General features: G+C 44.0%; 2 protein-coding genes across 3 annotated transcripts in view; both read left to right on the plus strand.

Annotated features, from left to right (window-relative positions):
* The window catches only part of hyal6 (hyaluronoglucosaminidase 6), a 3130-nt gene extending 1628 nt beyond the window's left edge, over nt 1–1502 (plus strand). The window contains exons 2-3 of the mRNA XM_034175650.1: nt 294–383; nt 1021–1502. Coding sequence (XP_034031541.1) covers nt 294–383; nt 1021–1482 — 552 coding nt within the window. The 3' untranslated portion in view covers nt 1483–1502. The remainder of the gene's footprint in view (nt 1–293; nt 384–1020) is intronic.
* A 19642-nt stretch (nt 1503–21144) lies between these two features.
* On the plus strand, nt 21145–48469 carry LOC117516374 (hyaluronidase-4). Of its 2 annotated transcripts, XM_034177345.1 has the most exons (5): nt 21145–21618; nt 34745–35734; nt 36541–36630; nt 42728–43162; nt 48411–48469. In XM_034177345.1, the coding sequence occupies exons 2-5, from the start codon at nt 34778–34780 to the stop codon at nt 48438–48440; spliced, it is 1512 nt and encodes a 503-aa protein (XP_034033236.1). In that variant the 5' UTR covers nt 21145–21618; nt 34745–34777; the 3' UTR covers nt 48441–48469. The 2 variants fall into 2 exon arrangements, with proteins under 2 accessions (XP_034033236.1, XP_034033235.1); XM_034177344.1 differs by lacking the exon at nt 48411–48469 and having other exon boundaries at nt 42728–43311.
* The last annotated feature ends 23620 nt before the right edge of the window (nt 48470–72089 follow it).

Here is a 72089-nt window from a genome sequence, read left to right on the forward strand (position 1 = left end):
ACACCACATATAGTCCATGTGGGAAGTTTCTCTGGACATGATCCAGGACACGTGTCTCAGTGTGGAGGACCCCAGAGACTGAAGGAGGTCACGGACACACCCACATTTGACCTGGTTGGTTACTATGGGGCAGTGGAGTTGGACCAGTGGGCTGCCATTCAGCACCAAAAGTGGTTCTATAGTGTGGTGGGTGCTGCGTTGCAGAGGACGAACAAGTCCTCTTCAATCTGTTGTTTGCATGTTAACATGGCAGAGAAAAGTGCGTCAAACATTCTGCTGTGTTTCCGTCTTAGAGTGACCTGGTTCATACCATCGGGGAGAGTGCTGCTTTAGGGGCGTCAGGTATCGTTCTGTGGGGATCATCAGAGTACGCTCGATCACAGGTAACCGTGCTCCGAGGCTAACATCTGCAACACGCCACAGAATCAAAGCAATGGTTTGGTCTAAAGTCAGCGGCAGCATCCTTCTTAGGCAGCATTCATCGATCACTTCCATCATAAGACCTGCAGCTAAACTTTCCCATTTTGAAGGCTGCTTGGAAAGTGGTTGATGTGTGCAGCCTTCTTTCCTCCAACATGAAGACTACAGCAGGTGTACCCTTCCTCCACAACACGAGCTTGCTGCGTGCAGCTGTCAAGGCCGCCAGGTGACAGGGGGGAAAGGTAATGACGCAATAAGGAAATGCTCCATGGGCTTGACTGATTTCAGAATTGTTTGTTCGGTTTCTGCGACCTCTGAAAAACAGATCTTCATGGAATGCAGCCTTAGAAGGATGCTGCCTCTGAACTGGGACACAGTCTGTGTTCAAATGTGTCATTGTTTCATCATCTTGGTAGAACTGTGTCAGAAAGCTTCATAACTAAATTTTACAGATTCTAAAAAATTCTGTATGAAAACGTGTGAACACTGACGAGGTCTGACTGGGTGTTTGAGGCTCCATGTGGATCGGAATCAGATCTGAATGTTCTTGTTTAGAAAATGCTGCTTGTTTAAAGACATTTTCTGTCCTGCTTTCTGCAGAGGAACTGCCTGAAGATAAAGAACTACATCGACGGTCCGCTTGGTCATTACGTCATTAACGTCACATCTGCTGCCAAGCTGTGCAGCAAAGCTCTGTGCAAAAAGAACGGCCGCTGTGTCCGCAAGAGCCTGGATTCTGGCACCCACCTGCACCTCAACCCACGCTTCTTCCACATCCACCATAACCCGGCCCCCACAGGGCCCCGCTTCTATGTCCATGGTCACCTCAATAACCACGACATCCTCGACATGAAGCGTAAGTTCACCTGCCAGTGCTACCAGGGCTGGACCGGTGTTTACTGTGAGATGCCCCAGGCTCCTCCCCTAGCTACCCGCTCGCCTCCCCGCCGTGAGCCTGGGCTGTTGGCCGAAGTAATGCTCCTCTTGTCTCTCCATTTCTCATGTTTATGCATCATCATGTTCCTGGGACTTTGTCTCATGATCAAATGTCTGATCCTGTAGACAAAACTAAGTTTTGGCTTCTCCCTAGTAACCCGGCGGGATCTACATGCTGCGCTGCTACAAGTGTTACATGGAATGCCTTTCCTGACACAACGCCACATTACATGGGTAACAGGCACAGGTGGTCTTGAACCTGGAACCTTCTATTTTGAAATCAAGTGCACCGACCACTTGGCCACCACTCTTTGATCCTGGACAAACCAAGACTTCATTTTATCACTCAACAGCTGAGATGTGAAGTCCTTCTTCCAGCTACTAGAAATCCATCACTGTACTTCCGTAGTGGTCTTCACAGGTCCAGATTTTGGACCTCATTGAAAACAGACCCACAGTGGGGAAACAAAAACCTCCATAAAATCAGCTCCAACTTGAAACCTGACCTAAAAAAAGGTCACACCTGAAGATAAGTAGACTCAAGCCAACATGTCCAACTGAAGATCAGGGCACAACAATATTCATTGCAGTAACAAAACACAAATAAAAAGTAACAAACAAACAAAAAAGTCTATGCAGACCAGAGACCCTGCACTGGTTCCTGTTCTGGGTGCAACTAGACCAAATGAAATTTCTGGACCAGTTCCTTATCATCTTGTTTATGAGGAATTGAGTGGTCCATTGAAGACCTGATTACTGATGGATATGAAGTACACAAAGTCTCAAGGGGAAAAAATGTGCACACAAATTTCTCTGTGATTATCAAGAGTTACGAAATGAGTTACAAATGATTTATTCTGTGTTTTCAAATTAAGGATTATGTTCTGAAGATCCCTCCTTCATTGGGTCGTCTCATCAATCTTGGTAACACCTGCCTCTCTGCAAAATTTTCACAGTCAATTGTCTTTAGATAAGTCAAGTGATGATGTAATAACAGTTCTGAGTGAAGCAGGATGTACGTTGATGTCTCTTCCACATTCCCTGCAGTGTCCCTTCTTGTTTGCAGCCTTCCAGGTTCATGTGTCTCCATACTTCAGAGTGTAATTGTTTGGTTGACTTTATAACTGCCATCAGAGAGTTCCCTTGTCGCCAGATTGTCTAGGTTGGTGCCACTTTCTCACATTCAGATTCCCAGGGTTTTTTTCTCGTGTTACAGACCCATGCTGCCATCCCGGGTTTCCTGAGTTTGCCTGTCATCCCTGGATTTAATCACCTGGTAGGAGGAGGATAACCCTCACAAACTCTGCTGCCTGTCAGACTGATCACAAGTGTGTCTGACCTCTGCCTGTTTCTTTTTGCCTGCTGTACAAACTGTGCCATTAGCTACCTGTGGGGCAATAAACCTGCTTTTACCTTCTATCCTTGTGGTTATCTGCATTGGGGTCCTCTGTCTAGCCATTACAGTAAAACAATTATAGCAAATTTCCTTTCCTTTGTTTTCCTAGCGTTGATGGAGAGAGTGTTGACTTCCTCATTCCACGCCTGTATTTGGACTCATCGCTGTTGAGTTGCTGTGTCATTAGCAAACCTGTTACGACTAGTCCAGTGTTCAGCTGCACAATCGTGGGTCAGCAGAGTGTACAGGGGGAGGATCAGGAGGACGCATCCCTGCAGAGGACCGGTGTTGAGCATTTTAACAGTTTGTGATTTGCTGGAAAGAAAGTTCAGGACCCAGTTACACATGGAGGAGCTCACTGACAGTTTCTCTGCCAGTGTTTGGATTTGTATAACGCATTTCTATCCAGAGTGATTTACAATGATGCCTCACATTCTCTCTTGCTCTCTGATCCCCCCCCCCCCCACACACACACACTGGTGTCAGCATGCTGCCATACCAAGTGCTCAACTGCAGATGTGTCTAACATCCCAACAGGAGGCTCAGCCTTATAAAACTGCAGCCCAACGTGATGCAACGACAACAAGAACCATGTGACAGTAGACACATCAATCAATCAATCAACATTTATTTATAAAGCGCTTTACAGCACCGACTGGTGTCCAAAGTGCTTAACATTAAAAACACAAATTTACAAAATAAAACACATATAAAATAAAATTTTAAAACAACACATAAAAAAGAACATAAAAATAACAGAACATGTCACCTCCCCACTAAGTGTTAAAAGTCAGTTTAAATAAATAAGTCTTTAACTTAGATTTAAAAAGTGCTAGGTCAGGAATAGTACGTAACTCAAGAGGTAGCTCATTCCACAGTCTGGGGCCAGCTACCGCGAAAGCATGATCACCCCAGCATTTATATCTTGACATCTGTCAGGACTTAATCATCATCCTCCCTAACTGCAGCGGGACAAGATAAATGGACTGCATTTATATAGCGCATTTCCATCTGCATCAGACGCACAAAGTGCTTTACAAAAATGCCTCACATTCACCCCAATGTCAGGGTGCTGCCATACAAGGTGCTGACAACACACCAGGAGCAACTAGTGGATTAAGGACCTTGCTCAAGGGCCCTTAGTGATTTTCTGGTCAGGCTGGGATTTGAACCGAGGATCCTCTCGTCTCAAGCCCAACACTTAAAATACTTGGACATTTTTTAATGATGGTTTTACAGATCTGGTAAACAAGCATGCCCCACTCAAAAGACAGAGTGAAATAATGTCTGGTTTAGCAATGAACTGTCTGACCTTCTTCTTGAGCGAAATCAAGCTTGGGCTCAAGCTAGAAAGTCAAAGCTCGAGTCTGACTGGTTGAAATTTCGGCATTTATGTAATTTATGTACTGTAAAAATCCGTAATGCCAAATCTGCCTATTTTCTTTCTGAAACATCCAAAAATTTAAATAATCCTCTCAAGTTCTGGAAATCAATCAAGTTATTAACTGAAATAAAAACAGAGAAGTACCATCCTGTATTGTTGTTGATGACAAACAAATCATTGACAAAAATGAAATTCTCAATAGTTTTAATAATCATTTCATTCATGCTCGCTCCCTTTATGAAACACTACAAAATTCAAATTTTAGTTCTCCTACTATAGGTCCTGTTGATCACTCACTGTCAGCTCAACCATTTCATTTCAAGATAGTAACTGTATCAGAAGTATTGAAGGCCTTGGAAGATCTAGATCCAAAAAAATCATCAGGTCCGGATAAATTGGAACCATATTTTCTAAAAATAGCTGCAGATTTGATAGTCAATCCAGTTACATACACTCAACAAAAATATAAAAGCAACACTTCTGGTTTTGCTCCCATTTTGTTTGAGATGAACTCAAAGATCTAAAACATTTTCCACATACACAATATCACCATTTCCCTCAAATATTGTTCACAAACCAGTCTAAATCTGTGATAGTGAGCACTTCTCCTTTGCTGAGATAATCCATCCCACCTCACAGGTGTGCCATATCAAGATGCTGATTAGACACCATGATTAGTGCACAGGTGTGCCTTAGACTGCCCACAATAAAAGGCCACTCTGAAAGGTGCAGTTTTATCACACAGCACAATGCCACAGATGTCGCAAGATTTGAGGGAGCGTGCAGTTGGCATGCTGACAGCAGGAATGTCAACCAGAGCTGTTGCTCGTGTATTGAATGTTCATTTCTCTACCATAAGCCGTCTCCAAAGGCGTTTCAGAGAATTTGGCAGTACATCCAACCAGCCTCACAACCGCAGACCACGTGTAACCACACCAGCCCAGGACCTCCACATCCAGCATGTTCACCTCCAAGATCGTCTGAGACCAGCCACTCGGACAGCTGCTGAAACAATCGTTTTGCATAACCAAAGAATTTCTGCACAAACTGTCAGAAACCGTCTCAGGGAAGCACATCTGCATGCTCGTCGTCCTCATCGGGGTCTCGACCTGACTCCATTTCGTCGTCGTAACCGATTTGAGTGGGCAAATGCTCACATTCGCTGGCGTTTGGCACGTTGGAGAGGTGTTCTCTTCACGGATGATGCAAAGGAGATGTGTTTCACTGCATGAGGCAAATGGTGGTCACACCAGATACTGACTGGTATCCCCCCCAATAAAACAAAACTGCACCTTTCAGAGTGGCCTTTTATTGTGGGCAGTCTAAGGCACACCTGTGCACTAATCATGGTGTCTAATCAGCATCTTGATATGGCACACCTGTGAGGTGGGATGGATTATCTCAGCAAAGGAGAAGTGCTCACTATCACAGATTTAGACTGGTTTGTGAACAATATTTGAGGGAAATGGTGATATTGTGTATGTGGAAAAAGTTTTAGATCTTTGAGTTTATCTCATACAAAATGGGAGCAAAACCAAAAGTGTTCCGTTTATATTTTTGTTGAGTGTATTTAATTAATCTTTCTTTATCCACAAATCAAGTACCAGCTATCTGGAAATCTACCAATGTTCTCCCCCTTCACAAAGGTGGTGACCCTGCAAACATAAATAATTATAGGCTTATCTCTAAATTGTCAGTATTAGCCAAATTAATGGAGTCACTTATCAGCACACAATTAAAAGACTAATTAAAAACAATATTCTGAATGAATTTCAATCCAGTTTCAGGAAACAACATAGTACAATAACAGCCGTTTCAAAAGTTGTCAATGACCTGGTTAAAACCTTGGACAGCACTGTGCAACACTGTTTATGGATTTGTCAAAAGCTTTTGACACAGTGGATCATAAAATAGTTCTTCAAAGGCTTACCTCCAATGGACTACCAGAACAAGCAGTGGGATGGTTCACCTGTCAGGGAGAACACAGTATGTACAGGCAGATGGCCTCACTTCTGACTCCCTAAATACGTATTTTAAAAGGTGTGCCCCAAGGCTCCATCCTTGGGCCACTTGTTTTTGTCATTTACACAAACAACCTCTGCAATAATTTAAAAAATGAAAATTATCATTACTATGCTGATGACACTGTTCTTTATTGTTCTGGGTCCACATTAGGTCAAGCAATTTCAAATTTACAGTCTGTTTTTAATATTTGCAGCATAAACTGGCTACTTTAAAATCGGTTGTAAACTCTAAAAAAAAAATAAAGCCTTGACCTTCGCTCTTGGAAAATCAACTAAAAACAATGTCCCAACCATTTTTACACTCTCTGGTATTGAAATTGACGAAGTGTCACATTACAAATATTTGGGCATCACCATTGACCAATCACTGTCTTTTGTATTGCATGTTCAAGATTTGGTTAAAAAATTGAAATTGAAATTAGGGTTCTTTTTTAGAATCAAGTCCTGTTTATCTTTTGAAGCAAGAAAGCAACTTGTAAATGCAACATTCTTGTCTGTGTTGGACTATGGTGATATTTTATACATGCATTCAACCTCCCAGTGTCTTCCTGCCTTGGATACTGTGTTTCATGGAGCCTTGAGATTCATTACAAACTTAAAATCTCTCACTCATCACTGTTTGCTGTACTCTCGGGTTGGTTGGTTCTCCCTCTCCATTTGGTGTTGGAGTCACTGGCATCTTTTTGTTTATAAGGCAGTACTTGGACTTTTTCCTCCTTATTTGAACACTTACATTCTCCCGAGGTTTGCAGGGACGTATCACCTATGTTGAACTTTCTACTTCGTGTCAGAAGTCTGGCTGCAGCATTTTGAACCAATTGGAGAGCCCTAATGCTGGACAACAGTAAACCAGAAAATAGAACATTGCAGTAGTCCAATCTAGAAAAGACAAACACATGAATCAGGGTCTCAGCATCAGCCATAGACAGGATGGGACGAATCTTCACTATATTTTGCAGATGGAAGAAAGCAGTCCTTGTAATATCTCTAATGTGGGGGTCAAAGGACAACGTAGGATCAAAAATTACCCCAAGGTTCCTCACTTTGTCAGTGTGATGTATGACACACGAGCCTAGGTTAAGTGTTAACTGGTCAAATTGATGTCGATGTCTCACTGGACCAAGAACCATCATTTCAGTCTTATCAGAGTTTAAAAATAGGAAGTTTCTCGACATCCAGCTTCTCACTGCTGCAAGGCAATCTTCTAAGGATTTTATGTGGATGAGATTACCAGCAGTTATCGGCATGTATAACTGAGGATCATCTGCATAGCAGTGAAAGGTAACCCCAAAACGCCACAATATGTGCCCAAGGGGTGCTATATAAAGGGAGAAAAGCAGCGGGCCTAAGACATGTCACTAAGGTTAGAGGTAATATTATTGCACAAAACACAGTGAGAACAACTGGTCAGGTATGACGTCAGCCACACAAGGGCGCTCCAAGTAATCCCAAAGTGATTTTCCATCCTATCGAGTAGAATATGATGATCCACTGTATCAAAGCAGCACTGAGATCTAACAGCACCAGAACTGTAGTGGTGTCTGAATCCATTGTAAGCAGAAGATCATTCACCACTTTAGTGAGAGCCGTCTCTGTGGAATGATATTTTCTAAAAGCAGACTGCAGTGGCTCAAAGAGATTATTCTCAGTAAGATAGTCTACGAGCTGCCGCGACACCACTTTTTCCAGAATTTTAGAGCAAAATGATAGATTTGATATCGGACGATAGTTTTTCAATACACTAGGGTCAAGATTAGATTTCTTAAGTAATGGTTTAATCACTGCAGATTTGAAACATTTAGGAACAGATCCAGAAGTTAAAGAAAGATTAATAATTTCCAGCACAGTCGGCCCAAGAGTGGACCACAGGTCCTTAAACAGTTTTGTTGGTATAGGATCAAATAAACAGGTTGTGCTTTTTATTGACATTATGAGTTTTGTCAGCATGTCTAGTGAGATACTATCAAATTCTGTAAATTGAGTTAATACCTCAGTAGTGGCGCCCACCTCAATAGCAGGGTGTAGTGGCTGGATTAAGGCATGCTGGGATATGTTTAACCTGATGTCTTCTATTTTCTTCTCAAAGTAATCCAGGAAATCTTGTGCTATTAAAGGAGAGCGAACTACAGGTGGTTGTCCATGAATAAGTGTTGCCACCGTGTCGAACAAGAACTTTGAGTTATGCTTGTTTTTGTTGATCAAATCAGAGTAATAGGTCCACTTTGTAGCCAATAATACATGCTTATAGTTTAAGATAGCATCACGCCACGCAAGGTGAAATACTTCTAATTTTGAACCACGCCATTTCTGTTCTAAACCTCTAGCCTTATGCTTGAGGTCACGCAAGTAGTCATTGAACCAAGGTGACTGTGTTTTGGGGGAGCGCAGTTTTAACACAGGTGGCGCAATCATGTTGAGTGTAGTTTTGAGCACTGAGTTTAAATTATCCACAAGTCTGTCTACTGATTGGGTATTTGCCAAATGTGAAGCTAAGACATCAGGCAGTCTAGCTTTGAGTTCAGTGTTAGTTGAGGAGTTGATGCATCGCCGTAGTGATAAATAAGGTTGTTGTTCCACTAAACACGGCAGCGAAACTGTAAACTTAATAAGTAAGTGATCAGAGACCACTGATGTAAGAGGCATGATGTCAATATTTGTGACAGCAATACCATGTACAAGAACCAAATCCAGGGTATCTCAATTCATGTACTTCGAGTCCTGAACACATTGCTGAAATCCTAATGCATCCACAATTTCCATAAACGATTTACAGAGGGGATCAGAAGGCTTATTTAAATGAACGTTAAAGCCACCAATGATCAGAATGTTATCTGCACTTGTTGACAAGTTAGAGATGAACACACCAAATTCATCTAAGAATTCAGAATGTTGGCCAGGGGGGCTTATATAAAGTGACAAAATAATACAGCTGATTTTTATTATTCTGACCTTGGCAAGACGTAGCATCGTGAGCAGAGCGGAGAATCAGATGCTCAAATGAATTATATTCGTGGCCCCCAACAGCTAATAAACTAAACCTACATTTAAAAATAAGAGCAAACCCTGGCCTTGCTTTGCATCATGAGGGGCGTGACTAAATGTGCATGCTGGTGGGCAGGCCTCATTTAAGGGGTGGCGGACAGCTGTAAGTTTAAGCCAGGTTTCACATAACCCAATCATATCTAAGTGATGATCAATAATTAGATCATTAATCAACAATGATTTTGAGGATAGTGATCTTATGTTAATGAGACCTAGACTAAGGACCTCTGTGGGGTTGACAGTTGGACCTTTTGGGTTTAGGGGTGGTTTCAGAGTAGCATATATAAGATGCCTGGAAGTAGGTTTAGGTTTGAGACATTCCACATGAGTTGTAGGTAGCAGACATGAAATCTCTGCTATTGCTGGAACAACCATTGGGCCGTCCTCAATTTCAGCATCATCCAATGTAATGGGTATTAAGTTTGCAAAGCGTATCCCTCTATGATTTTTATGGACACGTCTACGGAAGCAGGCCACAGTCTCAACTTGTTGAATTTCCCTCCCTGGCAGATAAACTGCGCTGTCACCCTAGTAGATTTTCTGCACTGATTTCCCCACTAAACTAATGGATTCCACACCCACATTTGTCATAAGCCTTGCAGGGTCTCTAATTACCAGCTCCATGGCCTGCTGTAAAATCCTAATGTTACCCTCCCTGTAGAGCTCTATCTATGTTCTAGATAGAGCTCAAGATAGACAAGATAGAGACAAGATGGCAGCGCCTTCCCCAGTAGGGCCATCCGGCATCAGCAAGCCACGGCAGCCCCAGAATGAAGGCCAGTTATTAATAAAACTAAAGCCTTGCTGTCTACAAACTTGCGCCAGCCAACTATTCAAGAATGTCAGCCTGCTAAACGCCTCATCAGTACCCTGGGAGGGTAGGGGACCAGATCCTATTAACTGATGCCGACACATCTTTGTGGCAAAGTCACAAGTCCTCTCTATGTACATTTTATGACCTCTGAGTGCTTCATCCTGACATCAATGGCGCTGACGTGAATAACTATGCCAGCATCTGTAACCTGACTTTGCGGGTGATAGAATTCCCTATCATGGAAGCCCAGCAATGCGGCCTGGAGATAGAAGTAGAAGTCACGCGTGGGCTCAAAGACTTCACATCAAGCACATCCAAGGGAGAAAAAGGATTCACAGTTCGCAGTGGCAAGTGTGATCGGGGTACAACAACCAGGCCCTACATGACTCCCTACGCCAAACCACAGGCCAAAAGCCGTCCTCCACAGCTGGCATTTCTAGGCTGATGCTAATGGGCACACTAGCCAGCCCAACACTAACCTCGTCTGGAGTGCCTGTAACGTCACCCTACCTTCCAGCATCATGCAGGATTTACATAAAGTGTAAAGTAGTGTACTTTGTGCACCAGAAAATTCAAGAGTATAGCCAGGCAAGCGTGAGCTAACCACTCACGAATATGCTAACCACTCCTAAGGTTCACACAGGAGTAAATTAATGATCTAAAAGTCACAGCAGTTACACTGAAAAACTAACAGAAGTATTAAAGAAACGTGCGAACTAGGTAATGCAAGCTAATTACTAGTGAAAGCTAACCGCTAGTGAAAGCTAACTGCTAGCGATTCACAACAGGAGGACTGTAGTTAAATAAGATTCACAGTAGATGCACTTAAAAACCAAAAGAAGTATTAAACAGAAATAACAGAAACAAATACAACCATGTTGAGATTAGAAGAGCCTCACAACAGCAAACAATCCATTGGAAGCAAGTTGCCAGATCTGTGAGCCAGCATCAGGCGTTCTCAGCCTGCAAACCAAAATGTGGCGTATGTCTGTCTCCACGCTAATATTGAGATGCATCAAAAGTGAAATGCCCATGGAATTGTGTGGTGCATCACGCAAAAATCCTGGCTAGCGTACACACGTTTCTACAGCTATTGTTACTCTGCCGACACATAAAGGTGATGCTGGGAACCGTTAGTATTGTCTAAACATGAAGTCATCAGAGTGATGTGCACATCGGAGACACACTGATGAACAATTAACACACCCACGTGTTTGCAGTTATATGGGTGGATATAAAACATGCGCAAAGTGATATGCAAAATGGTACTAGCAGTGGCTGCGTTAGCGTTGTTAGAGGACCTTGCAAATGGTGCAATCTGACGTAAACCTTTAAACAGGGAATGCGAGAATTTACATGCAAATGATGATAATTGGCTTATAAACCATGATGAATTGTTTTTTGTTAATAGGAAACATTTTCATTCCATCAATGTTCAAATCCTTTGTGAAGCGCAAATGCATCTAACTAATGTGGTGACTCGGTGTCCTGGTTCAACACGACTCATTCATCCTGACAGCATGGTTGGAGCAGCCCAGTCTCACACCTTTTTTTTCATGCTCCCGTCACGAAATCAGTGTCATTTGTGACTTTTTTTTTCTTATTCTAACCCTAACCATAACCCCCCAGAACCGCCCCTCCCCCATGTCACCCTGCATTTTGTGCCCCCGTCTGGCATGTGCGCGATGAGTAAATAGTTTATTCACATAACTGTTTTGAATGAAACCAGCGCAGGCACATTTGGGAATGTGTGCATTCAAATATGTATTTTGTTGTTATTATTTATTCATTTTTTGTTTCTTGATCATGAAACTAGAGGTTATTAACAGTATTTGTCAATCAACCTGTGTGTGTAAAGTTGTGGCTGTGGTGCCCCTCACATTTTTAACTTCAGTGTGTGTGCGCTGCTCTGAGGCCACAGTGTTAAGGCCTCACACACACACACACACACACACACACACACACACAGAGTAACTCTTTTACCGTTTCATGTTTATTCCATGTGTGAGAGAGTCCCAAATAAACTATCCCTGTCTGTCTCCACCTCATCTGTAGCTCACACTCACACATTTTGTGTTCCTGTTGACTCATGTGTTGGAGGGGATTCCCAGCTCTCAGGGCCTAGTTACATGGATTTTCATATTTAAATAGGGGTGTGGAAAGGGAGGAGCATAGTGCGTGTGCATGTGCGCTCAGTTCCACATTCAGTGGGATTTACAAATGGAACATTCTTGGATCCATGCGTATACACACTTTGATACATCTGGATATTTTTGTTCTCATGTTAGTTTCTGGGTTTTGGTCGTGGGGCTGCACGGTGGATTAGTGGTTTGCACTGTTGCGTTAGTGAGAAGATCATGGTTCAATTCCCGCCTGTGGCCTTTCTGGCCTCCTTTGTGGAGGTTGCATGTTCTCCCCATGTTTGCGTGGGTTCTCTCTGGGTGCTCCGGCTTCCTCCCACATCCAAAGACATGCGGGTCCAGTAGACTGGAAACTTTAAATCTTTTTATAAAGGTGTGTGGGTGGATGTGTTTGTTTGTCTATATGTGGCCCTGCGACAGACTGGCGTCCTGTCCAGGGTGAACCTGCCTCACGCTTTATGACTGCTGGGATAGGCTCCAACCCCCGTGACCCTTAATTGGACTAAGCGGTTGAAGATGAGCGTATGAATGAGTGGGCATATGCCATGTTTCAGCAGGAAATCCAGAAAGGTCTGTGCACATGAGGCCCCTGGTCTGGGAGCAGGTCACCACATCATCATATACACACATTATGGAACCAGTCTGGGTCTGCGGTACATCCACAGCTACCCTAATTAGCCGTCTACCTGCCACGGCCAGGTGCTATGTGGGCGTGTCCTCGACGGGCTCCTCAGCACTGAGGCTCCTTCATCAGAGGAAATGTGTCTGAAAATCGATCAGCATGAATCTGAAAATACGGTCAGGGTCTAACCGTGAAGTAAAGATGACTGAGGCCATGAAGCTCCCGTCTCCACCATCTGTTCTTCATTGTCCAGAGATCAAAACACGCAGAAAGAAAACAGAGCAGAAAATTAATAGCAGCCTCAAAGTTTTCCTAAACGGTTCTTACCGCGGTGAAAGAGTTTGTTTTTGAACGTTATGGCTCCACTTGGTGAAATAAACACATGAGGTTGGTGTGAAATACACAAAGTAAAACCCCGTCTTCTCACGAAGCGCCGTCTTCACTTAGCTGCTTCGACGGATCATCAACGTGACGTCTGGATTTAACCACCAACACACAAACAGAACCTCGTGTTTGGAAACACTTCATGAAAGTGACTAATCACCTCTGAAGCTGATTGGCTGGAGAAAAACCCCAGCTTCAGTGAGTCTACGTGGAACTGTGCATAGTTTCTGGCTGTGCACCTGGGGGGGGGGGCTGATTTCACTGAAGATCTTGTCCACCTGCTTGAAGAGCGAAACTCAGAATCAGCTGGTTTAGTGGATGGAACAAATACACGGTCGGACTTTGACTCACTGAAGCCGGGGTTTCCCTCCTCTGGAGCCGACACGCTTGATTCATGGTGACGCAGAATGTGTGGAAAAGTTCACAACTCAGCTGGTAGAAAAAACCCAAGAAAACAGACCCACGGTCTCAGCACCACACAGGTCCGACGGTCCGAGTCTAACTGCACTGTAGCTGCTGCTAGTAGGTTTTTTGTTGGGTGCAATTAAAGCCACAATTCAACTGATGTTTTGTCACCATTTATTTTCCAATAAGGCGTCTTCTGACAACACCGTGAAAAACTATAGCGAAAACAAACAAAAAATATACATATTTGGTGAAACTTGTACATAAACTTAAATAAAACATCCATATTCAACAAAAATAATCTCACGTACGGTGTGCGTCCTCTACACCAACACATAGGAGTGGCTGGAATGATTTTCTTTAGTCAAAGTCTTTATTTTTCAACTTGTTTTTCTTCATTGCTCCTTGTGTCTGCCGTCTCCGGAAGCTCATCATCGTTCTTGCTAATTTAGACACAGAATTTAGCCACTACCCAATTAAACCACCAGAGGTCTGTAGCACAACACAGGTACTCCAATATTATGTGGATACAAAATAAATAAATTATAACCATAAAAAATATTAATGAAACATTTAGCTGCAACAGCTACATGCACCTGCAGCACCGCAGCTGACCATCATCACGGATACGTCAACGCCGTTACCCGTTAGACCGGTCACACACCTCAAATAACATTGATACATTGATTGGCGCATGCACAAGTGGTGACACAGTCTGCTGTGCATCTTCTCTTAAGTGTTTGTTTTTCTTATGTCTTTTTTAAGCAATAAAAAATGGCAATTTCTTAAGTTCCTGAACTGCTACAGTATACGTTACAAAATGAAGCCGGCATCAGTTGTCTTATTGTTCATCCTGATCACTTTTTTAGTTGACCTGGTTAGATATGCAGTCTGTCACAACTTTAATACACACGGCCAGGCAACCTGTATCACATATACCCGGGATTTCCTGTTGAGTCTCAGATACTCTCCTACGCATCTCCGATGGAATGACACATCATTGTTGTCACCCGACTGTGTCAAAATTAAGAACATCAAAGCACGGAAACGCAGAAGGAAAGGTTGGGATCAGGGAGCGGATTAAAAGGCAGCCCTACGGGCAACCACTTCCATCAATTATGTTGGGGAATGTCTAAAGTCTGAGGAATAAAGTGGACAAGCTGCAGGCCTGCGCTCAGTACCTCTCAGACTATCAGCAATCCTGCCTTATCTGCTTGACGGAGACCTGGCTGATGGAGACGGATCCAGACTCATCAGTTGACCTAGAGGGCTTTTTGCTGGTGAGGATGGACCGCAACCAAAACTCCGGGAAAAGTAAAGGTGGGGGTGTATGTGTGTTCGTCAATAACAAATCCTCTTACCCTGGTCATATCACAACAAAGCAGCAGATCTGCACTGAGGATCTTGTACTACTTGCTTTGTTTAAGGCCATATCATCTGCCTAGGGAAATACATCAGATCAGGCTTTTTGTTGTGTACACTGCGCCCTCTGCAGACACGCTGGCCACAGCTACTTTGATTCATGACCTAGTTTCTCAGGCAGAGGCAGAGGCTCCAGATGCTGCTAACTTCATAATGGGAGATTTCAACCTTTGTAGCCTTGGAGCATCTGCCTTCGTATGGACAATGTCACTTGTCCCTGTTGTGTGGGCCGCTGAAGAGGAGGTACTGCTGGCCCACCACCACCAGATGGCGCCCTGCTTGGAGTGCAGGCTCCAAGCACGAGAGGGCGTCGGAGCCGCTGGAGGTGACAGCTGTCACCTATCAACACCAGCTGTCACCCATCACCACCACTATAAAGACCGGACTGCAACTCCACCTCCTCGCCGAGAAATCTTCTACCATACAGGTAATTTTCTCTGCTGACTAAAATTCGAGTATTAGTCTGATCTCTTTTTGCAGCCGTTTGCAGCCGGCTTATGAACACTCAAAGCCTGGTGAAAATTCTGTTTGTTGATTTTTAGCAGTGCCTTCAACACAATTCAACCCCATTTAATGGGGAAGAAACTGTTCATTCTTGGAGTTAATCCCAGACGTATTTTATGGATACTAGACTTTTTGACCAATCGTAGTCAGCAAGTCTGTTTTAACTCATGCATTTCATCTGTACAAGTCACTAACACAGGAGCACCACAGGGGTGTGTTTTGTCACCAATACTTTACACCTTATACACAAATGACAGTCAGTCCACATCTCCAGCCCACACATTCTTTAAGTATGCAGATGATATAGCCCTGGTGGGGTTTTTTTACAGTCTGACTTTCCATCTGTGGAAGGTTTTGAAAGGGAGGTACAAGGTTTTATTCAACGGTGTTCTGATAATTATCTCACTGTCAATGTAAAGAAAACTAAACTAAAGAGATGGTGATTGATTTCAGAAAGAAAGGTACAATAGTGTCCCAATCTAGGATCAATGGTGAACTAGTGGACCTTTCTTTCTGAAATCAATCACCATCTCTTTAGTTTAGTTTTCTTTACATTGACAGTGAGATAATTATCAGAACACCGTTGAATAAAACCTTGTACCTCCCTTTCAAAACCTTCCACAGATGGAAAGTCAGACTGTAAAAAAAAAAAAAAAAAAAAAAACCCACCAGGGCTGTATCATCTGCATACTTAAAGAATGTGTGGGCTGGAGATGTGGACTGACTGTCATTTGTGTATAAGGTGTAAAGTATTGGTGAGAAAACACACCCCTGTGGTGCTCCTGTGCTCTTCCTCAAGAAGACAGACCAGATCCTCAGTGATGCAACACGTCCTCTATTCCCAAAATTTGGGAGTAGCCACAAGTCAAGTGGCAGAATTCTGCAAAGTCAGATTAGAACAGAGAGGTATAAGAAGTCCTTCGTGCCTACAGCAATAACACTATACAACAATAGACTCAAAACCTCTGTGTTATCCTGACTTGATTCCAGGCCCATTTTAACTTGTCTACCTCAAATCATAGATCCTGGTTTTATTTGCTTATTTATTATATATTTGAGGAACTAACATTTGTATTTTATGATGTATGTTTTGTGTTTTTGTGAGGTTTATTTGTGGTACGTCCAAATCAGTCTTTTTGTCTTTTGGTTACAACATATGTTGTAAGACAAGTAATGATGACCACATGAATTTCCCCTGGTGGGATAATAAAGTTTACTTTGAACCTTGAATCAAATCAAATCAATTTTATTTATATAGCGCCAAATCACAACAAACAGTTGCCCCAAGGCGCTTTATATTGTAAGGCAAAGCCATACAATAATTACAGAAAAACCCCAACGGTCAAAACGACCCCCTGTGAGCAAGCACTTGGCGACAGTCAATCAACTTCAATCAATCAACTTTTTTCTTATATAGCGCCAAATCACAACAAACAGTTGCCCCAAGGCGCTCCATATTGTAAGGCAAGGCCATACAATAATTATGAAAAACCCCAACGGTCAAAACGACCCCCTATGAGCAAGCACTTGGCAACAGTGGGAAGGAAAAACTCCCTTTTAACAGGAAGAAACCTCCAGCAGAACCAGGCTCAGGGAGGGGCAGTCTTCTGCTGAGACTGGTTGGGGCTGAGGGAAAAAACCAGGAAAAAGACATGCTGTGGAGGGGAGCAGAGATCAATCACTAATGATTAAATGCAGAGTGGTGCATACAGAGCAAAAAGAGAAAGAAACACTCAGTGCATCATGGGAACCCCCCAGCAGTCTAAGTCTATAGCAGCATAACTAAGGGATGGTTCAGGGTCACCTGATCCAGCCCTAACTATAAGCTTTAGCAAAAAGGAAAGTTTTAAGCCTAATCTTAAAAGTAGAGAGGGTGTCTGTCTCCCTGATCTGAATTGGGAGCTGGTTCCACAGGAGAGGAGCCTGAAAGCTGAAGGCTCTGCCTCCCATTCTACTCTTACAAACCCTAGGAACTACAAGTAAGCCTGCAGTCTGAGAGCGAAGCGCTCTATTGGGGTGATATGGTACTAAGAGGTCCCTAAGATAAGATGGGACCTGATTATTCAAAACCTTGTAAGTAAGAAGAATAATTTTAAATTCTATTCTAGAATTAACAGGAAGCCAATGAAGAGAGGCCAATATGGGTGAGATATGCTCTCTCCTTCTAGTCCCCGTCAGTACTCTAGCTGCAGCATTTTGAATTAACTGAAGGCTTTTCAGGGAACTTTTAGGACAACCTGATAATAATGAATTACAATAGTCCAGCCTAGAGGAAATAAATGCATAAATTAGTTTTTCAGCATCACTCTGAGACAAGACCTTTCTAATTTTAGAGATATTGCGCAAATGCAAAAAAGCAGTCCTACATATTTGCTTAATATGTGCATTGAAGGACATATCCTGATCAAAAATGACTCCAAGATTTCTCACAGTATTACTAGAGGTCAGGGTAATGCCATCCAGAGTAAGGATCTGGTTAGACACCATGTTTCTAAGATTTGTGGGACCAAGTACAATAACTTCAGTTTTATCTGAGTTTAAAAGCAGGAAATTAGAGGTCATCCATGTCTTTATGTCTGTAAGACAATCCTGCAGTTTAACTAATTGGTGTGTGTCCTCTGGCTTCATGGATAGATAAAGCTGGGTATCATCTGCGTAACAATGAAAATTTAAGCAATGCTGTCTAATAATACTGCCTAAGGGAAGCATGTATAAAGTGAATAAAATTGATCCTAGCACAGAACCTTGTGGAACTCCATAATTAACCTTAGTCTGTGATGAAGACTCCCCATTTACATGAACAAATTGTAATGTATTAGATAAATATGATTCAAACCACCGCAGCGCAGTGCCTTTAATACCTATGACATGCTCTAATCTCTGTAATAAAATTTTATGGTCAACAGTATCAAAAGCAGCACTGAGGTCTAACAGAACAAGCACAGAGATGAGTCCACTGTCTGAGGCCATAAGAAGATCATTTGTAACCTTCACTAATGCTGTTTCTGTACTATGATGAATTCTAAACCCTGACTGAAACTCTTCAAATAGACCATTCCTCTGCAGATGATCAGTTAGCTGTTTTACAACTACCCTTTCAAGAATTTTTGAGAGAAAAGGAAGGTTGGAGATTGGCCTATAATTAGCTAAGATAGCTGGGTCAAGTGATGGTACATAGCCAACTAATAAAAATAGATTGATCATATTTAAGATCGAAGCATTAATTAATGGTAGGGCTTCCTTGAGCAGCCTGGTAGGAATGGGGTCTAATAGACATGTTGATGGTTTGGAGGAAGTAACTAATGAAAATAACGACCAGGTGGACGATAGATAACAACAAATAAAACTGGTTTTTGGGACTTCCAATTTGGATGGACAAGAGTAAGACTAAGAGTCTTGAACCTACCGACCGTTAGCTGTGACATAAATACTGCTTCCCCCGTGACTTTTGTTCCTCTATTTTATCTTGTTTTTATTATACTGTTCACAAAATACTGAGATGATGAAAATAAAGCAACAGTAAAGTTCACTTATTGTTTTTGGACTAACAGACAAAGTTCATGCAGATACCCAGATCAGGCACAGGTCCATCAGTGTTTGGATACGATGGTTTTTGGACACCACCACTGAGTTGAAATTAAACAACAAAACGTGGAGGCTGTGAAGATGGAGGGAGTGCGTTAAAAATGGCCGGAACTCCTCAATAGTTCTCACTCACTCACAAATCTTCAACTGATTCCTCCAATTAAAGGTTGCGGGAGGCTGGAGCCTATCCCAGCAGTCACAGGGTGTGAAGCGGGTTCATCCTGGACAGGATGCCAGTCTGTCACAGGGTCACATCCAGACAAACAAATACATTCACACCTATGGACAGTTTAAAGTTTTCAGTCCATCTAACCTGCCTGTCTTTGGATGTGGGAGGAAGCCAGAGGAAACCCAAACAAACATGGACATGCAAACTCAAACCCATGACCTTCTTGCTGTGAGGCAACAGTGCTAACCACTAAGCCACTGTGTCATATTTTTGTTAAACTCTTTCAATTCAACTCTCTGGGGTCTTTAGAATGAGTCCACATCAATGTATTTTTTGCTTTGTTTTACGTTTCTGGGCTCCTGAAACTGAAACTCAACACCATAAGAATGTCTCAATTGTTTCATCTGAACTCTGCTGTGGTGGCATTTAAATGTACAAAAACAGTACCCGTCCAAATATTTATGGATCTGACTGTATGTGCTCTAATAAGTGCTGCTCCACCTCCCTGTAAACACACCTACTGTACATCTACATTTGTATGTTTGTGCAGTCGTCCAAAACCTTTGTCTCTAACGGCCAGCATGGGATGATGGCATTGTGCCGCGGAACTTTGCTAGCAGCTACCATGGTTACGAAGGTGGCAGTGAGCCGCCGTTGATCCACAGCTTCCGCAGCCTTCCAGCTGTACTCAGTGGCTGTGATAAACTTGAAGACAGCTCGCCTTCTCCAGCCCGCAGCTCCAGAAGGTCCAGCAGTGTTGCTCTACAACCGACCACAAGCTGACAGGAGGAGGGCCGTAAATCACCGTCAGGGCCTCCTCTGTAGTCCATGAGATCACACTCACAGCCCGCTCTGCTGCAGGCCGAACACGCCGCCTGGTCTACATAAATGTCCCGGGAAGGCCTCCCAGATCATCTCCTTCCATCACCTTCCTTGGGGTTCTGGTGAGGAAACCATATCAGCCAATTGGCCAGGGAAGCTTCTAGGTTCTGGCAAAGCCCAGCTCACCATAAGCCATTGACCAGACATTATGACCTACCAAAAAAATGGCATGTCACTTTGCCCCTCGTTTGATACCGATTGACAAACTTTGTGAGTAATGGAATTCCCTCTGACTAATATGTCCGGCATTTCGTCCTGTTGACAAGCGTGCTGGATGACCTACAATCGAGAAGGACTGCAGACCGCTGGACATCACAACCAGACTTCAGGATGCTGTCTTGCACCGGACCACAGTGCAGCTGAGAGCACTGTGGGCTAATGCTAACAGGCTATGCTAGGCACTCCAGGAAGTGTGGCGAACCAGAGACAGCTAACATCGCGCCGAGACAAACACTGAAACCAAACGAAGCTCGAGGCGGAACAAGTGCACTCTTAGCTGTTTTTGAGCATCCTTACAGCGTGGCGCCATCGCACAGTGTGACATCTCATCTCTGAAATATTTCAACATTTAAACCTGAAGGTGACAGAACGCAGTTATTTTTCCACTTTTATGTCCAGGAAATATTTGTGTAACAAAGATCAGTCAGTGGCTGTGGGTGACAACATGGCGGCTGGCATGAGGCAGGGCAAAAATGTAGACAATTTCTGAGTGTTATTTTTGTTCAGCATGTTAAGCTGTTGTGTTCATATAAAAAATAAGGCACGTGTTTAAGTGAGGAGTTTTTCAAAAGTTTGGTTAACCGCTGGAATCTTTACAGCGTCCAGACGACATGACAAAAATGATTTAAGGAGTGATTAAAAAACAAGAAGAGAAGTTTAAACTTGTGGTAAAAGGAGAGGATGAAGACATCGGAGCCGCACGCACTCGGGTCCAGACCTGTTTGGACTCAGCAGACTCCAGCAACAGTCAAATGTTTGTTCTTCTGCAGGACTTTGTCCAATACAACACTGTTGTTATGAATTTAATTCTGACTTTTAGCACCAAAAAGCACAACAGTGTGTCACACAACAGGCCACATGCACACCAGCAGCCAATCAGAGTGCAGCTGTGGGCAATGTCACACCCCTCAGCCCCGAGCCCCGCCCACTTCATGTGTGTGAAACATCTTGGTGAAAAAGTTGAACAGCCACGAAACCGCGCACATGCACGCACACATGCACACTCAGCATGCATGTAAAGATTACAGCCGAGTCACGTGCACGAGGACTTAAAGCCTCTCTCTCTTCCTGTGACTCACCCCCTCCCTCTCTAATCGCCGTGGAGACGGTTGCTCCTCCCAGCCTGAAAACTCTCTGCATAAGACACGGAGAAGGATCGCACGGTGACGACGGGACGACTGACACAGCCAGGGGCCATGCTGACCCCTGTGCTGACCCCTGTGCCGACCCCTGTGCCGACCCCTGTGCCCGGCTCTTCAGTATCTACAGGTGAGCTGCTGATCTAACATCAATCAGTTTTTTGGGAGGTGTGGATCTGCTTCACATTTCCTTTGATTTGGGTGATGATCCGTCTGCTGATGATGTCAGAGCGACGTCTGTATAGAGTCCATGATTTTATTTTATGTTTAAATTAGAATTAAATATTCAAATTCATTGATATGAAATGATATTTAATCTGAATGAGTTCCACATATCAAATGGTAAATGCACTGCATTTATAAAGCACTTTTCCATCTGCATCAGATGCTCAAAGCGCTTTACAATAATGCCTCACATTCACTCCATTATGTTGTCTGATACGGGGATCACATACCGGAAACAGACGAAAGGATTCAGACTCGGGACTAGAAATCTGCTAATAAAATGATCCAGTACACTTAAATATGTATATTTTCTAAATTAGGAGGAGTAAACTTTTATCATCAAACACGTGAAATAAAAAAAAAACCTGTTTGACTTCTGGACACAGAAACTAAAGTTATTATTATTGTTGTTGTTATTGTTGTTTTAACAAATGTGATGTTTTTCAAAACAACAACAACAAAAGTCAAAATATGATGATGTTGGACCAGAATTATTTTCTGTCCTCATCAGTTTGTGTTCGTAAGACTTGTGAACAGACAGACATCTTGGAATTATGGTCTAGTCTAGGGTCTAGTCATGGTCTAGCCTTGGGTCTAGCCTTGGGTCTAGTCATGGTCTAGTCTTGGGTCTAGTCGTGGTCTAGCCTTGGGTTTAGTCGTGGTCTAGCCTTGGGTCTAGTCGTGGGTCTAGTCTAGGGTCTAGCCTTGGGTCTAGTCGTGGTCTAGACTTGGGTCTAGACTTGGGTCTAGTCATGGTCTAGCCTCGGGTCTAGTCTTGGGTCTAGTCGTGGTCTAGTTGTGGTCTAGTCTTGGGTCTAGTCGTGGTCTAGCCTTGGGTCTAGTCGTGGTCTAGTCTTGGGTCTAGTCGTGGTCTAGTCTCTTTTACACCGTGGTGTGCTGGGGTGGGGGCAGCACATCCAAAAGGACACATCCAGGCTGGACAAACTGATCAGGTGGACTGGCTGTGTGGTTGGTATGAAGCTGAACTCTCTGGTGATAGTGGCAGAGAAGAGAACACTGGACAAACTGCTGGATATTATGGACGATGCCAGTCAGCCTCTGCATGCCGTCATCAGCAACCAGAGGAGCCTCTTCAGCCACAGACTGCTCCTTCCCAAGAGCAGGACCAACAGACTGAGAAACTCCTTTGTCCCTCAGACTGAACAACTCCTCACTCAGGGGAGGAGGAGGAACAGGAAGACAGTATTTATATTTATATTTACAAACTGTTTTTCTTTTTTAACTTTTGATACTCTGTGTGCTTCTTACCCTCTGTGCTGCTATATGATGCTGGTGGAACCTTAATTTCCCTGAGGGAGTCTTCCCAAGGGATCAATAAAGTTCTATCTAATGTAGTCATTGGCTGTTCTTGGTCTAGTATGGGTCTTGTCTGGCTATAGTCTTGGTCGAGTCTTTGACTAGCTGTGAGGTAGTCTTGGTCGAGTCTTGCTGTGACACTGTGAAGAATCGGCACATGGAGGCACTGGCCCTAACCCTTCCACATGAACCAAATGACAGGGTGATTCTATGCCCTGCCCCCTCTCCACCTTCCCACCCCAATAAAAATTTCTTGGCCTGCAGGTCCTGGATGGCAACACTCCAGAAAGCCAACTGTAGTCAGTTACTTACTTACTAGTATCCAGATTTTCAAAAGGGTATTAAATGTGTTGGAAAAATGATTTTTGTAAATTGTTCCAAACTGTTAAATGTTGACTTGAAGAAACTTGCAGATAAAAAGACGACCTTCATGAGTCGGAGGTCTGTTGTTTTCATTTCCCATAATGCCGCAGGGTGAAGTGTCAGTGACTGAGTGAGTGTGGAAGACGCTGGTCCAACAAAGTACTAATGCTCGCTAAATAACCGACGTCTAACAGTCCTCAGTAAGCCCCGCCCAACTGTCTAATTAGTGCACACATGAATCCTGTTCTGAAGCATTTCACTGAGAAACAACCGAATGCCTCCAGGGGGCAGTGTATCAAACAAGAAGCTCCGTGCTCCGCCCCCTGGACCAGGAAGTTGATCAAGAACTAAATGTTTAATGTTTAACTGCTGTCGAACTTTTCATTGACATTTCACTTTGATTTGCTTTTAAGAGACAGGAAATGGAGAAAAAGACGGGTGGGGTGCAGATTGGTGGCTCAAGAACCAAAGCAGTCCCTGTGTTAGACCCCGTTTGTGGTTCTCTCACTGGTCTGGTTGCAGCAACAATGACCCTTCTGAGGTCATCAATCTGTTGCAGCCATTTGGCAAACCCCAAACTCAAACTCTCCGGGTGCTGGCAGCACGCCGCCGCCGCCACCGCCGTGATGAGCTTTGGCTCCACAGAGTGGAAAGATTTCAGCTCCTGCGGTTTGGTTTCTCTAGCTTTTGTTTTCAGTCTCTCGTGAGATGACGTGAATTATGGGAAGTCTGTTTTCTGACCACATTCAGTCGCCAGGAAGATTCCACAAAGGGCTTCGCTCTCATTGGTTCATTCATGTGGCTTTGTGACAGAAAGTCCACACGCAGAGATCTCGGGTGTCTAATTGCACGATGAGTTCTCAGGACCAGCAAACTATCTGCATCCAGACCGCAGCGGGACTCCTACCGTCCAACAGAAGCCCCGCCTCCACAGCACAGCGTTCAGACCTTCACCGCCGACACACACTATGTCTGGATTTGCTGACAGCAGCACAAAATGCCGTCTGCGGGGCTCCGGGTCCTCAACCTGGATCCAGCTGGGGGTTGGACAGGACCTGGTCACAGCTGGAGCGCGTTAGCAGATGATTTGTTTTGGGATTTCGGCCTCTCGGGTTTGTTTGCAAACATCAAATCCGGCACTTCCTGTCACCGTTCAGGGTTCCAGTTTCACACACGCTCTCTCCTGACCTTTGACCTGCATCACAGTTGTGTTCTGCAGACTGAAGCACAGTGAGGAACTGAAGCTCCCGTCCTGACTCTGCGTCTGGACTCTGGACTCGATCTCAGTGTTTGACTCAGCGAGCACAAAGCCACAAACAGACTCTGATCCTAATCACTGCCAGACCTGCTGACGGCTCCCGGATCCTCAGGATAGAGACCGCACGCTGACACGGAGACAAGCACACCAAGTCCACAGCGTGAAGCGGTTCAGTGGTTCACAACTCTGGACTCACAGCAAGAAGGCTGAGGGTTAGGATCTGCTCCTGTCTCTGCCCCTGAGCAGGGCAGTGTCCCTACATCTGGAGTCGGGCACTGGGACTGTGGCTGCCCGCTGCCCCTAGTGGTTGGAATGTGTCTAACTGTAATTACCACCAGATTCCGTTGTATGTACGATGACAATAAAAGCTCTTCTTCTTCTTCTTGGAAGTCTGATTCAGACCGATGTCAGCCAAGATGCAAACCACACAAATGTTAACGAGCTGCACTTTGATTGGTCAAACTCTTCTTCTGCTTTTCAGTGGACATAAACGTCTGAGCAGCTCAACTTCTCCATCATTTACTCGAGCCGTTTTTCTTTAACCTACTTTGATGTCAAAATTCGTACCGGCTGACAGGTCCCCCAAACATCTCTGACCTTTGACCTCATGACTCCATCAGGTCTTCACGGGTGTCTCTGGATCTTACAGTCCAAGGAGCCGGACCACCCACAGCGCATCAGGATCAAGTCGCTGGTCCAGTTTTCAGGTTCCAGCTGTGTTAAACACTCAACATGTACGTTTCAGTGCACGAAGAAAAAACAACCATTCAAATATTTCCAAACCTTGAGAGAAAAACTGGCAGCAACACAAGAACAAAAACTTAAAAAACAAAAAAAAACACAACGAACCATGAAAAAAATCTAAACATCAATAAACTTCCAGAACAGAAACTCATTCCAGATGATTTCTTCACTCCTTGAAATTTGGTGCCCAGCTGTCAACTTCATCATCATCCACCAGCACACACACACACACACACGTGTGTGTGTGTGTGTGTGTGTGTGTGTGTGTGTTGGACTGGGTCGGAGCGTTCTGGGATGGAGCTTTTGTCCTTCTCCTGGATGAAACATAAACCCGGTGGTTTCTTTTCAGCGCTCACTGACATCTGATGAGTATCTGAACTTTCTGTTATTTGATTTAGTCGTTACCATGGTAACATGCCCTCATTATTGGCGTATCTTTCAGTAATGTGTAAAAGGTTTTCCAGAACATGAACGCATCTGTTCTGCATTTCACTAATGATGTCTGAACTCAGCCGGCTGTAAAAGTGATGATTTAGTGGAGTGACATGAAAAAGAGAGTGAATATCAGTTTGAGATCAAAGAGCATCAGTTCTTTCTTTTCTCTTGATGTCATAAAGTAAGTGGGCGGGCTCTCACCTTTGTTCAGCAGGATGTGTCAAAGTGTCTCGTCGTTTCCTCCAAACTCAGAGGAACAGGAAATCATTTGATTTTAAGTGACAGATCAACACTGTTTGCTGTTAAAACTCTAAAGTATAATTTAAACTGGTTTCATGTCAGTTTTTCTGTTTTTTGTATGACATGTTGTTTTGGAGTTTTTGAGAACATTTGTGAGATTGCGTCTTTAAGTTATGTATTAGTTTTTGTTAGTTTCACACATTTTCCAGGAATATTTTCCAGCCTCATGTGGTTTGCAGCTTGTGAAACATTCACGATGTTTGAAAAGTCCCCACATGAGGTCTGAACCTTCACGACAGCGAGAGAAGAAAAGGATTCTGAGCAAACATGAAAATCTGAGCCCTTTGGAACCACGGCCTGTTATTACGGCCTGAGGCTTCGGTTCTGGTTAGTCCAAAACCACATTCCCATCCCTGGGTGTCAACTGACTTCCTCTGTGTGACCTCTGAACCCCACGCGCCACAGAAACGAGCCAAACGCCGTTTAAATTCTGAGTGTCAAGAGATAAAATTTAAAGTTTAACAGATTCAACAATAACTTTAATCAGAAAATTAAAAGTTCAAAAACCCAATCCTTTCCTGATGATTCTAGAGTTTTTCTGTGTTTCCAGAGTCATGGTGAAGACACGGAAAAACAGGAAAATCACAAACAGGATTTAAAGGACCAGTCAGGATTTACTTATAGTTAGTTATATTATACTACCATCCTAACTACAGCATTTACCTTTTCTCATTTTGCCCTTCCCACACAGGGACAGGATGAGGCCCTCATCAGAAACATGAGGACCTCGACATGTCCTCTTGAGCCCCTCCCTACTGCCCTGATTAAATCGAATATCAATTCAATAATCCCTCTCATCACTACCATCACACACTCTTCACTGTAAACTGGATATCTCCCAACTTCTCTCAAAACAGCTCTTATCAGTCCCCTGCTAAAGAAACCTTCTCTTGATCCTGATATTCTATTCAGTTACCGGCCCATCTCCAGTCTCCCCTTTCTTTCAAAAATCAGAGAAAAAAACTGTTGCCCCCAAATTCACAATCACCTACACTCTCACAGTCTTTATGAAATATTCCAGTCAGGGTTTCGCACTGCACACAGCACAGAGACAGCCCTGGTCAGGGTCACCAATGACTTGCTGGTGGCCTCTGACCAGGGCTCTCCATCTCTCTTATTACTCTTGGACCTCTCAGCCGCATTCGACACTGTGGACCGTTCCATTCTCCTCCACCGTTTGAAATATTTCATTGGCATCTCCCACACAGCACTCCAGTGGTTTCAGTCCTACCTGACTGATAGAGCTGAGTATGTGGCTCTGGGGGAAGCCAGGTCGAGGGCCCACACTGTCACCTGTGGAGTACCTCAAGGGTCAGTCCTCGGTCCCACACTATTCTCCATCTACATGCTCCCCCTGGGCCACATCATCAGCAAGCATGGAGTTGCCTTTCATTGCTATGCTGATGATACTCAGCTCTATGTCAGGTTGGACACTACATTGCCCTCACTTTCAATAACTGCTCTCATGACCTGCCTGGAGGAGACGGGGGGCGTGGATGAATGACAATTTTTTTTAGCTTAGCAGGAACAAAACCAAAGGTCTGCTCAATGGAACCCCTCCCCAACTTCGGTCCTTTCCTCTGACTGTTTTTTCCATTCGTCAGCCACAACATTCTCCTAAATTCCTCTGTCACTAACCTTGGGGTACAGTTTGATCCCCACCTGTCATTTGACATCCACATCCAGCACCTCTGCAAAACTGCATTCTTTCATCTCTGGAACATCACCAAGCTCCATCCCTCCCGTTCTCTACCCGATGCTGAGAAATTGGTCCATGCTTTTGTCTCCTCCAGTCTGGACTATTGCAACGCACTCCTCATCGGGATACCTGGCGAGAACCTGCAGAGACTGCAGCATATTCAGAACTGCGCTGCTAGAATCCTGATGGGGTGCAGAAGTTCACGCACATCACACCCACCCTCAAAAACCTCCACTGGCTCCCTGTTAGGTTCAGGATGGAATATAAGATCTGTCTCCTGACCTATTAGTGTGTCTATGGCAGGACACCGGTGTACCTCAAAGATCTGATCAGTCCCTACAATCCATCACATCATCTTCGCTCTGCTGACAGTCACCAACTCCAGCTTTCAAAGGCCAAACTCCGTACTATGGGAGATAGGGCCTTCCAGACGGCTTCACCCCGACTGTGAAATGATCTTCCCAACCATCTAAGAGCGCCACATTCAGCTGAAACTTTTTCTTAATTGTTTTTCCCCTTTCTACTTGTGTTTTTATTTTTTGTATTTTTATATAGCGCCTTGAGATTTGCTTGTCAGATGTAAGGCACTTTATAAATAAAATTTATTATTATTATTATTATTATTATTATTATTATATTTATTATTATTATATTTATTTTGCAGATTTCAAAGATGCCATAAATATGAGGGAGAACCACCAAAATCAAATCAAATTATAACATATGTTGTAAGACAAGTAATGATGACCACATGAATTTCCCCTGGTGGGATAATAAAGTTTACTTTGAACCTTGAATCAAATCAAATCAATTTTATTTATATAGCGCCAAATCACAACAAACAGTTGCCCCAAGGTGCTTTACATTGTAAGGCAAAGCCATACAATAATTACGGAAAAACCCCAACGGTCAAAACGACCCCCTGTGAGCAAGCACTTGGCGACAGTGGGAAGGAAAAACTCCCTTTTAACAGGAAGAAACCTCCAGCAGAACCAGGCTCAGGGAGGGGCAGTCTTCTGCTGGGACTGGTTGGGGCTGAGGAAGAGAACCAGGAAAAAGACATGCTGTGGAGGGGAGCAGAGATCGATCACTAATCATTAAATGCAGAGTGGTGCATACAGAGCAAAAAGAGAAAGAAACAGTGCATCATAGGAACCCCTCAGCAGTCTAAGTCTATAGCAGCATAACTAAGGGATGGTTCAAGGTCACCTGATCCAGCCCTAACTATAAGCTTTAGCAAAAAGGAAAGTTTTAAGCCTAATCTTAAAAGTAGAGAGGGTGTCTGTCTCCCTGATCTGAATTGGGAGCTGGTTCCACAGGAGAGGAGCCTGAAAGCTGAAGGCTCTGCCTCCCATTCTACTCTTACAAACCCTAGGAACTACAAGTAAGCCTGCAGTCTGAGAGCGAAGCGCTCTATTGGGGTGATATGGTACTATGAGGTCCCTAAGATAAGATGGGACCTGATTATTCAAAACCTTATAAGTAAGAAGAATAATTTTAAATTCTATTCTAGAATTAAGAGGAAGCCAATGAAGAGAGGCCAATATGGGTGAGATATGCTCTCTCCTTCTAGTCCCTGTCAGTACTCTAGCTGCAGCATTTTGAATTAACTGAAGGCTTTTCAGGGAAATTTTAGGACAACCTGATAATAATGAATTACAATAGTCCAGCCTAGAGGAAATAAATACATGAATTAGTTTTTCAGCATCACTCTGAGACAAGACCTTTCTAATTTTAGAGATATTGCGCAAATGCAAAAAAGCAGTCCTACATATTTGTTTAATATGCGCATTGAATGACATATCCTGATAAAAAATGACTCCAAGATTTCTCACAGTATTACTAGAGGTCAGGGTAATGCCATCCAGAGTAAGGATCTGGTTAGACACCATGTTTCTAAGATTTGTGGGGACAAGTACAATAACTTCAGTTTTATCTGAGTTTAAAAGCAGGAAATTAGAGGTCACCCATGTCTTTGTCTGTAAGACAATCCTGCAGTTTAGCTAATTGGTGTGTGTCCTCTGGCTTCATGGATAGATAAAGCTGGGTATCATCTGCGTAACAATGAAAATTTAAGCAATGCCGTCTAATAATACTGCCTAAGGGAAACATGTATAAAGTGAATAAAATTGGTCCTAGCACAGAACCTTGTGGAACTCCATAATTAACCTTAGTCTGTGAAGAAGACTCCCCATTTACATGAACAAATTGTAATCTATTAGATAAATATGATTCAAACCACCGCAGCGCAGTGCCTTTAATACCTATGGCATGCTCTAATCTCTGTAATAAAATTTTATGGTCAACAGTATCAAAAGCAGCACTGAGGTCTAACAGAACAAGCACAGAGATGAGTCCACTGTCTGAGGCCATAAGAAGATCATTTGTAACCTTCACTAATGCTGTTTCTGTACTATGATGGATTCTAAAACCTGACTGAAACTCTTCAAATAGACCATTCCTCTGCAGATGATCAGTTAGCTGTTTTACAACTACCCTTTCAAGAATTTTTGAGAGAAAAGGAAGGTTGGAGATTGGCCTATAATTAGCTAAGATAGCTGGGTCAAGTGATGGCTTTTTAAGTAATGGTTTAATTACTGCCACCTTAAAAGCCTGTGGTACATAGCCAACTAACAAAGATAGATTGATCATATTTAAGATCGAAGCATTAAATAATGGTAGGGCTTCCTTGAGCAGCCTGGTAGGAATGGGGTCTAATAGACATGTTGATGGTTTGGAGGAAGTAACTAATGAAAATAACTCAGAACATTCGGAGAGAAAGAGTCTAACCAAATACCGGCATCACTGAAAGCAGCCAAAGATAACAATACGTCTTTGGGATAGTTGAAAGCTTGACTCTTAGTCTTGTCCATCCAAATTGGAAGTCCCAAAAACCAGTTTTATTTGTTATTATCTATCGTCCACCTGGTCGTTACTGTGAGTTTCTCTGTGAATTTTCAGACCTTTTGTCTGACTTAGTGCTTAGCTCAGATAAGATAATTATAGTGGGCGATTTTAACATCCACACAGATGCTGAGAATGACAGCCTCAACACTGCATTTAATCTATTATTAGACTCTATTGGCTTTGCTCAAAATGTAAATGAGTCCACCCACCACTTTAATCATATCTTAGATCTTGTTCTGACTTATGGTATGGAAATTGAAGACTTAACAGTATTCCCTGAAAACTCCCTTCTGTCTGATCATTTCTTAATAACATTTACATTTACTCTGATGGACTACCCAGCAGTGGGGAATAAGGTTCATTACACTAGAAGTCTTTCAGAAAGCGCTGTAACTAGGTTTAAGGATATGATTCCTTCTTTGTGTTCTCCAATGCCATATACCAACACAGTGCAGAGTAGCTACCTAAACTCTGTAAGTGAGATAGATTACCTCGTCAATAGTTTTACATCCTCATTGAAGACAACTTTGGATGCTGTAGCTCCTCTGAAAAAGAGAGCTTTAAATCAGAAGTGCCTGACTCCGTGGTATAACTCACAAACTCGCAGCTTAAAGCAGATAATGACTTCATGACTTTCTTTGCTAATAAAATTTTAACTATTAGAGAAAAAATTACTCATAACCATCCCAAAGACGTATCGTTATCTTTGGCTGCTTTCAGTGATGCCGGTATTTGGTTAGACTCTTTCTCTCAGATTGTTCTGTCTGAGTTATTTTCATTAGTTACTTCATCCAAACCATCAACATGTCTATTAGACCCTATTCCTACCAGGCTGCTCAAGGAAGCCCTACCATTATTTAATGCTTCGATCTTAAATATGATCAATCTATCTTTGTTAGTTGGCTATGTACCACAGGCTTTTAAGGTGGCAGTAATTAAACCATTACTTAAAAAGCCATCACTTGACCCAGCTATCTTAGCTAATTATAGGCCAATCTCCAACCTTCCTTTTCTCTCAAAAATTCTTGAAAGGGTAGTTGTAAAACAGCTAACTGATCATCTGCAGAGGAATGGTCTATTTGAAGAGTTTCAGTCAGGTTTTAGAATTCATCATAGTACAGAAACAGCATTAGTGAAGGTTACAAATGATCTTCCTATGGCCTCAGACAGTGGACTCATCTCTGTGCTTGTTCTGTTAGACCTCAGTGCTGCTTTTGATACTGTTGACCATAAAATTTTATTACAGAGATTAGAGCATGCCATAGGTATTAAAGGCACTGCGCTGCGGTGGTTTGAATCATATTTATCTAATAGATTACAATTTGTTCATTAAATGGGGAATCTTCTTCACAGACTAAGGTTAATTATGGAGTTCCACAAGGTTCTGTGCTAGGACCAATTTTATTCACTTTATACATGCTTCCCTTAGGCAGTATTATTAGACGGCATTGCTTAAATTTTCATTGTTACGCAGATGATACCCAGCTTTATCTATCCATGAAGCCAGAGGACACACACCAATTAGCTAAACTGCAGGATTGTCTTACAGACATAAAGACATGGATGACCTCTAATTTCCTGCTTTTAAACTCAGATAAAACTGAAGTTATTGTACTTGGCCCCACAAATCTTAGAAACATGGTGTCTAACCAGATCCTTACTCTGGATGGCATTACCCTGACCTCTAGTAATACTGTGAGAAATCTTGGAGTCATTTTTTATCAGGATATGTCATTCAATGCGCATATTAAACAAATATGTAGGACTGCTTTTTTGCATTTGCGCAATATCTCTAAAATTAGAAAGGTCTTGTCTCAGAGTGATGCTGAAAAACTAATTCATGCATTTATTTCCTCTAGGATGGACTATTGTAATTCATTATTATCAGGTTGTCCTAAAAGTTCCCTGAAAAGCCTTCAGTTAATTCAAAATGCTGCAGCTAGAGTACTAGCGGGGACTAGAAGGAGAGAGCATATCTCACCCATATTGGCCTCTCTTCATTGGCTTCCTGTTAATTCTAGAATAGAATTTAAAATTCTTCTTCTTACTTATAAGGTTTTGAATAATCAGGTCCCATCTTATCTTAGGGACCTCATAGTACCATATCACCCCAATAGAGCGCTTCGCTCTCAGACTGCAGGCTTACTTGTAGTTCCTAGGGTTTGTAAGAGTAGAATGGGAGGCAGAGCCTTCAGCTTTCAGGCTCCTCTCCTGTGGAACCAGCTCCCAATTCAGATCAGGGAGACAGACACCCTCTCTACTTTTAAGATTAGGCTTAAAACTTTCCTTTTTGCTAAAGCTTATAGTTAGGGCTGGATCAGGTGACCCTGAACCATCCCTTAGTTATGCTGCTATAGACTTAGACTGCTGGGGGGTTCCCATGATGCACGGAGTGTTTCTTTCTCTTTTTGCTCTGTATGCACCACTCTGCATTTAATGATTAGTGATTGATCTCTGCTCCCCTCCACAGCATGTCTTTTTCCTGGTTCTCTCCCTCAGCCCCAACCAGTCCCAGCAGAGGACTGCCCCTCCCTGGGCCTGGTTCTGCTGGAGGTTTCTTCCTGTTAAAAGGGAGTTTTTCCTTCCCACTGTCGCCAAGTGCTTGCTCACAGGGGGTCGTTTTGACCGTTGGGGTTTTTACGTAATCATTGTATGGCCTTGCCTTACAATATAAAATGCCTTGGGGCAACTGTTTGTTGTGATTTGGCGCTATATAAATAAAATTGATTGATTGAATTGATTGATGGTTATGAGTAATTTTTTCTCTAATAGTTAAAATTTTATTAGCAAAGAAAGTCATGAAGTCATTACTAGTTACAGTTAAAGGAATACTCGCCTCAATAGAGCTCTGACTCTTTGTCAGCCTGGCTACAGTGCTGAAAAGAAACCTGGGGTTGTTCTTATTTTCTTCAATTAGTGATGAGTAGTAAGATGTCCTAGCTTTACGGAGGGCTTTTTTATAGAGCAACAGACTCTTTTTCCAGGCTAAGTGAAGATCTTCTAAATTAGTGAGACGCCATTTCCTCTCCAACTTACGGGTTATCTGCTTTAAGCTGCGAGTTTGTGAGTTATACCACGGAGTCAGGCACTTCTGATTTAAAGCTCTCTTTTTCAGAGGAGCTACAGCATCCAAAGTTGTCCTCAATGAGGATATAAAACTATTGACGAGGTAATCTATCTCACTCACAGAGTTTAGGTAGCTACTCTGCACTGTGTTGGTATATGGCATTGGAGAACATAAAGAAGGAATCATATCCTTAAACCTAGTTACAGCGCTTTCTGAAAGACTTCTACTGTAATGAATCTTATTCCCCACTGCTGGGTAGTCCATCAGAGTAAATGTAAATGTTATTAAGAAATGATCAGACAGAAGGGGGTTTTCAGGGAATACTGTTAAGTCTTCAATTTCCATACCATAAGTCAGAACAAGATCTAAGGTATGATTAAAGTGGTGGGTGGACTCATTTACATTGAAAATGAAACATGAAAATAGATAGATAGATTCTATGCTGCTGTCTGTTTGGGTAATAACATCTCTGTCAAAAACTGGAGCGGTGCACAGCAGTCCTCAGTAACACCAGACAGCCTCTGCATGAGACTCTGTCTGCACAGAGGAGCAAAAGATCTGAGCATCTCCTCTCCATGTGCTGCAGGAGCGTTTTAGATAATCCTTCATTCCTCCTGCTGTGCAATTTTATAATGAACATTGTTGATTTAAGTGTGTTTGTGTGTACACACATGTGCTGCACTGGCAAACATCACAGGACAAAGGTTAGAAAATATTCAATATCTCATTCTCATCCACAGTGTGACAGCAAGACTTGACCAACATCTTTGGAAGAAATTTGAAAATCTCAGTAATTGTAGTCACGTCCTGAAGACAAGTTAAAGTATAAAGAATTGGTCAAAAATAATCATCATGAGAAGAAGAAATAAATACAAGCAGCGTTTCATTGGGAGGATTTGATGCAAACAATATTTCATTTTTCTTTGTCCTGCTTTCTTCAGGATCACTGACAGTTCTGCAACCTAAAGCCCAGGATGCCCGTGGTTCCAGTGGGCGGAGCATCTCTCTCCCACCACATCGTACCTGTTGCCCTCACCTGCTCCTGGCTGGTTCTTCTCTGCCACACTGCCTTTGGTCAGAAACCTGCAAAGCTTCCACTGATTGGCCGCAAGCCTTTCATTGCTGCCTTCAACGCCCCGTTGGACATGTGCGCCATCAAGTACAACATTACGGCCAACATTGACCAACTCTTTCAAATACACGGGAGCCCACGGGCTGGCTGCACGGGGCAGAATGTCACCATCTTTTATGCCAATCGGCTGGGATACTACCCCTACGTCACGCCACAGGGTACCACTGTGCACGGTGGGGTTCCGCAGAACTGCAGCCTGGACCTGCACCTCTTCAAAGCCTACAAGGACATCAAACACTTTATTCCTGCTGAGGACTTCCGCGGCCTGGCTGTCATCGACTGGGAGTTCTGGCGACCACAGTGGAGACGCAACTGGCACAAGAAGGACATTTACCGCCGCAAGTCAATGGAGCTAACTGCCAAGGCGTACATAAATGTGACGGCAGTGCAGGTGGAGGAGCTGGCACGGAAAAGATTTGAGAAGAGCGCACGCACTTTCATGCAGAGGACTATCCAGCTGGGGATGCACCTTCGTCCCAGTGGCCTCTGGGGTTTCTACCTGTACCCCGACTGTCACAACTACAACTTGCACGAGCACAACTACAAAGGCTTCTGCCCCCTGTCGGAGAAACTGAGTAACAATGAGCTGCTGTGGCTGTGGAACAGCAGCTCTGCGCTCTTTCCCTCAGTGGCCATCCGGAAGAATCATGCCAACAGCATCAACAACCTCTACTTCGCTCAGCACAGAATCCGAGAGTCGCTTCGCGTCGCCTCGCTGACCGCGAAGGAATACGACCTGCCCACCTACGTGTACCTGAGGCTGGGCTACCGAGAGGACGCGCTGGCTTTCCTCACCATGGTAAGAGATGACACAAAATGTTTCCTGGTAAACACATGACAAGAATTCAATTCACTTTATTCAAACTGCCCCAAATCACCACAGAGATGCTTCAAAATCCACAGGATCTGTGTGAAGTCGAGACAGAGGCTTCTGCTCATCAAAGAACTGCACATCCGCAGCTCCAGACGTCCACGTGAACGTGTCCACGCCGTGTGTCCACACCTGAGTGGACACACGGTGGAAAATCTAAGAATAAAAATGTAGCAGTTAGCATGTGAGTGCGCGACACCTTCCAGTGATCTGTTCCCACTGTGTGGTTGGGTTTGATTAATTCATGCACACAACTTAAATAATGAAATCATTTTGTTGGCAGATATGAATTCTGAATTCTGCTGTGCCGCTCCGGTCCGCCGCTGCACGGACACCGCGCACACGCGCACACACCCACACACACACGCACACACCGTAACGCTCTTAATCTGCACTGCCACATCATGATAACGTGTTCATGGGTCACGTATCATCGTGCTCCGTATGTTCAGGTCAATTCTTCTTCCTTGAACTCGTCATGCTTCTGATCTTATGTAAACACGTCATCAACATTATCGTCAATACGGTGGGAAGATAAACAACATGATGCGGCTCGTCTCTGTTCTGGAGCTCCACAGTAGTCATGTGAACACGGTTCAGATCATGTTTTCAGAGCCTGGTGGACCTGGAGTCCTGCTGTCAGGTCTTCTGCTCGCTGGCCTCAGTGTTTAGTTCCAGAAACACTTTTTAACTAATTTCTCCATGTAACATCAAGATGTTGCGTTTTCTTGCAGAAGGACCTGATCCACACCATCGGGGAGAGTGCCGCTCTGGGAGCTGCAGGATTTGTCATCTGGGGTGACCTGAACCTGACCTCATCCAGGGTGAGGTCACATGACAGGAAATGAGAGTCTGCTTTGACTTGCTGAATTATCGCTGCGGTGCCGGCTCTGCAGGCCCCTGCTGGGGTCACATTCAGCTGCCTGCTGGTTTTTTGATCAGTGAGACTGTTCTGCTGGAAGACCCCCGGACTCTGGACCGGATTCCAACAGTACTGAACGAGACACCAGGAACAACTTTGGCATTAAGAACCTTGCACAAGGGTGCCTTAGGTAGCATGCTTTCATGTCCACTCAGGGAATTAAACCTATGGCCTTGTGGTCACAGCCCACCTCACTAAACATTCGGCCACCACTTCCCCAAACCCTCCTCTGCCGCACTCGGTTTTTCTGTATAGGGGTTGAAACAAACACTACATGTCGTCATCATTTCATTACCCTTCTGCTGTATTTACAGCGATTGGACCAAATGATCATCATTATTATTATTATTATTATTACTATTAATCAATCAATCAATCAATTTTTTTATATAGCGCCAAATCACAACAAACAGTTGCCCCAAGGCGCTTTATATTGTAAGGCAAGGCCATACAATAATTATGTAAAACCCCAACGGTCAAAACGACCCCCTGTGAGCAAGCACTTGGCTACAGTGGGAAGGAAAAACTCCCTTTTAACAGGAAGAAACCTCCAGCAGAACCAGGCTCAGGGAGGGGCAGTCTTCTGCTGGGACTGGTTGGGGCTGAGGGAGAGAACCAGGAAAAAGACATGCTGTGGAGGGGAGCAGAGATCAATCACTAATGATTAAATGCAGAGTGGTGCATACAGAGCAAAAAGAGAAAGAAACAATGCATCATGGGAACCCCCCAGCAGTCTACGTCTATAGCAGCATAACTAAGGGATGGTTCAGGGTCACCTGATCCAGCCCTAACTATAAGCTTTAGCAAAAAGGAAAGTTTTAAGCCTAATCTTAAAAGTAGAGAGGGTGTCTGTCTCCCTGATCTGAATTGGGAGCTGGTTCCACAGGAGAGGAGCCTGAAAGCTGAAGGCTCTGCCTCCCATTCTACTCTTACAAACCCTAGGAACTACAAGTAAGCCTGCAGTCTGAGAGCGAAGCGCTCTATTGGGGTGATATGGTACTACGAGGTCCCTAAGATAAGATGGGACCTGATTATTCAAAACCTTATAAGTAAGAAGAAGAATTTTAAATTCTATTCTAGAATTAACAGGAAGCCAATGAAGAGAGGCCAATATGGGTGAGATATGCTCTCTCCTTCTAGTCCCCGTTAGTACTCTAGCTGCAGCATTTTGAATTAACTGAAGACTTTTTAGGGAACTTTTAGCACAACCTGATAATAATGAATTACAATAGTCCAGCCTAGAGGAAATAAATGCATGAATTAGTTTTTCAGCATCACTCTGAGACAAGACCATTCTGATTTTAGAGATATTGCGTAAATGCAAAAAAGCAGTCCTACATATTTGTTTAATATGCGCTTTGAATGACATATCCTGATCAAAAATGACTCCAAGATTTCTCACAGTATTACTAGAGCTCAGGGTAATGCCATCCAGAGTAAGGATCTGGTTAGACACCATGTTTCTAAGATTTGTGGGGCCAAGTACAATAACTTCAGTTTTATCTGAGTTTAAAAGCAGGAAATTAGAGGTCATCCATGTCTTTATGTCTGTAAGACAATCCTGCAGTTTAGCTAATTGGTGTGTGTCCTCTGGCTTCATGGATAGATAAAGCTGGGTATCATCTGCGTAACAATGAAAATTTAAGCAATACCGTCTAATAATACTGCCTAAGGGAAGCATGTATAAAGTGAATAAAATTGGTCCTAGCACAGAACCTTGTGGAACTCCATAATTAACTTTAGTCTGTGAAGAAGATTCCCCATTTACATGAACAAATTGTAATCTATTAGACAAATATGATTCAAACCACCGCAGCGCAGTGCCTTTAATACCTATGGCATGCTCTAATCTCTGTAATAAAATTTTATGGTCAACAGTATCAAAAGCAGCACTGAGGTCTAACAGAACAAGCACAGAGATGAGTCCACTGTCCGAGGCCATAAGAAGATCATTTGTAACCTTCACTAATGCTGTTTCTGTACTATGATGAATTCTAAAACCTGACTGAAAGTCTTCAAATAGACCATTCCTCTGCAGATGATCAGTTAGCTGTTTTACAACTACCCTTTCAAGAATTTTTGAGAGAAAAGGAAGGTTGGAGATTGGCCTATAATTAGCTAAGATAGCTGGGTCAAGTGATGGCTTTTTAAGTAATGGTTTAATTACTGCCACCTTAAAAGCCTGTGGTACATAGCCAACTAACAAAGATAGATTGATCATATTTAAGATCGAAGCATTAAATAATGGTAGGGCTTCCTTGAGCAGCCTGGTAGGAATGGGGTCTAATAAACATGTTGATGGTTTGGATGAAGTAACTAATGAAAATAACTCAGACAGAACAATCGGAGAGAAAGAGTCTAACCAAATACCGGCATCACTGAAAGCAGCCAAAGATAACGATACATCTTTGGGATGGTTATGAGTAATTTTTTCTCTAATAGTTAAAATTTTGTTAGCAAAGAAAGTCATGAAGTCATTACTAGTTAAAGTTAATGGAATACTCAGCTCAATAGAGCTCTGACTCTTTGTCAGCCTGGCTACAGTGCTGAAAAGAAACCTGGGGTTGTTCTTATTTTCTTCAATTAGTGATGAGTAGAAAGATGTCCTAGCTTTACGGAGGGCTTTTTTATAGAGCAACAGACTCTTTTTCCAGGCTAAGTGAAGATCTTCTAAATTAGTGAGACGCCATTTCCTCTCCAACTTACGGGTTATCTGCTTTAAGCTACGAGTTTGTGAGTTATACCACGGAGTCAGGCACTTCTGATTTAAAGCTCTCTTTTTTAGAGGAGCTACAGCATCCAAAGTTGTCTTCAATGAGGATGTAAAACTATTGACGAGATACTCTATCTCACTTACAGAGTTTAGGTAGCTACTCTGCACTGTGTTGGTATATGGCATTAGAGAACATAAAGAAGGAATCATATCCTTAAACCTAGTTACAGTGCTTTCTGAAAGACTTCTAGTGTAATGAAACTTATTCCCCACTGCTGGGTAGTCCATCAGAGTAAATGTAGATGTTATTAAGAAATGATCAGACAGAAGGGAGTTTTCAGGGAATACTGTTAAGTCTTCTATTTCCATACCATAAGTCAGAACAAGATCTAAGATAAGATTAAAGTGGTGGGTGGACTCATTTACGTTTTGAGCAAAGCCAATAGAGTCTAATAATAGATTAAATGCAGTGTTGAGGCTGTCATTCTCAGCATCTGTGTGGATGTTAAAATCGCCCACTATAATTATCTTATCTGAGCTAAGCACTAAGTCAGACAAAAGGTCTGAAAATTCACAGAGAAACTCACAGTAACGACCAGGTGGACGATAGATAATAACAAATAAAACTGGTTTTTGGGACTTCCAATTTGGATGGACAAGACTAAGAGTCAAGCTTTCAAATGAATTAAAGCTCTGTCTGGGTTTTTGATTAATTAATAAGCTGGAATGGAAGATTGCTGCTAATCCTCCGCCCCGGCCCGTGCTACGAGCATTCTGACAGTTAGTGTGACTCGGGGGTGTTGACTCATTTAAACTAACATATTCATCCTGCTGTAACCAGGTTTCTGTAAGGCAGAATAAATCAATATGTTGATCAATTATTATATCAATTACCAACAGGGACTTAGAAGAGAGAGACCTAATGTTTAATAGACCACATTTAACTGTTTTAGTCTGTGGTGCAGTTGAAGGTGCTATATTATTTTTTCTTTTTGAATTTTTATGCTTAAATAGATTTTTGCTGGTTATTGGTAGTCTGGGAGCAGGCACCGTCTCTACGGGGATGGGGTAATGAGGGGATGGCAGGGGGAGAGAAGCTGCAGAGAGGTGTGTAAGACTACAACTCTGCTTCCTGGTCCCACCCTGGATAGTCACGGTTTGGAGGATTTAAGAAAATTGGCCAGATTTCTAGAAATGAGAGCTGCTCCATCCAAAGTGGGATGGATGCCGTCTCTCCTAACAAGACCAGGTTTTCCCCAGAAGCTTTGCCAATTATCTATGAAGCCCACCTCATTTTTTGGACACCACTCAGACAGCCAGCAATTCAAGGAGAACATGCGGCTAAACATGTCATTCCCGGTCTGATTGGGGAGGGGCCCAGAGAAAACTACAGAGTCCGACATTGTTTTTGCAAAGTTACACACCGATTTAATGTTAATTTTAGTGACCTCCGATTGGCGTAACCAGGTGTCATTACTGCCGACGTGAATTACAATCTTACCAAATTTACGCTTAGCCAAAGCCAGCAGTTTCAAATTTCCTTCAATGTCGCCTGCTCTGGCCCCCGGAGACAATTGACTATGGTTGCTGGTGTCGCTAACTTCACATTTCTCAAAACAGAGTCGCCAATAACCAGAGTTTGATCCTCGGCGGGTGTGTCGTCGAGTGGGGAAAAACGGTTAGAGATGTGAACGGGTTGGCGGTGTACACGGGGCTTCTGTTTAGGGCTACGCTTCCTCCTCACAGTCTCCCAGTCGGCCTGCTTGGGATCTGCCAGGGGGTAACTAACGGCGGCTAAGCTACCTTGGTCCGCACCGACTACAGGGGCCTGGCTAGCTGTAGAATTTTCCACGGTGCGGAGCCGAGTCTCCAATTCGCCCAGCCTGGCCTCCAAAGCTACGAATAAGCTACACTTATTACAAGTACCGTTACTGCTAAAGGAGGCCGAGGAATAACTAAACATTTCACACCCAGAGCAGAAAAGTGCGGGAGAGACAGGAGAAGCCGCCATGCTAAATCGGCAAAGAGCTAGTAGCTACGCTAAGCTAGCGGATTCCTAAAAACACGCAAAGTGAATAATGTGTAAATAATTTAGAGGTGATTCAGCAGAAGGAGTGCTTTAGTTAAGGCACGTAAAGATTACACTGGGAAACAAATCGTAATCTAGATAACTAGATCAATCTAACTGCGCAGATTAAACAGCTAACAGATACAGCAAAACACCGCTGTGCTCCGGAACAGGAAGTGATACAATACCGCAGTGAGAGCCAACCACCAGTAGCTAGTTTCTTTGTGTCATTGTTCCAGAGTGTTTTCTTGTTCTGGACCCAAAGTCCACAGCTGCAACTGAATCACAGAGAACATTTCGGCGGCGTGGGGATGAAATGATCACGTGACATTTCCACATTGAGGTTGTTGATTAATTTTGGGCTGGAGATGAACCAGGTCTGACAGCAGAGAGCGTGTGGTCGGACTGAACCACACAGTTCACAGACAGTCTGCACCCAAAAACAGCTGGACTGCTTAGCACACACCTGTTTCCCCTGAGCAGATTCAGGTCCTTCCATCCAAAATCCAATCACAGACCAAATCCAGTTTACAGGCTGAAAACCAGCCGATGATCCTGACCAGCCAGAACACTAGTCCACAAACACAGAGGCCATGGAATACTCAGGCAGGTTGGACCTATCAAAGACATTCAGCAGCGATACTCATCGAGGAAAAGGTCATGTGTTCCTCGTAAACCGAAGCTTCTGGTTCTGTGTTGGTATCAGTTCCCATTTATCAGAGATGTGTCAATGGACACATGATTCCTCATTCAGGGATCAACACAAGGAGGGGATTTTCAGAATTAGGAACTTGTCACAAACTTCCCTCCATACAACGACCACTGGGACAACCAGACCAAAGGTAGGGGTACCCACCCGCTGAGATCTGGACACGATGCCTGACTTTCCAAGCTCCCATGACAGCAGTGGGAGATGGTCATCCTTACTTAGAGAAAGCATGTTCCGAGTGCCTCGGGTTTGGACCTGGTCACCGCCGTGCAGTAGCAGAACCACACCAGTCAGGAGCCTCCAGGCACAAAACCCTGGATGGCATTTTGCAGAGTAAAGATTTTCCAGTATTGGTCTCATCAGTTACTGTCAGTTAACGGAAACACAGAGACGCACATCGTCTGCAGTCACGGAATTAAAGCTCTGGTTAAGAAATAATGAAGCTCATGTAATAAATCAATATAAATAAGATCTTAAAGCAGTGACTTCTTCATCATTGTGTTTTTCAGTACAACTGCACCAAAGTGAAGTCCTTCCTGAACCACCGGCTGGGCCAGTACATCACCAACGTGACGCACGCCGCCCAGATCTGCAGTGACTTCCTGTGCCAGGGGAATGGCCGCTGCATCCGCAGAGACCCTCACGCCCGACACTACCTCCACCTGAGTGCCGACAGCCACCGCATCCGGCCGTCTGGAAACGGAGACTTCACAGTTATGGGGTGGCATTCACACCACGAACTGCAGTGGCTGACGGACCGGTTTCGCTGCCACTGCTACGAGGGCCACGAGGGCGAGCGGTGCGACAGCATCAATGAGGTGACGGAGGATGACAGGCAGTGGGGGGAGGAGGAGGAGCAGGAGAGGAGAAGGTCGGAGTGGGAGGATGAACAGCTGGACAGTGGACAGAGTGTAGCGCCCCCAACAGGCTGCAGCTGTCACATGGTAGTTTTGCTACTACTCTTGAATTTAGTATAAATGGGCTGCATTTATATAGCCCTTTTCCATCTGCATCAGACGCTCAAAGCGCTTTACAATTATGCCTCACATTCACCCCGATGTCAGGCTGCTGCCATACAAGGCGCCACTACACACCGGGAACAACTAGGGGATTAAGGACCTTGCCCATGAGCCCTTAGTGATTTTCCTGCCAGGCTGGGATTTGAACCGAGGATCCTCTGGTCTCAAGCCCAACGTTTACCATTAGACCATCAATGAGAACGGTCACATGACACATTTCCACTAACAATGACACACAGCATCAGTTCTCAGGAGTCAGTCGGACCATTTCCTCTCACCGAGACCCGTATGAAGAACACTAGAACTGGTCCTGTGTGTTCGTCTGGAGCTAGATCTAAAAACCAACAGAAATCCTCAGTGGGTTTATAGCATCCAAGCAAACATCAAAGCCATCGGGGGCCGTACTGTGCTGTGGTGGACTGAAGGACCTGCTGACGTTCAGAAAGCAAATGTTGGTGACCTTTACGGTTTTCAGCACTTTGAGTGATGGCTTCTGTTCTGGAAGTCTGTGCCATCTCCACACAGCACTTTCAGGCTGACCTCCCAGAATCTGAACCCTGTTCTTCTCAATGCCATCTGCTCCTCACTGACCAGGGATCCACCTCCAGGAGGTTTTCCATGTAAGGATGATGGAGACCGCTGTGTACTTGGAAACAGTTACATGCTGCAGAAAAGTTTCAGAAGCGTCCTCAGATCTGTGAATCCACAGTCAGCAGGCTTCAACTTTGGTCCTCATGGTTTGTTTCTTTGCTCTGAACCTCATCTTTTGTGGACTTTGAAATGTTCTTGTATGTTCTTGTATAGACTTTTTGTGTGTGAAATGTTGCTGAAAAATAAAGTTTTAACTTTTAAGTGAAAAACAAATGAAAGACACACTGGTGATACGGTGCATCTGTAAAATTTTCACAACATTGCACTTTTCCACATTTTGAAATGTTACCGCTTTATTCATAAAAGGAGTAAATTCATTTTTCCCCTCAAAATTCTTCACACAATACCCCATAATGGCAACATGAAAAAGTTTTTTTTTAGATTTTTGCAAATTTATTAAAAATAAAAACCTAAGAAGTCTGTTACGGTTGGGTGTTAGGACAGACTAAATGAACCCCAAAGCGGGATAGACACAGGTATGAATAACAAGAACAATAGTTTATTAGATAAGTGAGTTTATTTATTAGATAAGGGTGACGACAACTGAGGCATAGTATTTTTCCAAAAGGGGAGTTGCTAAAGAATCAAGTTTATTTCAAAAGGTGAATAAACAGAAGAATCTTCTTAGTAAGTGTTTAGAACAACTGAGGAGTAAACTTCATATAAAAAGGCTGAGTACAACACAAATCGTCTTCCTCATAGAAGGTAGTCCAACATAAAACGTACTTCCTCAAAAAGGAGGGTTTAAAATGCTGAGCCTCTACCTCAATAAGGAGTGCACCAAACACAGAGTCTCTTTCTCAGTCATCAGTTCACAGGACTGTGAACTGATGACCGATGTTGGGGAAGGTGATGTCTAGTGGTTAAGCGTTGGGCTTGAGACCAGAGGATCCTTGGTTCAAATCCCAGCCTGCCTGGAAAATCACTAAGGGCCCTTGGGCAAGGACCTTAATCCCCTAGTTGCTCCCAGTGTGTACTGGGCGCCTTGTATGACAGCAGCCTGACATCAGGGTGAATGTGAGGTATAATTGTAAAGCGCTTTGAGCGTCTGATGCAGATGGAAAAGCGCTATATAAATTCAGTCCATTTAACATTTAGAGTCTTTATCACAAAAAGGAGATCTCAAAACACAAAGTGAGATGGGTGACCAGGAAAACTGAGGAAATAATCTTCCTTTAAAAATGTGAACTTAGAGCTAAACAACTTGGGACACACTGGGAAAGTGCTCCAGGAAGAGCAGAGAAAAATCACAGGAGGATATCAAATTGCTATACCAGGCTGAGTACTCACAACTTGCAGACACTGGAATACCCGAGGAGAGGACACCACAACATGACTCAAACCAATGGACCCGCCACTAAGACAGAGCAGAGTCTCTTTAAATAACACATAATCAGAGACAGCTGCAGATCCAAGCAGGTGTAGACAATTAATCAAAAAAATTGCAGGAATGTAACTAATTACCAGAGGGAGACAGAAGGTCAGGACAGAGACTATAACATGTTGGAATGGAACTAAACACCAGAGGGGGACAGAAGGTCAGGACAGAGACTATAACATGTTGGAATGGAACTAAACACCAGAGGGGGACAGAAGGTCAGGACAGAGACTATAACATGTTGGAATGGAACTAATCACCAGAGGGGGACAGAAGGTCAGGACAGAGACTATAACATGTTGGAATGGAACTAATCACCAGAGGGGGACAGAAGGTCAGGACAGAGACTATAACATGTTGGAATGGAACTAAACACCAGAGGGGGACAGAAGGTCAGGACAGAGACTATAACATGTTGGAATGGAACTAATCACCAGAGGGGGACAGAAGGTCAGGACAGAGACTATAACATGTTGGAATGGAACTAATCACCAGAGGGGGACAGAAGGTCAGGACAGAGACTATAACATGTTGGAATGGAACTAATCACCAGAGGGGGACAGAAGGTCAGGACAGAGACTATAACATGTTGGAATGGAACTAATCACCAGAGGGGGACAGAAGGTCAGGACAGAGACTATAACATGTTGGAATGGAACTAAACACCAGAGGGGGACAGAAGGTCAGGACAGAGACTATAACATGTTGGAATGGAACTAAACACGAGAGGGGGACAGAAGGTCAGGACAGAGACTATAACATGTTGGAATGGAACTAATCACCAGAGGGGGACAGAAGGTCAGGACAGAGACTGTAACACGTAGGAATTTCTCCACACGTCTGTCTCAATGTGCTGAAAAAGTGCTGATGTCCACGTCTTCTACAATTTCTGTGGTAGTCAGACGATGTCCCGGATCAACACAGCGTTCAGTTTGGAAAAACGGCACATTCCACTGTTACAGGAGTTTTTGTCATGGAAAGAGGAGCGGAGGAATTCACGCATCGGGACGGAGCCGCATGGCGCAAAGCAATGCCATGATGAAGCCTCACAGGACATGTTGGGGCATGTCCAACTCATGCACAATTTCTCGGATAGTCACACGACTGAAAAGCAACCGAAAGCCGTCCTGTGAGACCAACACGGAGGTGCTTTTGTCCCGCGCCATGAGCGGCTCCGTGGCGCGTCCCTCCACTTCTCTTTCCATGACAAAAACTCCTGTAACAGTGGAATGTGCCGAAAAAGTGCTGATGTCCACGACTTCTGCCATTTTTGTGTAAGTCAGACGATGTCCCTGATCAACAAAGCCTTCACTTTGGAAATGATCTGGTTGTTTCAGCCTGTCGATTGGCGCTCGGAGCGCGGCGCGCTCTCAGCTGTTGTGGGCGGTCTTTAAACCATCTGGAGCACTCCTTAATCTGTGTAATCCCCATAAAATCATCCCTGAAAGCCATCTGAATTTTCCGAATGGTGTCCACCTGGAAGTCTCTCACAGTTTCTGGAAAAAAATTGATGCAGCACAGCTCCAAATCGTTCAGACATTTATTCGCAATAAAAAAAGACAAGAGGGGTGGACCAGTGCTCACACAAAGCCTGCTCACAGGCGAATGACGCAACCGCCAGGCGTGAAAAAACTCACGCATGCTCACGAAGGTTCAAGCTTGGCTGATGCAATCACACGTGATTCAAATCCATATGGTTTTTGCAAAAAATAAAAAGGTCCGATAGTTTTCTAACAGACCTCGTATACATACATTCATACATATATACATATACATACACATACATACATACACATATATACATATACATACATATACATACACATATATACATATACATACACATACATACATATATACATATACATACACATACATACATACATACATACACATACATATACATACACATACATATACATACATACATATACATTTACATACATATACATACACATACATACATACATATACATACATATATACATTTACATACATATACATACACATACATACATATGCATATACATACATATACATACACATACATACATACATTTACATACATATACATACACATACATACATATGCATATACATACATATACATACACATACATATATACATACATATATGTATGTGTATATATATGTATATATACATATACATACACATACATATATATACATATATACATATACATTTACATACATACATACACATACATACATATATACATACATATACACATATACATACATACATATATATACATATACATACATATATGGTAAATGGTAAATGGACTATAGCGCTTTTCCATCTGCATCAGACGCTCAAAGCGCTTTACAATTATGCCTCACATTCACCCCGATGTCAGGGTGCTGCCATACAAGGCGCTCACTACACACCGGGAGCAATAGGGGATTAAAGGCCTTGCCCAGTCAGGCGGGGATTTGAACCCATGATCTTCTGGACTCAAGCCCAACACCTTAACCACTAGACCATCACCTCCATACACATACGAGGTCTGTTAGAAAAGTATCCGACCTTATTTTTTTCAAAAACCATATGGATTTGAATCACGTGTGATTGCGTCAGCCAAGCTTGAACCTCCGTGCGCATGCATGAGTTTTTTCATGCCTGTCGGTTGCTTCATTCGCCTGTGAGCAGGCTTTGAGTGAGGTGTGGTCCACCCCTCTTGTCTATTTTTTATTGCGAATAAATGTCTGAATGATTTGGATCTTTGCTGCATCAATTTTTTTCCAGAAACTGTGAGAGACCTCCAGGTGGACACCGTTCGGAAAATTAATATGGCTTTCAGGGACGATTTTATGGGGATTAAACAGATTAAGGTGTTGTGTGGGCCACCAGAAGAGGAGGTACTGCTGGCCCACCACCAGAGGGCGCCCTGCCAGAAGTGCAGGCTTCAGGCACGAGAGGGCGCTGCCCCCGCGGACACAGCCGGGGGTGACAGCTGTCACTCATTATCTCATGCCAGCTGTCATCCATCTTCACTACATCATTCCACTCCATAAAAACCGGACGTCATCTCCACCTTGTTGCTGAGATATCATCTACCAGTGAAGGTAATATTCTCTGCCGTAATCTAAACTGTGTCTTGGTCTGAACTCTTTTTGCAGCGGCTTTCCTGTGGTGTGCCTTATCTGTGAGATTGGCGTTTGGTGTATTCAGCGACGGCTTCGCTTCACACCCCAACCAGATAAGTGGTTAGACAGGAGCTGCACGAGTGTGTGTTAGAGGTGGAGGTGGAATCTCCACCATTGTTGTTTCTGGGTGTGCACGCACCCATGTCTTACTGTTTTTGCTCCTCGCCAGCGGTACCAGATCCGACATTCGGAGACGGTGGCCACCTGGGGACTCGGGACTTGGTGGCTCCAGTATTCTCCAGGTTCGGTGGCGGAGGAAATCCTGTGGTTCCGGTTCTTCTCAGGACAGACGTCTTCTATCCTCGAGCCTGCCCACACGTCACCTTTGTGGATTGACTGTTTTCATAAATTCTGTATTCCTCTGTGTTTTGGTTGTGCCCTTTCACAACAGTAAAGTGTTCATATTCGACTCTTTCATTGTCTGTTCATTTACGCCCCCTGTTGTGGGTCCGTGTCACTACACTTTCCAAACATAAGGAGTGTTACTGCCCCTTTAAGGACGGCCCACAACTGCTGAGAACTGCTGGTTTCCAACACAGAGATGTTTTTTGTCCCGACGCGCGAATCCGTCTGCACGTCTTTCATTACAAAATCTCCTTTAACAATGGAATGTGCCGATAAAGTGCTGATCCCGACCTTTTATGAAACTTCTCTGCTAGTTACATGACGTCCTGCATCAACAGAGCCTTAAATTTGGAAGTGATCAGCTCGTTTAGCCTGTCGATCGCGGCTCGGAGCACGGCGCGCCCTCCGGCATTGTGTGTGGTCTTAAGAGCTGACATAACGTGAATTTCTCCTCTGTTCATAAAGTTTATCTATCTATCTAATTACATTTTTTCCACACTTTCTAATCGAATGTCACAGTTACTTTAAACAACTATGGTGTCACATCAACACAATACTCAATACTTTGAAAAAGCTGAAACCTCTTAACAAGTGAAATGAGACTGGGATTTTGTCCACTTTTGTAATAAGGGGTTGGGATTTCGTCCTGTCACCAGTCGGGCTCATAGCCAATATGCTCTTACTCTTCTGTCTATATCACTGGTGTAACCTCACGCTGCTCTGTCTAACAGCAACACCCAGTGGCTAAAATGAGAACAGTCACAAACACGTGCATTAGACCAAACGTTCAGTCCTGAATGACAACAAAAATACTCTCAGTCGTGTCCAAAACCAAGGTATACATGAAACAAAATACTAATGGCTAATTACTGCAACCCTTCGGTATGACTCCCTTTCAAAACAATCTAATAACTCAATACTGTAAATAAAACATTTTCTCTTTCAACTCTCCCCTTCCCTTTTTTTCTTTTTTTCTACAGTTAAGGATAATCTACTGTTTTACTTAGGAACATAGTCCCTGAACCAGACAGGGGAATTAATAGCTCCTGATGATGTCTTCGGTATAGCAGAGCACAGGTCCAGATGCAAAGAGGGAACTGGATCAGCAGAGGCACTGGAAGAAGGAGACGGAGGAGAGTCTGAATCACCAGAAGAGTCATGACTCAGGTCACTAGTCTCTGGTGCTGCAGGTTGGCCTGATGGCTCCAGTACCTCCTGGATGTGCCTCCGGTTGCGGCAGGTAACCACTCCCTGGTCTGTTTGCACATAGTAGGACCTGGATTCTGGTGCTTTAGCAACAACTTTCGCAGTAGTGTTCCAGCCTTTTTCTGCATCCAGTTTTATTTTAACATGCTGGTCCAGCTGTAATGCAGGTAAGGGCCATACTGAGTGACGTCTGTTGTAAAAGATCCGGTAGGCACTTTTAGTCTGTTGGTCCTTAATCCTCACTGCGCTGTGGTCATTTGGGCTGTGAAGTAGCTGCTTGGGCTGCGCAGGGACTGTTGTCTGGATTTGTCGACCAATCATGAATTGAGCCGAACTTAGGCCCGTTGCTGTGACAGGAGTGGCCCTGTAACTCATCAGGGCTTGGTGAGGGTCTGGCTGACGCAGGATGCGCTTTGCTGTGGCAATGCTCCTCTCCACTGCCCCATTGGCCTGTGGATGATGGGGACTAGATGTTGTATGCTTAAAGTTATATGTTTCACTAAATGCACCACTCTGCATTTAATCATTAGTGATCGATCTCTGCTCCCCTCCACAGCATGTGTTTTTCCTGGTTCTCTCCCTCAGCCCCAACCAGTCCCAGCAGAAGACTGCCCCTCCCTGAGCCTGGTTCTGCTGGAGGTTTCTTCCTGTTAAAAGGGAGTTTTTCCTTCCCACTGTAGCCAAGTGCTTGCTCACAGGGGGTCGTTTTGACCGTTGGGGTTTTACATAATTATTGTATGGCCTTGCCTTACAATATAAAGCGCCTTGGGGCAACTGTTTGTTGTGATTTGGCGCTATATAAAAAAATTGATTGATTGATTGATTGAAAGTTTAAACTCTGCTGACGTGAACTGAGAACCATTATCAGATACGAGCTCCAATGGGATCCCCCACCTGACAAACGTGCTTTTCAGGCGAGAAATGACTTGTTGACTGGTTGTGGTGATCAGATGTGCAATTTCAATGTCACAAGAGCAGTAATCCACTACAATGAAGTATTGTTTACCATCTTCACATATGTCACATATGTTCACATATGTCAGCTGCAATTTTCTGCCATGGACCACCAGGTAATGGTGAGGTCATCAATGGCTCACGTCTCTGAGTTGGTTTGTTCTTCAGATAGAATTCACATGTTTTTACCATCTCAGTGATGGCGCAGCCTATCCCCAGCCACCAGACAGACATGTTGGCCCTCCTGTGACACTTGGTGAGGCCCTGATGGCCTTTGTGTAACTGGATAAGTATATCTTTCTGATGTAAGAGGGGTATCACAATCCTGTCATCATACAGTAGTCGTCCCTCCACTTCTGACAGGTGTGCTCTGACCGCATGGAATATGTGCAGTGTATGCGGTATTTGTGTCCGGTCCTCTGGCCAGCCACATTTGATGAAGTGAATGACTGTCTGGAGATCAGTGTCGTGGCCACCCTAATCACATCCAATCTATCCCCTGTTATTGGTCTTGATGAGATGACTGCCTGCATAGGCTTTTACCTCTAGTTCTGTGTCAGATGTGTCTCCGTCCTGCAGAGGATTGCGAGACAAAGTGTCGGCCACAACAAACTGCTTCCCTGGGACATGGACAGTTTCAGCGTTAAACTTCATTAAGGGCATCAACAACTGCTGGCATCTCAACGGTGCTTTGTTGAGGTCATATGAGTTTCTAAGTGGAACAAGTGGCTTATGATCTGTTTGCAATATGAATTTCTCCATGCCTTGTAGATACCTGCTGAACTGCTCACATGCCCACACACTGGTGAGGCATTCTTTCTCAATCTGAGAGTACCACCGCTCAGTCTCTGTCAATGCTCTGGAACAGAAAGCATTTGGCTAAAGTCCATCTCCCTGCTCCTGATACAATGCCACACCCAGGCCAAAGCTACTGGTGTCGGCACTAACCACTGTTGGTTTGGCCACATCGTAGTATGCAAGGACTGGTGTAGAGGTCAGCATGGTTTTCACTCTCTAGAATCCTTGCTCCTGTGCCCCTCCCCAAAACCATACAGTGTCCTTTTTCAGCAAGCCGTTGATGGGGTACATGACAGATGAAAGGTCAGGGAGGAATTTCCTCAAGTAGTTGATCATTCCAACCATCTGACATAACTCTGTAACGTTGGTGGGGCTGGGTAGTTCTGTGATAGCACTAACTTTGCTCAAGTCAGGTTTGATACTGTCTCTCCCTATGATGTGCCCTAAATACTGAATCTCAGATTTGCCAAACTGACACTTATCCTTGTTTAATTTCAATCCAGATGCTCTGATGGTTTGCATCACTGCCCTGAGGTCTGATCGTGGTCCTTTTTATGTTTGCCAAAAATCAGGATGTCATCCATCACCACTGCTGTGCCTGTGTGGTCCCTCAGAAGAGCGCTTATCTTTTGTTGAAAAATCTCTGGAGCTGACGTTATGCCAAAAGGAAGTCTCTGAAAACAGAACCGACCCACTGGTGTGAAGAAGCTGTGAGCATCCTACTGTTGGCATCAAGTGGTTTTTGCCAAAATCCGCTGGAGGCATCGACAGTGGAGAAAACAGTTGCCCCAGAAAGCTTTGGTGTTATATCTTCTAGTGTGGGAAGAATGAATCTGTCTTGTTTTACTGCTTTGTTAGATCCACACAAATTCTGTCTCTTATTTTTTTTCATAACTGGCACCACAGGTGCACCAATCTGTGGCTTCTGTCACCTCCTCGATGATGCCCAGTGACTCCATTCATTTCAGTTCCTCTATGACTTGAGACAGGATGGGGAAAGGTACACATCGAGGTGTGGCATTGGGCTGGAGCTCTATTTTCACTGGTTTGCATCTCAGAAGTCCAATGTCACCAAAAACATCCTCAAATGACTCAAGTCCATCCACTCTGAGGACTCGCCCCAATTTAACTGCTGTTTCCCTTCCCAATAGATTCGTACTAAATTCATTACATATATCCAAAAGGTGTATTTCTCTCCACATCTCTCACAGTCTGTTAGCCTCCCCCCAGGAGTAGTGAAGACAGCTTTAGTGTCTTTCAGATCCGGGCGCTGAGGGAGGCTGTGATATGTCTGTTCTGATATGACTGTTACATCTGCACCCGTGTCAATTCTAAATTGCACAGTGGTACCATTGATTTTCAGATCTGTAACCCATTTGTCTTCATCTAGACCTGTGCCCTCTGAAACGGCTCCTAAGAACCATGTGCTGCCCTCATCACTGCCCTCACAGCTCTAGTTCTGCACATTATTTCAAAGCGGCCATTTTTGTTGCACTTGCGGCAGCGTTTTCTTGTTGCTGGACACATGCTCCAAACTCATGCAACCTCCCACATTTAACTCCTTGTGCTGCTTTCCATGTTTCTTTCACTTGTGTGCCACTCTTAGCCTTGGTGTCCTTCTTCTCAAACGGCCTGGACTGTTGCACTTATTTCAGTCTCAGTGGATCTGGAGCTGGTGTTTTGAGTCTTGATGAGCTCCGACTGGCGAGCGATGTTAATGACTTTTTCCAAAGTTAGTTCTGCTTCTAATTGCAGTTTCTGAGATATTTCAATGTCTGCAATTCCAATGACAATCTGATCTCTTATATGTTCATCTTTTGTAGCTCCAAAGTCACAAAATTCTGCCAGTTCATACAAATGTCTCACAAACGCCTCCAGTCTCCCCCTGCCGTTGTGAGCATCTGTGGAAGCACGCTCATGAATAATGTTCCTCTTGAGCACAAAATGTTCATCAAACTGCTTGATAACTTCCCCATAATAGTCCTCAACGTTCTCCAGAAAAGTGAACGTGCTGAAAATGGGCTCTGACTCCTTACCCGTGGCATACAGCAGTGTGTTAGCCTGAATTTCACCATCTTCTCGGTCAAGCTTTGTGGCAATTCGAAAGTGAGAAAAGCTCTGTCTCCAGACCGGCCATGTTGACGGCTGGGTGAAGTCAAACGACTCCGGCGCCTGAAACTTCGCCATTTTGCTGGCTGAACTTGTTTCTCTCACTGTCAGTCTGTCGAGCGGGCCACGTCTGACACCGTGTCATGAACCTACCCAGCTCTGGTTCTTTTAACTTGCTTTATTAACACAAGCGTACTGCAGAACAATCTGGGGAGGACGACACAGTCGGCTCTTAGCCTAGCTGATCTTACTCTTCTGTCTATATCACTGGTGTAACCTCACGCTGCTCTGTCTAACAGCGACACCCAGTGGCTAAAATGAGAACAGTCACAAACACATCACATCACAATTGAGGTTCAAAACCTGGATTTGTGGATGGTACATGCGTTGGCTGTAGGTACCTGAAGTCCCCGGGTCAGAAAGGTCCTGTAAAAGTCGTGTGTTTGCTCTAAGTCCAGTGAACCTGTGTAATTTATTTGTTTTGTTGTGTGAATGAGACGTCATGTAGCTGGCGGCCTTTTGAAGCAGCCTGAAGTCCACTGACACACATATTCACAGACATGTTGCTGTAATGTTAATTGTGGTTTATGCCTTGAAGCTGAAATGATTAAGTGGATTAAGTGATTAAGTGAATTTTTTTGTACGCGAGGCTCCACTTTACGCTGTAATACATATGTCAGGCCTGTGCGTGATGCTGTTACGCTCCAGTAGAAACTAGAGAACAAGCCAACAGGGCATGTACCGTATGGGTGACGGCTAAAAGATGTAGCTGCCAATGCTACAGTCTTACGACCCTGAACTATAGAATAAAATAAGGATTTAAAACGAGGAGGGTCCGTGTGAGTCATCAAAACAAATATGTATGCCTTCAAAATACATTTAAATCAGTTAGGGTGAGAATGGGAACAACGGGAGACGCAACACAACACAGAGGGGAAAAAAGAAAAAGAGAACGCGACCCCTTCTCACATCCACAAATGAAGCGAACTCATAAAAAAGGGGAAAATTATATTAATCATCAGGGCTTTTTAGTAGGCTGTGTTTGGACAGCAGATTTCTCGTGGGAACACAGGTGGTGTTTACAGTTATCTGGAGCTTCCCAGCACATTCAAAACGTTAGAAACGAACTCATAACACCACTCTGAGTTTGTCTCTAAAGAGAGTGGAATGCAATCCACCACCTACACAAAACAAAAAGAACCAAATGAACAGGAATACTTAAACTCTGATGCTAAATATGTGTACCTGATGCTTCTTTTCAATTTCAGATGACACTTTCACTGCTTATGGCCCCTTCACACATAGTGCAAATTTGATCGATTTGTCATTGAAGCAGGAATCGTGTGCAAAATGTGTAAAATTGTAGCTGCCTCTAACACCTCGTACACTTGTTGCTACAACTATTTGCACACACCAGCAGCTGAAAGACAAAGTCTGCGCTGTGCAAGTCCATTGCAAAGTCTCGCGGCAGGTGTTGGCCAAATTCCAGCTGACACACATGAACATCTAACGCCGCTCACATGGCACTTAGAAAATGTGTGGCCATTCATACTATCATCACAAAAACAGTCTGCAGACGATCACTGCCGAGCTGGATGTGAAATTTGTCTAAGTGCCCCCACGAGTGTGGCTTTGCAAACAGACACAGTGACACGTTGGTGTGTGTGCTGAACTGACAGGAGGTGTGGCTGCCAACAGGAGCAGCAGTGGGTATCTGTGGATCCGGACATCCCAGCTGGACAACACATACTGTGTTTGGACAGACATGAACTAACAACTGCCCACTGTGACGCGCCTTGTGTTTGTTTGCTGTCCTTACGTGGACATCAATAAAAACATATATTGCTGTGGCAGCACAGCGTGGACATGAAAATTCAGTAAGGTATATCTTATATATTATATTCCAATTCTAAGGTGGAACTATGCTAGTATACAAGGGTATATCTAAATATCTAAAAAGGAAGAGTAAAATAGGAGAGTAGAAAAGAGTAGAGTAGAGCCACTTAGGTGCCTGGTCTTGAGAACCAGGGATGGTTGGTTGAAAAGCTTTTTTATCCCATGGGAACTCTCCCTACACACCCAAGCAGCTCAAGAAAAAGGTCTATATAATATAATAAGTAATCAGACATAAGAAGGATAAGACATCACAGGAGAAGATTGTAGTATAGGTAATTTAGTATGTAGACTAGTAGTAAAATCAAATATAGTTAGTAGGCTAAGCTATAGAAACAGATGTTATGAGTGTGTGAGTGTACTGGTATCTATCTAAAGTAACTCTGCTAGAATACTATAGGAAAATAAAAAGCATAATCGATTTTGCTATCAAATGGAAACCTAAGAACTTAGGTACTATACGAGGGCTGTCAATAAAGTAACAGTCCTTTTTATTTTTTTCAAAAACTATATGGATTTCATTCATATGTTTTTACGTCAGACATGCTTGAACCCTCGTGCGCATGCGTGAGTTTTTCAACGCCTGTCGGTGACGTCATTCGCCTGTGAGCACTCCTTGTGGGAGGAGTCGTCCAGACCCTCGTCGGAATTCCTTTGTCTGAGAAGTTGCTGAGAGACTGGTGCGTTGTTTGATCAAAATTTTTTCTAAACCTGTGAGACACATCGAAGTGGACATGGTTCGAAAAATTAAGCTGGTTTTCAGTGAAAATTTTAACAGCTGATGAGAGATTTTGAGGTGATTCTGTCGCTTTAAGGACTTTTCACGGTGCGAGACGTCGCGCTGCGCTCTCAGGCGGCGTCATCAGCCTGTTCAAGCTGAAAACCTCCACATTTCAGGCTCTGTTGATCCAGGACGTCGTGAGAGAACAGAGAAGTTTCAGAAGAAGTCGGTTTCAGCATTTTATCCGGATATTCCACTGTTAAAGGAGATTTTTTTAATGAAAGACGTGCGGACGGATCCGCGCATCGAGACGCAGCCGACGCGGTGCGGCGGCACAGGAAAAACACCTCCGTGTTGATAACCATTTGTAAATCCAGGCGGCTTTTGATGGCTTTCAGTGGAGTGAGTATATGAGAAATTGTTTAACAGGCAGGACATGTTCCAACTTGTCCTTAAGGCTTTCAACAGAGGTGTTTTTCCTGTGGCGGAGCGTCGCGGCGGCTGCGTCCCGACGCGCGGACCCGTCCGCACGTCTTTCATTAAAAAAATCTCCTTTAACAGTGGAATATCCGGATAAAATGCTGAAACCGACTTCTTCTGAAACTTCTCTGTTCTCTCACGACGTCCTGGATCAATAGAGCCTGAAATGTGGAGGTTTTCAGCTTGAAACAGGCTGATGACGCCGCCTGAGAGCGCTGCGCGACGTCTCGCACTGTGAAAAGTCCTTAAAGCGACAGAATCACCTCAAAATCTCTCATCAGCCGTTAAAATTTTCACTGAAAACCAGCTTAATTTTTCGAACCGTGTCCACTTCGATGTGTCTCACAGGTTTAGAAAAAATTTTGATCAAACAACGCGCCAGTCTCTCAGCAACTTCTCAGACAAAGGAATTCCGACGAGGGGCTGGACGACTCCTCCCACAAGGAGTGCTCACAGGCGAATGACGTCACCGACAGGCGTGGAAAAACTCACGCATGCGCACGAGGGTTCAAGCATGTCTGACGTAAAAACATATGAATGAAATCCATATAGTTTTTGAAAAAAATAAAAAGGACCGTAACTTTATTGACAGCCCTCGTATGTTGATATCTTTAAAGGAACACATAAACTGATGAATCATTAAAAATCTACACCATGTAAAATAAAATTGTAAATAATGAAAATAAGCTAGTTTTAGTTAGAAGAGCTAAATTAGCCGTGAATAAGCCAACCATACCCAGCAAGCTAACAAGATAAACAAAAATGGTAATTAGTGTATAAAGTATAATAGCGTAGTTAAACCTACAGTAACAGTATTAACAAATACATATTAAATAAATGTGGGCAAAAGTATGAATTAATGTGGGTTATCAAACACAAAAGAACCAACTATTTTGCAAGCTACGATGAACGTTGCTAAAGCTGGCTAGATAAGCTAATGTTAGCTGTTAGTTATAACCAATTGTACCCCACTCCTCCAATCTTTACTTAAATATAATAATATTAAAAAGGGGGTAACAAGAAAAAGCAAAGTGTATAGAAATGTATATGGAGAGTTAAGTACCTGTATTGCAGAAAAGAGAAAAATGGCGGCTGTTTTAATCATAAACCTGCAGCTGCCAGCAGGGGGCGTGCTGGGAACATTTTTCAGCCCGGGAGTTTCATATCCAACCGGCCCACAAACCGCCAGCACACAGGGACAATAAGAGTTCTGCTGTGGCATTTAAATCCAGCATTTATGTGCTGACTGACTGTGAAAATTGGGTGGCTTATAATAGAAAGAAAAAGTTAGTTAGTTAAAACAAGAATGGTATTGTCCTGCGTCGTGCAGTCTACATGGAGTAACGAGCTGCATTTAACATCTCACGACCACCTCCCGATGGGGAATCATGTGGTCCGATGAAAATCAAACCTGTTTGATATTTTGGTCGGACGTCGTGACTCGTGAGGGTTCCGCGTCGTTGAAGCAGCTACAAGCATGTACGCGCTGATTATGTCGCGCACTGTGCGTGTGCAAACACCAGAGACAGCAAGCAGTGATCTCATGTAAAGTCTTGTGTTTTTTTTTATTGCGTTCCCTCGCAGTAACCTAATATCATATTAAAGGTCATGTCTAACTGCGCTGTACAGTGAGTGGAATCAGGTGGGGGAGACTGAACGTATATGTGCGTGCGCGCACACACACGATTTACGACAGATGAGCACAGCTGTAAGACTCCGTATGAAATATAGTTTATTTATACAACAGTGTAAGAAGCAACACCTGTTATGAGTGTTTTCTTTTTTTACCGTCCTCTCGTGAATCATGTTGCTGTCTGCTGTGTGTGTGTGTGTGTGTGTGTGTGCGTGCGCGTATATGCGTTCAGTCTCCCCCCCACCTGATTTCACTCACTGTGCGCGCTGATAGACATGAAATAAATTTAAAAAAAAAATAAAGAAACGTGACCCCAACATGTGGTTTTTGAAGGTACAATGTGAGCAGTCAGATGGCATCAGAGCATCGGGCTGTACAGTGTGAGAACATGAATCGTGCGCTCTGAACTTTTAAACCCTGCGGTTTTGTTGCACCGTTTGAGCTGGAGCCAAGTACAGCGATTGAACATATTGCACAGTGTCTGTCCGGCCAAGTCAGTGAAGTCTGTAAGTAGCTGGAAGAGGTGGTACTGGACTACAAATGTTGCATTAACAGGCACGTAGCCTGTTCTGCCATTTCCCTCTTCGCTCTGTCTTATTGAACAAATATCTGAGCTTTGCACACTTGGCAGCATCTTCCTCCAAAGCTTTTCTTTTTCTTAATCCACCTGGCTTTTTTCTGTCCATCTTTTCACTCACGGGTCACTCCTCCTGTACTTACTAGTAGCACAAGTCCCATCTGAGCGCACAGGGTTTGATTGGACTGAACTAACTGTAATGAATGCATAGGGGTGTTAAACGTGTAATGGTATGTCCCTACCTTAGGCTTTGGAAAAGATAACAGCGTCTTAAGTTATTTTCTTGTGAATTTTCATGATTGTAAAACATTTATAACACTTAATGTCTTCTCTTTAAGATACAGCAGCCCAAGTGTCTTGCTGTGTAGCCTAACAGTTAGTGGTGGTCATATATATATATAATATATATATAATATATATATAATATATATTATATATATATATATAATATATATATAATATATATATTATATATATAATATATATAATATATATATTATATATATATTATATATATATTATATATATATATAATATATATATTATATATATATATATATAATATATATATTATATATATATTATATATATATATTATATATATATATATATATATATATATATATATATTATATATATATATATATATATATATATATAATATATATATAATATATATATATATATATTAACACCCCCTCACAACGGCCCCAGGTTAGGCTGCCAGCGTTACACATCTTGCTGTTTCTTCTTCTTCTGCTCATATTACTGACACAGTATTCAGTAGCTTCGCCCTCGTGTGGGAACACATGTAATTACAGCTGATTATCCCAGTAACCACTTAAAGCGTTAAACATCAAACTGTATATATATATAGAGAGAGAGAGAGAGAGAGAGAGAGAGAGAGAGAATGAGGGTGAGGCAGCCTATTAGATAATTAATAGCTAATAGGCTAAGCTATAATTGTAGCAGTATAACTGTATAAACAAAGGCTCAGATATAATACATTATAAGTTTTATCTAAGGTTTACCCCATTTGTTAGGTTTCCTACATGTTTTTTAATGGGAACCCCAAACTTAGATATTTTTTCTTGATGTCTATTCAAAAGTCTTTTGATCCGATGAACCAATTTGTTATACAGAAACCCTTGTTTAACTAATCTACTTGTAAGTTTATGGTGTCTAGTGGAAAAACGTTGATAATTATCACAGATTCAACCAATTCTGACTAATTGAGAGGTGTAAACACCGTATGTAGGTTTACTCAGTATGTTACTACTCATACAAGGAAATTTTACAAAATGAAAGTTAAAATCATCCCATTTGTCGAAAACGGCTGTTTTAAACTGTCTATCTATAATGATCAACTCTATATCTAAGTATGAGAGTTATTGTTTATTGTTTTTTTGTCGTCTTTTTAAGTTCTAATTCTGATGGATAAATATTTTTAATTTCATTCTCAAAATTAGGGTTATTTAAAGTAAGTAGGTCATCAGTGTAACAGAAGGTATTATTAAAGGTTTTTGCTGACTTGCTATGTAGCTACTTTAGTTTTGTTTAACTTTTTTAGTTTATTTAAAACCTCTGTAGCATTATCAATAATCCAAAAACAATTAACTCCAGTGTTACGAGCTATGCCTTCGCAGAATTGTTTGAAATGTTTTGTGACCAGTGACGCTTCGCTCTCAGACTGCAGGCTTACTTGTAGTTCCTAGGGTTTGTAAGAGTAGAATGGGAGGCAGAGCCTTCAGCTTTCAGGCTCCTCTCCTGTGGAACCAGCTCCCAATTCAGATCAGGGAGACAGACACCCTCTCTACTTTTAAGATTAGGCTTAAAACTTTCCTTTTTGCTAAAGCTTATAGTTAGGGCTGGATCAGGTGACCCTGAACCATCCCTTAGTTATGCTGCTATAGACGTAGACTGCTGGGGGGTTCCCATGATGCACTGTTTCTTTTTCTTTTTGCTCTGTATGCACCACTCTGCACTTAATCATTAGTGATCGATCTCTGCTCCCCTCCACAGCATGTCTTTTTCCTGGTTCTCTCCCTCAGCCCCAACCAGTCCCAGCAGAAGACTGCCCCTCCCTGAGCCTGGTTCTGCTGGAGGTTTCTTCCTGTTAAAAGGGAGTTTTTCCTTCCCACTGTAGCCAAGTGCTTGCTCACAGGGGGTCGTTTTGACCGTTGGGGTTTTACATAATTATTGTATGGCCTTGCCTTACAATATAAAGCGCCTTGGGGCAACTGTTTGTTGTGATTTGGCGCTATATAAAAAAAAATTGATTGATTGATTGATTGATGCCGGTAACGTGTTACTAAGTAACGCATTACTGTAATCTGACCACTTTTTTTAGTAACGAGTAATCTAATGCGTTAATCTTTCCAAATCAGTAATCAGATTAAAGTTACTTCTCCAAGTCACTGTGCGTTACTATTATTTTTGCATTGTGGGTCGATAGCAGCATTAAACTTGGTCTGTGGGCAGGAGGTCAGGGTTCGACTGAACTACACTTAAGCAAGCTGTGAGCTTTTCATCCGCGGTTTTTTGCAGCAGCTACGACTCGTCCTCACCTCTTACAGCACACCTGCACTGAGCTTTACAAAGACATTTTCATGCTTTTTTTCTCCGAGCCGCTCTGTATCTGCTCGCTAAAAACAGCTGATCCTCTGCGACGCGTCAACAACTAACACTATTTTCCACTCAAATGCACCTAAACTCTCTTTCTGAGGACCATATGATGTGAAAACGCAATAAAACTTTATCTGTAAATCTGGTCATGATTTCTGCATAAATAAATGTTATCCATTCTTTGTGCTCAAATGCCAAAGCAGGAGCGAATCCAGATGGAATGGGGGCGTGGGGCAGGGATGTGCCCCCCCCCAACATCCCTAGATTAAAGAACCAGTTTTGAAGCCTTTTTTTACTACAACTACTAATACTACTTATAATAATAATAATAATTTCGACAAGTAAAATGTTTAGAGATAATTTAAATGTTAGAAAAATGTTAGAATGAATTTAATAGTTACATTTATAAACAATGTAGGTTAGAAATTGCAAGTTTTACTGTTACAGTGCTGTCAACTGTTAAATATGAGGTCAAGAAAGAGGTCTTTATTTTACTTTTTATAAAAAAGTATTTATTTTCATTGAAGCCAAGAAAGGGTGACTATAAAGTGAGTTTTGGCAAAACAAGTATCATTGTCATGTTGAGGTGGCAGAGGGTTGTTGTCGACAGCTGGGGAAAGTAACTAAAAAAGTAACTAGTAATCTAACTTAGTTACTTTTCCAATTGAGTAATCAGTAAAGTAACTAAGTTACTTTTTCAAGTAGTAATCAGTAATCAGTAATTGTATTACTTTTTCAAAGTAACTGTGGCAACACTGTTTGTGACTAATTTAAGGCTAGAGGTTAGTAGTTGGGATAATGGTTTGGTAGTATATGCATTAGACGTCGCTATAAATCTACTACCTATTGGATTTTTGCGCATTTTGGGAAGCTAGTAGATGGATGGTAATTGTTTCATATCATTAGTCATTTTAATGTTATATTTAGTCAAATATTCTTGGTGTTTTGTAACAATATCTTCTGTGTGACTATTATAAGACATATGTTTGTGGGTTAGTCCCATCACTAGTGTTGAGTTCCTTTAAAACTACATCTAAAGTAATATTTTTTGCAAACTATGGACAGGCTGCTCTCAGGTTGAAACAGGTCAGATCAGAACATGCAGCAGGCGATCTGACTGTCAGACCACCCACGTGAGCTCTGTTCCACATGGTGCGGCATCCAGTCAGTCACGTGCGCACAGCCAGCTGGACGCACTGGACCAGTAGATGTGGACACGAGAAGAGCAAACTGCTTCATCATTCATGCCATTTCATGACTATATGTGACCATGGGTCACCTACATAGGAACAGACGGATCATATTTGTATTGCTCGCTTGATAAGAGGGATTCAGTATAATGTGGTGTTTTTATATGGCGTGCGTTTTTTTTTTTTTATTACGTCCATGTCCTTCCTGATATGAGGCAGCTTCCTGCAGCTCTCACAGGACAGTGATTGTAGCTCAGTGGTAAAGTTTCTGACTAGCAATCAGAGCTTTTAGCGTGATGTGCAGCTGGTGGCACTGTGTTCCCACGTGCATGAACCATCGCACCGGCAAAAAAACACAACAAATACAACTGATAACAATAGGGAGATTGAGTCTAATTCAAAGGTGTCGTGTGGGCAGGCTCGACGATAGGAGACGTCTGTCCAAGTCGAACCGGAACCAACCCGATTTCCTCCGCCACCGGACCCCGGGGATACTGGAGCCGCCAAGTCCCGAATTCCCAGGTGGCCACTGCCTCCGCTCGCCGGATCCGATACTGCTGGCAGGAAACAGAAACAGTCAGGTGTGGATGCGGCTGCACCCAGCAACACGGAGGGTGGAGAGTCCACCTCCACCTCTCGTCAACAACAATCAAGAATGTGCAGAGTAAGCGGTTATCTCTCAGGGGGAAAAGGAGTGCAGTCCTAGCTCCCAGTCACCAGCTCCTGCTGTCTAGAGATTAAACACAGCGTAGGGTCTGCTCCATCTCCTGGTTGGCCCGTTCTGCTTGTCCGTTGGTCTGGGGGTGATACCCGGACGAGAGACTGACCGTGGCCCCCAGTTCCCGGCAAAAGCTCCTCCAAACATGCGAGGAGAACTGGGGACCGCGATCGGAGACGATGTCTGATGGTATCCCATGCAGACGGACGACGTGGTGGACTAGGAGGTCCGCTGTCTCCTGGGCCGTTGGGAGCTTCGGGAGGGCCACGAAGTGGGCCGCCTTGGAGAATCGGTCCACTATCGTGAGGACGACGGTGTTTCCCTGGGACGACGGGAGACCCGTGACAAAATCCAGGCCGATGTGAGACCAGGGGCGATGAGGCACCGGCAGCGGCTGTAGCAATACCGGTGTCTTGCGGTGGTCTGCCTTGCCCCTGGCGCAGGTGGTACAGGCCTGGATGTAACCCCGGACGTCGGCCTCCAGGGACGCCCACCAGAAGCGCTGCCGGACGACTGCCACGGTTCTTCGCACCCCAGGGTGACAGGAGAGCTTAGAACCGTGACAGAAGTCCAGAACTGCAGCCCTGGCTTCTGGTGGGACGTAGAGTTTGTTCTTCGGTCCGGTTCCGGGGTCCGGGTCTCGTGTCAGGGCCTCCCGGACGGTCTTCTCCATGTCCCAGGTGAGGGCGGCCACGATAGCGGACTCCGGGATGATGGGATCCGGGGGATCCGACGACTCCGTTTTGACCTCATTTTCATGTACCCGGGACAAAGTATCCGATCTTTGGTTTTTGGTCCCGGGACGGTAGGTGATCCGGAAGTCAAAACGGCCGAAGAACAGTGACCAGCGGGCTTGCCTGGGGTTCAGCCGCTTGGCGGTCCTGATATACTCCAGGTTCCGGTGGTCAGTGAAAACCGTGAATGGCACGGACGTTCCCTCCAACAGATGTCTCCACTCCTCAAGAGCCTCTTTCACCGCAAGGAGCTCTCGATTGCCGACGTCATAGTTCCGTTCGGCTGGGGTCAACCTGCGGGAAAAATAGGCACACGGGTGAAGGACCTTATCGGTCTTCCCGCTCTGGGAAAGCACAGCTCCTATCCCTGAGTCCGAGGCGTCCACTTCAACCACTAACTGGCGACTAGGATCAGGCTGCACCAGAACAGGTGCAGACGAGAAGCGCCGTTTCAACTCCTTGAATGCGGCATCGCACCGATCCGACCAGGTGAAGGGGACTTTTGGTGAGGTCAGGGCTGTCAGGGGGCTAACTACCTGACTGTAGCCCTTGATGAACCTCCTGTAGAAATTAGCAAAGCCTAGGAACTGTTGCAATTTCCTACGGCTTGTGGGTTGGGGCCAGTCTCTCACCGCCGCAACCTTGGCCGGATCAGGAGCGACGGAGTTGGAGGAGATGATGAACCCCAGGAAGGACAAAGAAGTGCGGTGGAACTCACACTTCTCGCCCTTCACAAACAGTCGGTTCTCCAACAACCGCTGCAGGACCTGACGTACATGCCTGACATGAGTCTCAGGATCCGGAGAAAAGATGAGTATATCGTCTAGGTATACGAAGACGAACCGGTGCAGGAAGTCCCGCAAGACGTCGTTAACCAAGGCTTGGAACGTCGCGGGGGCGTTTGTGAGGCCGAACGGCATGACCAGGTACTCAAAGTGACCTAAGGGGGTGTTAAATGCCGTTTTCCACTCGTCTCCCTTCCGGATCCGAACCAGATGATACACATTTCTAAGATCAAGCTTGGTAAAAATTTTGGCTCCATGCAGGGGTGTGAACACCGAATCCAACAGGGGCAATGGGTATCGGTTGCGAACCGTGATCTCGTTCAGCCCCCTATAATCAATGCATGGACGAAGTCCGCCGTCTTTTTTACCCACAAAAAAGAAACCTGCGCCCATCGGGGAGGTGGAATTCCGGATCAACCCGGCAGCTAACGAGTCCCGGATGTAGGTCTCCATTGATTCACGCTCAGGCCGTGAGAGGTTGTACAGCCTACTGGACGGGAACTCACTGCCCGGAACCAAATCAATGGCACAATCGTACGGACGGTGGGGGGGAAGTGTGAGAGCCAGATCCTTGCTGAACACGTCGACAAGGTCGTGGTACTCCACCGGCACCGTCCCCAGATTGGGCGGGACTCTGACCTCCTCCTTAGCTTGGGAGCCGGGAGGAACCGAGGAACCTAGACACACCCGATGGCAGGTCTTGCTCCACTGAACCACTACCCCGGACGGCCAATCAATCCGGGGATTGTGCTTCAACATCCAGGGAAAACCTAAAACCACACGGGAAGTGGCCTGAGTCACAAAAAACTCGATCACCTCCCGGTGGTTTCCTGACACCACCAGCGTTACAGGTGGTGTCTTATGCGTGATCGGAGGGAGTAGGGAGCCATCTAGTGCCCGAACCTGTACAGGCGAGGTAAGCGCCACCAGAGGGAGCCCTATCTCCCTGGCCCATCTGCTGTCCAACAGATTCCCCTCAGAGCCCGTGTCCACCAGTGCTGGGGCCTTCAGGGTTGAGTCCTCATAAAGGATCGTAACTGGGAGTCGTGTGGCAATGTGGGTGTGTCCCACGTGAATGTCTCGGCCCACCCCTAGCCCAGTTTCTAGGGGCGGGCGTTGGAGTTTAACCGCTCGGGGCAGTCTCTCACGTGGTGCTCTATTGCACCACAAACAAAACAAGCTCCATGGGCCCGTCTCCTCTGTGCATCTGGTGCCCTAAATGTTGCCCTACTCGTGTCCATAGCTTCGTCAGTAGGGGGAGCTGTGGCCCCACGGAGCGCAGGGGCCGTGGAGCGTGGGGAAGGCGGAGCGCAGTCGGAACCGGAAGGGAGAGGGACGGCGCGTGCCCAGCCACGCCCTTCGTCTCGTTCCCGCCGACGTTCTTCTAACCGGTTGTCTAACCGTATGACAAGATCGATGAGCCCATCTAAATCCCGCGGTTCGTCCTTAGCCACCAGGTGCTCCTTAAGAACCAAAGACAGTCCGTTTACAAAGGCGGCGCGGAGGGCAGCGCTATTCCAGCCGGATCTCGCAGCCGCAATGCGGAAGTCGACTGCATAGGCAGCTGCGCTCCGGCGCCCCTGTCTCATTGACAGTAGCACGGTTGAAGCGGTTTCGCCTCTATTAGGGTGATCGAACATGGTTCTGAGCTCCCTTACAAACCCATCGTATGTCAGAAGGAGCCGTGAATTCTGCTCCCAGAGCGCTGTAGCCCAAGCACGCGCCTCACCGCAAAGCAGGTTTATTACATAAGCTACTTTACTAGCATCGGTCGCGTACATGACTGGACGCTGTGCGAAGACGAGCGAGCACTGCATAAGAAAATCTGCGCACGTCTCCGCACAGCCTCCGTACGGCTCTGGGGGGCTTATGTATGCTTCCGGGGAAGGTGGGAGAGGTCGTTGAACAACCAGTGAAACGTCAATGCTACGCACAGGGTCTACGGGAGGGAGAGCCGCAGCGGCGCCCGGAGGGCGCGCTTCCACCTGCGCGGCGAGAGCCTCCACCCTGCGGTTCAGGAGGACATTCTGCTCGGTCATTAAATCTAACCGAGTCGTGAAAGCGGTGAGGATCCGCTGCAACTCACCAATTACCCCTCCTGCGGACGCCTGCGCGTCCTGTTCTTCCATTGGCCGTTCAACAGCCGGTTGACGCCCCTCGGGATCCATGACGCTGGCGGAGATATCCTGTTGTGAAAGTGTAGGAACACGGACCCACAACAGGGGGCGAAAATGAACGGACAATGGAGGAATCAAATAACACTGTTTTTACTGTTGTGAAAAAAAACACAACAAATACAACTGATAACAATAGGGAGATTGAGTCTAATTCAAAGGTGTCGTGTGGGCAGGCTCGACGATAGGAGACGTCTGTCCAAGTCGAACCGGAACCAACCCGATTTCCTCCGCCACCGGACCCCGGGGATACTGGAGCCGCCAAGTCCCGAATTCCCAGGTGGCCACTGCCTCCGCTCGCCGGATCCGATACTGCTGGCAGGAAACAGAAACAGTCAGGTGTGGATGCGGCTGCACCCAGCAACACGGAGGGTGGAGAGTCCACCTCCACCTCTCGTCAACAACAATCAAGAATGTGCAGAGTAAGCAGTTATCTCTCAGGGGGAAAAGGAGTGCAGTCCTAGCTCCCAGTCACCAGCTCCTGCTGTCTAGAGATTAAACAGGTACTCCTGCAAAAACACGTACAGAACAATACTTATGTATAAGCACACGAACGGCTGAGAGTCGTTACCTCTTTGGTATGGCGATATCTCGGCAAATGAGGTGGAGATGCCGTCCTGCTGATATACCTCCGTATTGATTGGGATCAGCTGTCTCCAGTGATGGATGACAGCTGTCGTCCTGGCTGCTCCTGTAAGGCGGCAGCGCCCTCTGGTGCCTGGAGCCCGCACTCCAGGCAGGGCGCCCTCTAGTGGTGGTGGGCCAGCAGTACCTCCTCTTCAGCGGCCCACACAACACAGGCTTTGTGATACTGACCTTCATAAAACTACTGCAATAGGTTTATTGATGTCGGCCCACAGTGATCGCTGGTGAACTTGGCAGAGGGCAATACATGTTCACGCTGTTTGGAGGGACAGCTGAGGTTGGTATGTTTTATATTTAGGGTGGTGTTTTCTGTTCCTTTTCACTGTGTTTTTACACATGCTGTTAGTATTATCATATTCCATGCTTTGCAATGAGCGGAGTAAAATCCCGCAAAGTCACACGCTGCATTGCTTACCTAAGGGGAGCCTGGTTTACATGGTTCTGTAGAAGAATTTTTAGGTCCATATTTGAACTGTGATGAACTATCAAGTGTCCTGATCCGAACTGTATGTCCTCTGGTTGAACTAGCAGGTGTTCAACCCAAAAAAAAGGGCTCTATTAGTCATTCAGTCTGTCAGGGGCTTTCCAAGGCCTTTTAGGTGCTTTCCCGCAGGCCACGTGCAGGGGCCTCAGGCCAGCTGCACGTGTGACTGAGGCCACGTGCGGGGGTGCCTCAGGCCAGCTGCACCTGTGGCTGAAGGTCTTTTAAAAAAATCAGTTGTAAATCCTTCACGTTTTAATGGGAGCGTTTGTCACATTGAAATAATGGCCTAACACCTGCTTAGGGTTCACTAGAGGACGCTTCCAATAGAAAACCATGTCTTAGGAATGAAATAAATAAAAAAGTTGAAGGAGGAGCGATGCCCGCGGGTCTCCAATAAATAGACGAGCGCGGTTGTCATATTCAGTCTCTCTAGAGGACTCAGTTTGTCTAAGCTCTGTGTCGAAGGCTTAAATAAACTTAAAAACTCTGTGCATTTTATCTTGCTTAAGGCTGAATTATTCTAAAGTGTTGTGTCCTTTTTCTAGCATATCACTTGTAATTAGTTTGTGTTATCTAAAAGAAGACATCCCGAGAAGACTAAAGACGAGCCGCGACAGAACTTGGCGAGCCAGCCAGGAGGGTCCAGGGGCATTCCGGCAGCCTGGGGCAGTCCAGCTCATCCCTCCAGACCGTAAATAACAGTGATCACGACTAAAAGGTAAGCAGAAACCTTTTATAACTTCTGCACGATCTGGAGGAGTGAGTCGGGATTTCCGCCCAAGTTGACAGGTGATATTTTTAATTGCCTCTTACCCAAAAGAACCTGGACTAAGAAAATTGATAAGAGACTAAAAAAAAGATAAGATTGAAAATTATCAGGCCTTGTAGATAAAATGCTCAGAAGGTGTGTGTGTTCCCGGGAAAAAGAATGTCTGTGTGAGTGAAAGGTCAGGAATGTTCATGAACTCTGGTGCGGAAAAGAATGTGTGGAGAACTAACCTGGATGTTTTTTGGGGAATGCTTGGGGAATAATTGGTGTTGAAATTCGTTACTAACGTGCCGGCTGATAGCATGCGCTGTAGGGGTTAATTTAGGGGAGTATACTGACAAATAGATACAAGGTAATACAAGGTTATTTAAAGAGTTTAACAGAGACTGAAGTGAAATAAGTGAGAAAAAGAGTTTAACAGAGAATACGTGCAGAGGAAGCACAAGATAAGCGCCTGAGGGGGCGCAGTAGAAATACCGTACGTGATAAAGAGATTTAAAGAGAAAGTGCAAAGTAGCACAGCTGACAGTAAGTAAAAGAGCTCAATAAAGGACGTCATTTTTTAAGAAAAGAGAAAAACTATAAAAAAAAAATAAAATGAATGAAGAGTTAGTGCAGAATACATGAGAATTAATGAAGCAGAAAATAGTGCAGTAAGGCACCAGATACACGCTTGTGGGGCGTGGGAGAAGAATAAGTAATTAAGTACACAGTAATATGAGTTTTTTATAAGAAAAGAAAAAGAGAGTATTTTCAGTGCAAAGGCACATTAAGCTCACGAGGAGCTCAGTAAGTGAAAAAAAAAAAAAAGGTAGAAGAAAGTGCAGAAAGGCACAGGATACGCACGCGAGGCGCGGTAAGGCGTAGAAATAAATGAAATATTGTATGCTCAGAAAGGAGCTTGTGAAAATAATATAGTAAGCACAGGATACGCACGCAAGGCGCGGTAAGGCGTAGAAGTAAATGAAATATTGTATGCTCAGAAAGGAGCTGGTGAAAAATAATATATTAAGCACAGGATACGCACGCGAGGCGCGGTAAGGCGTAGAAGTAAATGAAATATTGTACGCTCAAAGAGGGCTTGTAAAAAAGTAATATATGAAGTTGCTGACAGCGCCGGAGAAGCTGTCTAACGTGAAGAAGAGATACATGCTTAAACAGAACACATTTGTGTTAAGTGAATAAAAAGGTTGTTTAAAGCCGCGGAGTGAAAAGTGGCAGAAGTCTAGATAGAGATATATAGAAAGTTGTTTTTAATAATTTTTGTGTATAAAGCTTTTGAAGATTGGTGTGTGGGAGAGTGGAGAGTAATCTGTGTAAAGCTGTGAGAACTTGCAGGTTGGCTGACATACAAGATTAATGTGAAAGAGTACGAGGGGGAGGTATTTAGACCCAACAGGAGGACTTGGGAGGTGCATGACAGGCAGAGAGGAAAGTGTGAAACAGAGACAGTGAAGAAAAAGACAGGAGAAGAGTGCTATGTAAATACAGAGAAGGTAGATATTATTTCAAAGAGAGAAAACTAATAAACAAACATAGCAGAAAAAGACGAGAAGCAGAAAGTTAAAAAATTAGAAGGAAAATAGAAAGTCGGGAGCAAAGACATTAGGAGGTGTTAGGGTTGTAAGAGGATTAAATAAATAAAGTTGGTTATAAATCAAAAGAGTTAAGCTTAGATTATAGTGAAAAAGCTGACAGACTGATCAATGCTTGGGACAGTCATTGATGGGAGACTTAAGTGATGATGAAATAATACTCCCAGAACATTACTTGACTGACGGAGACATCGAAACCCAGGGAATCAGGACACATTTTTGGCTGGAAAGGACCTATTTTGACAGGGTAGGAGCAGAACATTGGCAGGACGAACAAGAGATCAATCAGAAATTATGGCAGATTACTAAGGTAATCAATCTGAAGCAAAAGAACAATTCCCTCTAATTAATTGGGAGCTGCTGATAAGACGTCTGTGACATCAGGGTTTAACCCCGTGGCTGGAGCTGCTTTGTGCTGATCCTAATAAAGAACTTAGCATACCATTAAATCATTTAATAACACTGCCAACCGATCCAGGTGAAGAACTGTTTCCTAGGTTGACTCTGACTGTGGTCCCAAGGAAGGTTCGGTGGGAAACAGGTAAATTTTCGTATTTAGTTTAAAAAAAAAGAAGACGGGCATAACAGTTGGAAATTTAATCCTTTTAAGGGTTTAAAATACAAAACAGGTGTTACAGCCAGCAAGTTATTGGTCTGGATCAGGACAGCCCCTGAGGGACTACCAGAACACCATAGAAACACCTCACATAGCGTTTGTCAGGGTTACATGGGTAACTCTCAAGGTCAAGGTCGGGAAAGTACCCCGCTAGACTTAGTACTAAGAAAATATCCAGGAAAACGCACTAAGGCCAACCTATGTATGAGAAAGTGGCACAAAAGGTCACATGGGGGCAGGCAATGGCCTTTGGAGGGATCATTTGATCCGGTGATGTGTGAAGCAGTTGCGGTAGAAATACAGAAAAAAGAAATTAAAGATCAGCAGAAGAACGTAAATAACAACAAAAAACGCACTGAAGAAAAAGAAGCTTTGGCCTTGTTCAAGCAGGAAGCACAGAGGCTACAGCAGAAAAGAGAAAAAATGACAGAGGAAAGATCCAAAGAGACTAAAGCCAGTGCACCGAGCTGGGAATCAGAGCCACCCCCATATAAACGTCATGATATGGGAAAGACAGCTGGACAATTTGTATTAGGAACTCGTGAAGAGGACCAAGGCATGGATGTGGAGGGCAAATTCACACTGACACTAAAAGCTCGAG

This window comes from Thalassophryne amazonica, chromosome 8 (genome assembly GCF_902500255.1).
Source record: "Thalassophryne amazonica chromosome 8, fThaAma1.1, whole genome shotgun sequence".
Taxonomy (NCBI): Eukaryota; Metazoa; Chordata; class Actinopteri; order Batrachoidiformes; family Batrachoididae; genus Thalassophryne; species Thalassophryne amazonica.

Coding starts and splice junctions, on each gene's coding strand:
- LOC117516374 (XM_034177344.1), top strand. CDS start 34,778: ATGCCCGTGGTTCCAGTGGGCGGAGCATCTCTCTCCCACCACATCGTA. Junction 35,735..36,540: donor CGCTGGCTTTCCTCACCATG/GTAAGAGATGAC, acceptor GTTTTCTTGCAG/AAGGACCTGATCCACACCAT. Junction 36,631..42,727: donor TGAACCTGACCTCATCCAGG/GTGAGGTCACAT, acceptor TGTGTTTTTCAG/TACAACTGCACCAAAGTGAA.